Here is a 72,089-nt window from a genome sequence, read left to right on the forward strand (position 1 = left end):
GAGTAAATTCTTATTTCTCCACTTTTGGAGGTCCTTGTAGGGAGAGGGGGGGGGGGGGGGGCAACTTCAATTTTCAATATGATTTAGGTTTGTTGATTTTGTCCTTTCTTTGATTATATGGGCGGGCAATGGATAAAGTACCCCACCATCATTTTTTATTTGGTTTAACCAAAATAAATGTTGTTCTGTTACCACTAGAGGATAGGAATAAAGGAATTAGTTTGTATGGATCCAAAGGGATAAAACATAGCCTATAAATTGATACATACCCAATGACGATACACAAAATTACCTCTTCTGTAGATATTTGTGGTTTAAACATTAGCTTTATGAATCAACCAATCAAATTCAAAAAAGTCCCCAAAGTTGTTAAGCCAACGAATTAGAAAATATTATTATAAAACTTTCGGGACTAGTGTAATAAACAGTCCATTGCCCCCTCTCTCTCTTTGTAAGATGTTACTACTCTAGACAGAAATCTATTTTCCCGGCTCCAATTAAAAATTAAATAAATATGATTTGAAGCCAACTTTTTATTAAAGATTAGATAAAAAGGGTATTTATGCATTCACGTAAATGTTATTACATTGAGATCATATTAGATAATTGAACGTGAAAGAAAAAAAAGAAATCAGTTGCTGAAAAACCCAAACCACTAGAAGTTACATTACACTGTAAATCATTTATTTTTTGAGATACATAGATATAAAGACCTTGATTATTATCCTAAATGAAGAAACATCAATGAACAAAATTAAGTTGTTTTGTGTGGACATTAATTTAAATTTTTTGAAACTTGTATTTTTCTTGACACGCCTGAATACTTTTATACTTGTAAATTGAAATCATAGGATCTATCTATCTATCTATCTATCTATCTATCTATCTATCTATCTATCTATCTATCTATCTATCTATCTATCTATCTATCTATCTATCTATCTATCTATCTATCTATCTATCTATCTATCTATCTATCTATCTATCTATCTATCTATCTATCTATCTATCTATCTATCTATCTATCTATCTATCTATCTATCTATCTATCTATCTATCTATCTATCTATCTATCTATCTATCTATCTATCTATCTATCTATCTATCTATCTATCTATCTATCTATCTATCTATCTATCTATCTATCTATCTATCTATCTATCTATCTATCTATCTATCTATCTATCTATCTATCTATCTATCTATCTATCTATCTATCTATCTATCTATCTGTTTTAAAGGGAACCATTTTGTTTGGTCAAAAATATAGAAATTTCAATTTATAATATCTTAATTTTTTCGTGTACTTTTCTGAAGGGTTCGTCATATGACACAAAAAAATTGACCGACCCCCCCCAAAAAAAAAAAAAAAAAATTTAAAACGTGAATCATCCCCTTATTGAGACCCTAAGTATACTACCCCCACCCCCCAAAAAAACTTGGACGTCTTTTTGCGGCTGTGACCCGTTTTTAACCGCAGCAGAGGATACCTGGTTTACTTAAAGACGGAAATTACTATTGTAGCTGCAGGCAGATATCATGGTTAGGTTATTGGTTTAAAAATAAAAGCTTGCCAAACATGGCGAACAGGGATTAGGATTCTGGTAAATTATTGTAAACAAGGATGATAATACCCCTAAAGCGAAACATTTAACAAATTGCATTTAAAAATAAACTCAAAATTCCATATCATCCATAATTTCCTTTACAACGGTTCTTGGTCAGAACTTTTCAGAATATCAGAATACAGCAGGCCTCAGGAACTTGGGCGGCTTCGCCATCTTGACCAAGGCAGGGACCAAACTCATGCTGCGCACTTGTCCACAAACCCTTCTTGGTCAGAACTTTGAAGAATTTTCTTGAGTGATTTAAGATGCCTATCGCTTATAACAACATTTTATATATAAAGCTTAGACTGATATATAGATTTACACTTAGACGGACATGCATAAGAAAAATTAGACGGACTAATAGGCAGACAGTCGCACAAACAGACATTTAAATGTGTCTGTTGAACTGTCCTTCAATTTTATTTGTTTTTATTGACGACTGAAATAGGGTTGTTTCAACACCCTTCTACTCCCTGCTTTAATACCTTAGAGAACACTTGTAAAAAGTCTGATTTTCAACCACTTGTACTTTGTATTGTACTGAGAAAAAATTAAGTTCACATCCAATTATCAATTAATAGTAAGGGTATTAAAATAATAATTGTAGAAAAATGAAATCTAAAACAATCATTGAACCTTATTATTTATATTTTCACTTAATTTAAATGTTTCCCCAATGCTACAGTAAATTAATAAGTTTTAGCACATTTGTCAGTAACAGGATGTCTTTACCGAAGAATCTCGCTAACCGCTGAAACAGCATTATGTCATTCTTTATAGTAAAGCTTCTTATAGGTCCGTGTAAGGTTTATACCTTTTTTTTCTGGAGGGTCCCTCAAAACTCCAAAGATAAATCGCCTCCTTTATTATAACCCTATCTGCTCTTAGAATATATGTAGTAGGTTTATGATTATTTTCTTGTTTTATAGAAATGTAAGTAAAGTTTACAATTGTTTAATATTAACTTTGGGAAAATATATACTTGAAATTAAAGCTCAAAGATTTGGACTCATAATAGGAAAAACAAAACAAATTTTGGGACTTTAGGGGCTATTTTTTCTTTGAATGGTGAACCTTTCATTCCTAAAAATCGATGAAAACCTGACTTATATAAAAAGTCCCTTCAAAGGAGAACCTAATCGGTCTAGTAATAAGCAATGTATTTTGATACAGATAGACACACAAACAAACAACTTTTTAACACTTATTATTTGAGAAAAGGCTTTCAATAATAAAAGACATATATTTTGTACTACCAATATAATTTTATATTTTTGTTTCTCAAGATATAAATACCCTCTAGAAATTTTTAAAATGCATGAGAAAAAAAAAATCGTGTAGTATATAAAACAGTATCAATTATATGTTTAGCCAATATTCTATCTCTTTATCTATCTACTAGCGGCTGCGCCCCTAGCATCTAGGGGCTCTACATTCGAAGGGCAGCAAATAGCCTAAAACCATACCCAGATTTTAAACAAAAAGTAAATAGCCTAAAACCATCTCAGAGCCTATAAGAGGCTTCACTGTAAAAGATAACCATATCGGTTCAGCGGTTATCGAGATCCTTCGATACAGACAAAAAAAGCTTTTTACTTTATATTATAGGATATAGGAATTTCTTTTTTATTGATCCTTTTTAAACCTTAAAATTGACAAGATTACATTTTATCCTTCAGTCTCTGTTATAGGGAACAGAGGAAAATTACACTGGTACCCAAAGTTTTAGAAACAGTTTTTTTTCATTCGTTGACTAAAAATGCTTTACTGATTTTTTAAAAATAATGAGTGGGCTGTGCAAATTACCAGTGATCAAACTCTTTCACCAGTTATTTTCTTTCAACAGTTATTTTAATCGTGTCATGGGGTGTAGATAAATTTATCGTCCATTGTATTTTTCCATAAGATCCATTAATTTATCCTATTTCTAACTCAGCTACTAAACTTTATTAGTTCTAATGAACATATTAAAATTGATTTTTATGATTTGACAGTTATGTGGGAACAGATAAAATAAAATGAATGTATATTTTGTTAACTATTGAAACAGAGCGGTAAAATAGTGTTATTACACTTTAGACTGGTCCAAAAAATAAAATGTTTATGCATATAAGTGTTATATATTTTACTATAGACTGGCTAAGAAAATAGTAGACTGGCACGGTATTTTGTAAACTATTAATAGATAGGTGTAAAATAATTTTATCATACTTTAGACTGATTCAAAAATGTAATCTTTATGTCTATATATGTTGTATATTTTTTTCTAGACTGGTTAAGAAAATAGAAGACTGGCACAGTAATTTTTTAAACTACCGAAACAGAGCGGTAAAATAGTGTTATTACGCTTTAGACTGGTTTAAAACATCTAATCTTTATGTGTATAAATGTTGTATATTTTACTTTTGATTGGTTAAGAATGTGGTTCAAAGAATGTAAATTGTATTAATAATATAAACAATAATACTTTAGACGGGTTCAAAAGTTTGTAAACTATATAAAGTTATATTCTTTGGACTGATTTAAATAAATCAATATATACTTTGACTGGCTCATTTTAGTTTTTCCGATTCAAGAGGGACCCATAAAAATCACTCATAGTTGGGGAAATGAAGTAAACCCCCTCCCTGAGTTAAAAGAAAATAAAGAAGAATTTAATATACCTACCTTAAAATATAAAATTTACCCTACTCTTAGGAGGACTACATCTATTCTACTCAAGATAGCATTAAACCTGTCTTAGTCAAAATAAAGGTTTTTAAAAAAAAAATTATTGACGATTTCACAGTTTTCGAAACTAAGAAATACACATTCTATTCTGAACGGCGTGCATGTCGTGCTAATAAACAATTCATTAGAGTTATCAATTTGGTCATTCTTTTATGTATTCAAGGTTTGCCATACGCTTTTCTGCCATTCTGATGGAATTCTACTTACAAATTAAACGACTTTTGACTTTTAGGAAAAGTGGCCAAGGATGACATAATATTGAGTTAATAAATGTATAATTATAGATGTATGACAACTGCCTGGCCCAATTGGTAGAGACCTTTTTCGTCTAGTTAGTAAATTGCTTTCTGTTTTTTTTTAAGGGACTGAGTTTATATTTTAGACTCCATTAGTTAATGTTTTAAATGTGTTTAAAAATTATCCTTATCCCTTTAATATATATGCTTGTTTTATATGCTAGCGGGCTTTTGATACGTCAAGAGGCGTGCAAAGGGGGTTTATCCACCCTCCCTACTGGCAAAATACCCCATCCCCTTTTGGTTTAAGGTGGGCATCAAATTTTGCGGTATGCCACTAAATACAATGATCATGTTTGAAGCTTAGGATAACCAACTAAAGGCGGATGGCGTTCCTCGTTTTTAAAACTGGCTGTTTCTTACGACAGGCAGGGGGTTTCAAGATATTTAATCATTTCTCTATATGTTCAATTATTAATAGCTAGTATTTATTACAGTTCATTAAAAACTACCAAAAATAATTATATGTATATACCCTTTTCCTAACTATCTTAACCGATTGAATATCAGCATTTTCAAATGTATCAGTTTTGACCTCTTTTTGATGTCTTATAGTCGACATAAATCCAACTTTAATTGGCGTAGTGTTTTAAGTTTTGAGCAAATAAAGCTCCATGGTTTTTGACAGATTTGAAAAACTTTAGATGCGCAGAATTAAATTTGCAATTCATTTTAGCACTATGTCTCTCGTCTAATGTAAATCCTACGTCGATCATAATTTTGCAAGAACCATTAATTTTCTTTTGATGTCCCAGGCTTGAAATTTACAAGCTTCAATGTCTTTAATATGAATCTATTTATGTCTAAATAGATTCGGACCTGACACCAACTCATAAAAAGTGCAATTATCCATTGATGCTTATGTCGGTAATAGTAATGGATGTAGAATATACGTGTGGATATTCTGACAGGGGAAAAATTGTTGTCAATTTAGCTTGCTAACATTAAAAGTTTTTATTAGTCAGTTTTTTCATCCAGTAGAAGGGGATTGGATAAGGTAAAGGGAGGAATAGTTATTTTAGCCCGTTGTGTGTTTCACTTCATTAGAGAACACGAACTTATAAACAAATAATAATATTTAATAGTGCAATTATGGATATTTCTTTTTCTACTATTAATAACTTCGGCCGTTTTGTAAGATGACCCACTAAACGAATATAGATAGACACTGCAAATTCTGTTGGAAAGTCGAATATTTTATTCATTTCGACCTATATTATAAATACAACTTTACATTTAAACTTATTGGATTCTTCTTTATAGATTAGCGTAGCTACTCTTTTAATTTGTGGTTAAACTTAACTTGACTACTCTTCTTATATAATATACTATACTTCTTGTTGCTGCGTTACTTAGAACATTATTGTCTTTGTTATTGAATGTCGAAAAAATGTACATTAGCTAATAAATACAAAGACGAGAAATTTCAAAATCAGCCGTTGATAAAATATGAAAGTAAAAGCCTAAAAGAACACGAGCTATTTTTAACTCTATACCCACGAGGTGGGGACCCTGTGCAGACTTTCAATTGGGTCTTTGAATATCAGCCAATAACGTCGGCGGAAATATATGTAAACACAGCCAAGTCGCTAATATAAGAGTAGAAAGCAATTTGCTAGCAGACGAGATAGGTAGAAGTTACATACTTTGAGTACAAAGAGAGGTGTAGGTTTCTAGTAGAATCCGTAGAGGTGTGTGTTTTACGGCTTAAAAATAGTAGTAGAACGATAATATTCACTAAATATGTGTATTTCTTATTGAAAAGAACTATAGACATTTTTTTTATGTTAACATAAATTTTTGTCGTTCTACTACTGTTTTTAACTTATAACACATAACCTTTACGGATTTGACCAGAAACCTACCCCTCTCTTTATCGTCTGGATGTGGAATTGTACATAGTCTAATTGGACAGTAAATCCACCAAACAAGTTAATTGTAGAGCAGCTTCTTCAATAAAACTAACAATAAACAAAAACGTTTTTTAAGCCAATTGTTTATTTTCATAAAAATAGTAATAAATATTCTACAATCAAAAAAACAGCAAACGTTAAAGAAAAAGTTATAATATTTTTAACAGCAAAAAATTGTTTTAAATTGTCATTTAAACAAACATTTATTAGTTTTGTTACTTAATATTTGAACATTACTTTACATTGATTTGGCCAAAATGTATTTTTTTCTTTTTAATATGTGTAAATTTTTCATATATTATGATTTAAATAAAACATTTCATAATTTAAAATCCACTCATATTTACCAAATTTTTTTTTATACTATTGAGATTAAACATTTTTCTTTACCATTACAATTACATTTTTAAAATTTAAATCTTTAGCTTACAACTATTATAAAGTTAATAATTAACTAATATAAAAAAGCAGAAACTATTAATTAGGGGTAATCATTGTGTTTATGATAGTAAATATACAATCAAATGTATCCAATCATAATGAAATGTTAAACTATACTTCAACTAAAAACTCTAAAATAATCTATTTTTTAACATGGAGCCTGAAACTGTTGAAGATTGCAATATAAAAAATTCCATTATTAAAAAAAATAGATAGAAATATTCATTTTTGAAAAGTCCACCTGTGTTAGGTGAAACTAAATACCATTAATTTTTTTATTTTTTTTTTTGCTTAAAATTGCATCTTCTAATATATGTATTTGAGCAATTCTGTTTTAGGTGATTTATAAATTTGACTCCATGTTAAATAGCTCTTAGAATAAAAAATAATAATATACTAATGAGATCTTTTATAATCAACAAAGTACAAAATACGAACTTTATGAGGGGGGGGGGGGGGGCTAGTGGTCAGGTCATGTACAATTAACTTTGTGTAAAAAATGTGCACTATAAAGGTCGTTTTTATCATATTAATTAGTCACAATTTTAACATGAAAATAACATTGATACGATTAAAAACAACCTTTTTTTGACACAATTTAATTCTTAAAAATTTGAAAAAAGCAGTGAAATCTACTTTATATTGAAACTTGATAAAAACTGTATTAATCTAGGCTGTAAATTATATCTACTTATTAATTAATAATAAAACAGTGTTCCTGCAGTGAAGCTTAAAAACTGTGAAAGATACGGCAAGCAGTGGTTAAGGCAGATAAGGATATGCATATTTTTATTTGTCCTGTAACAATAACACTTTCACAAGAAAATGGTCAGAGTTCCTTACATATACTAGTTTCTTTTACAAATGTCAAATGATTGGACGAGATCTGGTGTGTCCCAACCAAAAAATATAAGGCTATATTGCAAAGAAGAAAAATTGTGTAAAAAGGTGTGTTCAATAAACAAAGAAAACAATTTTGGCTATTTTGTGTAAAAACAAAGTTGTAATGTATAGCAACCTTTTCAATGTATATTTTTTGTTGTTAAATCTTGACCTTATTATTTTTTGTATAAAAAATTTAACATATGCAAAGAACTTTGACATAATATAAACATTTTTAAATCTAGTTTATTAGGGGGTAACTTCTCTATGATACGCATTTTATGCTGCAAATTACTAAATAAGCAAATATATATTACTGTTAAGAAAAAAAACTAGATAGACTAATATCTTAATTATAAATGGACGGTGCTTGGTTTAGTAAAATAATTTTAAGGTATTTTTTTCATCAAAATTTTTAGAGAACATTTTACTTTATAAGGATAAATTCTTTACTTTCATGTCATAAAATTAAAGTGCCTTAATATTTCTCTAAATGATTAATGCCAATATAAGAACTCAAATTCAGTTTTTTCACCAGGAATTTGCTAAAGAGTTTTTTTTTAGTTAAACTCATTTTCAAGGCATCTTTAGAAAAGGTTAATGAACGTTTATAAATTGCATGATTTTAGATTATTTTTTCATTGATAAAGTAATGTTATGATAGAAAATCTAAATCTACATATTAACAAGAAACAAAAAAGCATAAAGCAAACAAAAAAATGACCCTGAATTCACATCATATAAATCTTTCATACTTATATTTTAGATACATAATCATAAGATAAAACTACTCTGTACTATACAAAAAGGTACTTATGGAAAATTTTTATGTTTATATTCTTTTTTTTGCATGATTTTCAACCGAAACTAACTGTTTGTAATAGAATTTGACAGCTCCAAAAATCAAAATCAAAAGTTTCATAGTTTTGCTTCCAAATTATTTGAAAGGTGGGGATGATTTACGACTTTGCGTAATTTGTTTGTCTTCAACGCCAAGTCTCTAAATAACCCCCACCTATTGGACTATGTATGTTTGGTTAAACCTTTTTATCATTTGTACGCATAAGAGATTGGGGTACAAGTACTTTGTACTTTAGTTAGTACAAGTGAGAACAAAAAATACATCGTGTACATACCGTATATGATTATGTACTTCAGTACAAAGTAGAGAAAGTACAAAGCCTGTACCCATAGTACACACTCATACACACACACACACACACACACACACACACACAGAAGAGGTAGGTACAATAAAGGGCCTGCACGGGAGGGGTGAAGAGGCGTCAAGCTCAAAATGTCAGGGGGGGGGGGGGGAGTCGTAAGGTGAAACATGAAAAAAAAAAGCCTGAAAATGTAACTTAAAATTATTAAAATCAAATTAGAGATTTTAGCAATAAAAATCATGTTTCATCTACCTTACCCCTAGGAAGTAAAGCCGCAGCTAAAAGGTGCTAAAACGAGTTGAAAAAAATCTTTATTTTACTATCAAAAGCCTTTGAAAAGTCAAACTACCATTCTTTTACAAGTTTAAATCAAAATTAGGCATTTTTAGAAAATTTTAATGTTTGTATAGGTATCGTTTTTATGTTTATGTTTATAAAAATACTATTAAAGTGCCTAATTTTACGCATTTTTAAGCAAAGCGTGCTTTATAACTAAAGCAAACGGCAAAATGTTAGCTTATTGCATTGAAATTTTACATTAAAATACAAATAAATATACAAAATAATATTTTAATATTTCTCTTTTTCTTTTATAGTTACATAATTTCATTAATAAAAAATTATGTCTGAGAAAATTATTGAATTTTTTTTTTAATTTGCAAGAAATTACTTAATTTTTATGCTATTTTTTTGTTATCTCTAAGCTGAAACTATGTAAAAAATACTTTGTTTTATAATTATAAAGAATGTAGAGATTGTTATGTTATTATTTGAACTCTTATTAGCTACCAACGACAATTTTAATGAGGCATAGTTTAACACAGGGCTCGGCAGCCGCGTATTAGCCGTGGATAAGCCTTAAATTTATACCCACTTGTGTGCAAATAATTCCAAAAAGTTGGAAAGTCTGTTTAGACACCCAGCAATTTTAAAGGTATAATATGAAGATTTAACTGAGGTTTACCCGCAGCTAACACGCGGCTGGCGAGCCCTGGTTTATAAATATTAACTGTATCATATAATAATATTATTTTATTAAAACCTTAACCATAAAAGAAGCTCAATTAGTATTAGATTGTCAACGAATGGTTTTAAATTTGTTTGGGTCAAAATTCAAAGAAAGAAACAAATTTTGGTCCTTTTAAAAATATCTAAATGAGAAAAATTCCACAATTTCTAAAAGATATTTAGTAAAAAATACTTAGGTAGAAAGTAATTTAAACTAAAGTATCATTTAGTTGACTAAAAGAATTTTTCTTAAGTAGATAACAAAAGATTCGTGCAATCAAAATTGTCTTTTGTCATAATTTAAAATATAAAAAACGCACCTATAGGCAAAACTATAGAAAAACTACAATATGCTAAATAATATATAAAACACTAGTTTGTATATAAGATACCTAATTTTTGTACAGATTACATTGGCATTCGCGAAATAAAAACTTAAAAAAACGGTGCTCAATAATTATATAATATATTAAGTTTACTTTAGTCATATATAAAGTAAAAAACTAACTCTAATCCACATCTTTTAGATTCAGACAAAGCCTCACTAATGACCACCCTAGAAGCTAAGAATCTGGCCATTTTAGAGCATTTAAGCTGCAGATAAAAGATGTGGCTCTAAATTAACAACTGGTTATTGTTGGTACTTTACACAGGGTTTAGATAAATCAGATACAGAATTCAAATTTAAATTTGTGTATCTAGGTTTCATTTGAGGCATTTTAGGTCCTCTATAATGTTTCTTGTTCTTATTTCTTCTTAAGTTGATTTAACTTTTTCACCAGGTACTGTTGCTGTAACTTCTCCTGGCGAATGTCGCTACGCAGGTCACCCTCTGTCCTTGTCAGCTCGCTACAATACTCTGCCGCCCGGGTCAGAATCATAATCTTCGAGGCTTTGTCCGTTTTCTGGAGGTCAGGCAGGTGGCCCTTGAGTGTGTCAAAGGCGTTGCGCAGGTCAATCCGCCGCTGGCGCTCGAGGATGTTATGCATGTCGCGGACGGAAGACCGCTTCTTGTAGCTATCCGCTGCCGAGTTGCTGGCGTCTTTGGCGGCGGCGGCGGACGCCAGGAATGATCCGGCGGAGGCCGCGGTCATGTTGGCGTTAGTGCCGCTGCGTGCGGCGCCCGCGGCGGAGGGTGAGGCTCCGTTGAGGCGGGGGGAGTTGATCATGTCGACAAGGCGGCGGTTGTCGCTGTTCATTCTGGTACCAACTTTAGATACCTGAAAAAAATAAATAAAAATTAAAATCCATATATAAAAATAACAGGATGTCTATGCGTCTATCTGTCTTTCTAAAATAAATAGAATAATTATAACTATATTAATAGTGCAAAACCAATATATTATATATAAATCCAGTTAAACTTTTAAACTATTATTGTATCAACATAGGACTTGTCATAGGACTAGAATAGTATCCACGAAAATTGAAATAAAAATCATAAAATTAATACCAGTTTTGTTAGCCTGGGCTTTCAGCCCCTCTAGACTAACAAAACTGGTTTAAATATTATAATTTTTCGTTTTAATATCCGCGGAAAGCTGTTTATTATACGATGTATAAAAAACAGAACTAGGTAAGTATTATACTGTCGATAAAAATAGTCAACAGGATGCCTCCAAATTTAACATGAAATTGCGAAGCCAACTAAAAGTGTATCATATATACACATAGCTGTAAAATATTTCTAATCTGGATTAAGGAAATAGAGATATTCAACTAATTTTTTCCTCACGTCAACCAATTTATAACAAGGATGACTACATACATAAGAGCACAAAATCATGGAATGGACAAACAGACAAAAAGAGTTAGTTAGAGCATGACCGATATACAGACAGCCAAAACATTGTAAAGATTAGATGTGCATGTTTCATGGGAATCTTCACTAAAAATTTCAAATGTCTTTCTTTCATAGCAGCCGAGAAAATCACATATTCCCTATTGCGTTACGGACGGACAGATACCGTGAATTATAGAGTAGCTTCGCTACTAAAAACTGATCTTTAAGCAGTTTATTCAGAATATTAATTTTGGATTAAATTAAACTCAACCTCATCGTTGAAATACGTAGGATGGTTATTATAACAATTTTGTATTTTACCTTTTTGAATATTATCTAAAAATACGAACAGTCAAAAGTACGAAAACGTCAGATTTTCAACAATAAGTTGTTTTTTCGTATTGACATTTCCCTTTACGTTGCCCACTCCCCCTTTTACAGCTCTGAAAACACCCACATCTTATTAGTATAATCTATTAAATAAGATAGCGAACACAAAAAATTTACACACTACATGGGATTAAAGATATGTTAATGCAAGATAATTTTAATCTTCTCTCCTTATTAAATCTGCACAATAATTTTTACATATTTGGTGGAAAGATTAATTTTTCTACAAATGGCCTATACTTTCCCCTCCCTCCCCACAAGACAAAACAATCTAAGACAATAAGGGCTTATTCAAATAAGGGAATTTTTGACAAGGGTCAATTAGTTTCATAGTTCACAGTACCTCATCGTTAAAGGTATCTCCAGACAAGGATTAAAATCGAGAGAACGATTCTAACATCTAATTAACTGAATAAACTTCTAAAGAGAGAGAGAGAGAGAGAGAACCCTACTTTATTGACAGATACATTAAGAAGTAGGAAGTAATTTAGGATTAAATTTTCACAAAAAATTTAGGGAAAAAATAAATAGGGGAGAGATTTAAAATTAAAGTTAACAGAAAAAGAATTAAGGGGAAGTTGTTTAAACGAGGTGAAGATTGAAAGAGAAAGAATGACTCGAGTGGTTGTACAAACTTACAAAAAAAGATTATGTAGTTTTTTTTATAAATAGGGCACCTGTCATAATAAGGTAAATTCAGAGCCTGTCCTATAATTTAAAGTAGTAAGCTTTTATTTGTCTCAAGCTAAAGTCTCTCTCTATCTTTTAGAATTGTAATATATAATTGTAATTATAGATTGAACACTTGCCAGTATATAATCTGATCTAATAAGAAAATATGTTTATTTTTTGGTAGCAATGTATGGACATAAAATGACACAGTCTGGATTTCTAAATATTTTCGAATATATTTAGTCCAATTTACTTAAGCATTGACTGAACACTTGACAAACTACGTTCTAGACCTATCCTTTTTAATTTGCGTCGTTATCCCGTAAATTGGCTTAATTGTCAGTAATCCAAAGGGATGAGACAATGGCCCATAAATGGATGCACATCCCCGATGATAATACGCAAAATGATTACACTTAGTTCTTGAAACGTCTGGACACTCTACTTAAGGAACCAACCAATCAAGTCCCCAAAGTTATTAAACCAGGTAAACAAAAAAAGTTTTTTTAAATGGAGACTAGTGTAATAAACAGCTCATTGTCCCCTTCCTGTGGTGGTTTTAGACTGGTTTATTGGTGGGAGGGTCACCCCCAACACCCCCCCCCCCCAAAGAAAAATTAATACTGAATAACAGTATACTTTTCTTTCTCAGCTCTAATATAGTAAGTTTGTTATTGACAGTACAAAGTTTCCTTTCTCAAAAAAGTCTTTTAAACAATCAAATGATGAAATACACTCTAAATTATTTCAATTATATGGACAAAACTACTTTTTAGTCTTATGTAAGCGGGCAAAATTACGCATCCAAGGAAAAAAAAGGGCAAGGTCCAAAGTTTGTTTTGAGAGAGTTGTTAAATGATAACAAGCTCGCAACCGACCATAGATGCGCAGACGTTGAATTATATAAAGTAGTAAGATTTTTTTAAAGGTAGAAAAGATTTCGATAACAAATGAACCGAATAAAAGCCTTAAATGCTATGGTAAAAGTTGCTAATATGTTCAAAACCTACTTATATTTTAATGAAGCATGTCAAACATGTTCACGTCTAAAGAAACAAGAGAATATGGCATACAGAGATGCTTCGCATCAATAAAACTTTCTTATGTCGGTTAAGTAAATTGTCTTAACCTCTTTTCGAGGAAGCTTTGTGTTTATCAAGTGCAAAATTAATTCCTTATCATTAATCCAAAAACTAAGCGCAAATGTCGTCTTTTTAGCCTTTCCTTTGATAATGTGGCGCGGCATGGATTGTTTTGTTTATTATGATGCGCACGTTCTTTACTTTTGAATGAGATATGAGAGTGTGAAGATTTCGGAGAACAAAATTGGGCCTATCATTGGTCTCATTGTGTGTGAACGACCCTAGTATATCAGGGATTTGAAACCATAAGAGCTTCAGGTAGAATTTGTTAATTTTATAAGGAAGAATGGTGTATAGGACGATTATATGTAGTTTTAAAAAGGCTTTAGCCAGCTAAGCATGAAACTTAATTATGATTAATATATGTTTTAGTAATTTTTATGTGCCTTATTGTTGCATTTAACAATGATTTATTAAACCAAATAATTTTCCTTTAAAGCCAAAGTTTCCAAAGATTTTTTACCGTAGAGAAAAATGATTTTTAAAAAGCAAATAAGATTACGTGGTTATAAATAACTGGAATTATGAACTAATTGATTTTGTAATTTCAGGTCTTTGAAATAATTTCATCAATAAATCTATATTCAAACCTGCTGTTGAAACTTGATGGTTCCTGGTATTGGGGGTTTGTATGTTCGCCAACTGATCTCGTGAACTTCCTGCTAATTCGGAAGTCAAGCTCAACCAAAGTGTCATGGTTGAGACAATTTCAAAGTATCTGATGAATAGGCGTTAGCATTCATCAAGAGATCAATAGCATCCAGTGAATTATTGATGCAATAAACTGTGACAATTTTTCTGTGAAATAAGTACCTAGTGAATCAATATGCCACTAACCAAAAAGCAGAAAATTGAGCGAGCTATCGCTATTGGCAGTGAAAGGCTAGAAGTGTTTGACGAACAGTTAAAAGTGTTTTATGACAATCTAAAAGCCTGCCAAAGTTTTAGTTCATGTGAAAATGTGACTGTAAAATCAATTCGTGACATTTTTAGTGAGGTCAAGGACCAATCTGACCTAATAAAAAGTCTAAAACCTGCCGTGGAGACTAGTGAGCTGCTCGAGTTCAAGCGTGATTTGGATGAAGCTAGTGAGCAGAAAACTGTTGCAGATAAAGTTTATGCGTCGTTGGAGCAGTGTACAAAAATTCTGTACTGGCTTGACAATGATTCAGACGACGCGAGGTCAAGCACTGTCGCCAGGAACCTCGACGTCATTGAGAAGGTGAAGATGGACATGGGAGTGCTTAAAATTTCCGTGGAGTTGCGCCAAGAAGTACGTGATATGTACCGAAGGCTTAGAGAGATGGAACGTCGTTCATCTAACCTGGATGAGAGTGGGACACCTGCCATGCTCTCCAGAAGTATGTCTGCCGTGGATATTCGGAGTTCCAACCCGCAGTATGGGCGCTGGGACAACAGTTTGTTGCCGTCGTTCGACGGTACTGACACGGATTACCCAAACTTTAAACAGGTCTTTAAAGATCTATGTTCTGGTTATGGATTTGCTGACCAGAGGTTAAGTCTAATGTTGTGTATGGAGAAGGTGATAACCAACCCGGAACTACGCAAGCAAGTGTCAGCGATTAGAGATCATAATGAACAATGGGCGTTTCTTGATCAGATGTTTTTATCAAACACTCGCCGGTTCATGAGGATTTTAACTAAGTTGAACAAGATGAAACCTGTGGATAAACCTGTGGACGTGGTTAGCGCAATTGCTACCTTCAAGAGCATGATGCAGGAGGTAGAAGCCATCGTTGGTTCTGCAGCTAAGGATTACAACCACCTAACTCTTATTCATATTTTTAAAGACAAGTGCCCTGAAAATTTGAGAGACAAAATTATGATGGAGCTAGGTAGCATGAACCAACCAGACATCCCGAAGATTGTAGAACTGCTGGAGAGGACCAGGGGTGCCATGTTGGCCGGTGATATGTCCTATGACACTGGCGCCGGCAAGAGAAATCGTGACAGAGCTGCCGCCGCGCAAGTATCTGGCCGCAATGACAATAAGAATGGAAAGGCTGGAAAGGACAAGGCTTCCAAGTGGAACAGTGCATGTCCTGTGGAGAGCTGCAAGGAGAAACACCCAATTTTCCGTTGCCTCACGTTTAAGAAGATGGATGTGGTTGACCGGAAGAAAGTTGTCCAGCAGAAGAAGTTATGTGAACTCTGCCTATGTGACGGCCATACTGCTGACAAATGTAATAAATCGGATAAGCTTGGTGTTTGTGGTACCAATAATTGTGACAGATACCATTCCAGGTTACTCCATGAGGCTAGTGCTGGTGTGAATACAGTTTACAAGTCAAGTTCTGCACCCAGCCCCTGTACCTTTTTACTTCAGTTAGTTCCTGTTGTAGCACCTGGCGGCGGCACCTGCCACGCCACGGTAATGTTTGACTCCGGGGCAAATTTGCCACTTGTGTCTGAGAAATTATCCAACAAGTTGAAGCTGAAATCTACCGGCAGATATACAACTATTTCTGTAGCTGATGGCAGTGAGTCTTCCTGCCGCAATGTTGTGTTTTATCTGAAGGACAGGGACGGCAATTTGAGGGAGTTTGAGGCAGCTGTCATGCCTACCCTCGGCGGGGCCAACGAGATGCGCTCGGTCCACCCCGAAACTGCCGCCGAGATATTTAAAATGCCGCCAGAAAGGTTTACATATATTAGTGGAGGCTTAGATATCATCATTGGAAATACACATCCTGACGTGTTTCCTTCAACCTACCAGAAAGTGGGCCAGTCTATGTTGTGGCGAACCATTTTTGGTAGTGGTTTTATCTGTACGAGTGCTGATGGTGGAGCTGGAGATCAAAAGTCGGCTTATAAGGCTGTCAGTGTCAGTGGAGGCACTTTGCCAGACTTTCTGACGTCTGAATCGTTTGGCGTACAGCCGCAGGCACTTTGTCCAGGATGTACGGCTTGTCAAGAGTGCAAGGCTATGGCCGACGGCACTACCTGGGACCAGCGTGAGAGGCAGAGGATAATTGAGGCAGGTTTAACCCTAGACTTGCAGTCCAACAAGTGGACAGGTCAATATGCTTATATTGAAGATCCTCACACTTTACCCTACAATGAGAGTTTAGCCCGCAAAATTGCTGAAAAGGATCGTGCCAGGATGGTCAAGGAAGGTACCTATGGAATGTATGTGGAGGTATTCAACGACGCCATAAGAAGAGGCGTTTTTCAAAAAGCCACGCCTGAAGAATTGCAGTATGAAGGACCTAAGTCTTGTTCATCAATAGTGGTTGCTTTCAAGGAGGATTCAAGTTCCACACCCATGCGATTGTGTGCAAATAGTTCTCTGACGTTCAAGGGTACCAGTTTTAATAACATAATGCTGGGAGGCCCGCCGCCAATGCAGAAGATTTTTTATCATTTGATGCTTTTCCGCGGTTACAAGGTTGGTATAACCGCGGATATCTCCAAGTTTTATAACTCCATCCTGGCCACAGAGTTCGACAGCCAGATGAAGAGAGTTTTATTTTCCCCGACGCCAGACGGTCCTCTTGAAATTTACCTGACTAAAGTTGTGAATTTTGGCGAGTTAGCTGCGGGAAATTTGGCAGTTACAGCCCTGAAGTTGACGTCCCGCCTGTTCGGCGGAAAGAGTGAAGCAGAGGTCAAGGAGATGTATGGAGAGGGACAGATAAACGGTAGTGAAATTGTTGCTAAACCTGAATTATGGAAGGAGCCACCAATACCTACCTACCCTGATGAGGAATTCAAGTTACCTCAGATTCCAGTTGCAGTCAAGCTTGAGAAGCACAGCTTCATAGATGACGTTATTTCGGGAGCAGGATCGAAGCCAGAAGCCAAGGAGATGATGAAAGAGGCCGACAGGATTATCGGCAAAGGTAGTTTTTCCTTCAAACAAGTCATTTATTCTGGAGATGATTGCCAGCCTACCAAGGTTCTCGGGCTGATATGGAAGCCAGCCACCGATGTGTTGTCCATCGCCACAAGAGTCAACCAAGATGGTAAAGTCAAGGGAAGGAAGGTGAAAGAGGATGCTGATTTGTACAACCTCCAGGACGCCTTGGACGAGAATCTGACAAAGAAGATGGTCCACAGGTTCGCCGCCCAAACCTTCGACCCGATCGGGCTTTGCAGCCCTATTCTGTTGAGAATTAAACTTGTCCTGCGGAAAACATGTTTGCTGAATTTGGGCTGGCAAGATTTCATTCCAAAAAGTCTACGGGATGAACTTGTTCAGTCGCTGGAGGACAGAGCTGAGGTCGCTAAATTGGAGTTTGACCGTTGTGTGGTCCCGGATGAACCAACTGGCCTTCCATCCTTGATGATGTTTTCGGATGGGTCATCAGAGGCTTATGCATCTAATGCATATTTGAGGTGGCCAACTAGACAAGGATTTGAAACGTTTCTGCTAGCCACCAAGTCAAGAGTTGCGCCGGTCAAGTGTGAATCAATTCCACGCCTTGAGTTGATGGGGTGCCAGATGTCCACAAGGTTGGCAAAGTCCGTCAGAGATGCCCTGCCCTTTGATATTATCAGAGTGATGTACTTTACTGATTCATCGTGTGTTTTATCGCAAATAGTTTCCAACAGTGCTATGCTGAACACATTTAATTCTCATCGTATTGGAGAAATTCAATCTGCAACCAACAAGGATGACTGGAGGTGGGTCCCGGGGACGCACAACGTTGCAGATTTGGGCACCAGAAGCACCTGCAAGGTATCAGATTTGGGACCAGGTTCCAGGTACAGATTGGGCCCAGAATGGTTGCGCCAGGATGAAAGTGCGTGGCCGGTGAAAACTGCCGAAGAAGTCAAGCAGGTTTTACCCCCAGAGGAGTTAAATACCAAAATGGTTAAGTTATGTTCAATGAAAGTTGCCGGAGAAGCCGCTGAAGATGTCTTTAGGTTTAAGCACAGGAGATCATTTGGACAGGCCAAACGTATTATGGCAGCTGTCCTGCAAGTTGCGAACACCTGGTTGAAGAAGCTAAAGAGCAGACAAGAAGGTAAGACTACAGCCGCTGGTAGTCATGTAGCAGCCGCAGATTCTGTGTACAAGCCGTCTTTGTACAATTTTATGGCGGCGGCGGAACTTTTCATTGTGTCACGAAGCCAAGAGGATGAGTGGATAAATGACGCTAAAGGCAATTATGCGTCATTAAATCCATTAGTGCATGAAGTATCATTGACCTGGCCTGTCGTTGGTCCCGGAGGAAATTATGTGACCAGGGAGATGAGGATTCTTAAAATGGTTGGTCGTGGACAGCCAGTCATTGACGCCATTACTGGCGGCCGTAAAATGATATTTGAAGACATGCCAGGTTTAATAATTTTGGAGCCTGGTAATTGGTTAGCTGCTGTTTTTATGAGAGAAGCGCATGTTGAGCTTCACTCTGGTGTCCGTGGAACTTTAGCTGAGAGCCGCCGTTGGTGCTGGATTGTGAGGGCAAGGAGGTTGGCCATCATGGAAGTGAAGAAATGTTGGCCCTGCAGTGTTGAGAGGGCTAAGGAATGTCGTGCTACCATGAAGGACGTGTTACCTGACAAGTTGGTCCCGAGCAGGCCTTTTGAAGCTGTGCAAGTCGACCTGATGGGTCCGCTGGTTACGAGGAGAGCTGCCGCCAAAACGAGGAGTCAGACAGCAACGAAGAAGGTGTGGGTGTTCGTGGTGGTCTGCAGGTTCTCAGGGGCGTTATGGTTAGATGCCTTGGAAAAGTATGATACCAGCAGTATCCTGTTGTCCCTGCGCAAGTTGGAAGCTGTTCATTGTCTGCCGAAGATCATAGTAAGCGACATGGGCACACAATTATCCGGTGCTCGCAAAGTTTTAGAGCAGAAGTTGGGCAGCCAGGTAGAGTTTTCTTGGTCTCAGATCCCGGCCCGAGCCCACCATTATATTGGGCAGGCTGAGAAAATGGTGGGATTAACCAAGAGATTGCTGTCCAAGAAGTTGGTGAATAGTTCTGTTAATTTCAACGAGCTCCTGGTGCTGTTGGCGGAGGTCAGCAAGTTGATGAATAGCAGACCATTGACGATAGAAGCTGCGAACGACGTGGAGAATTGGCGGCTGATCACCCCTGGCCAGCTGCTGGGAAATGTTGACCGCCAGCCGTTGTGCAATGTGGCGATGAAACCGGAGGACCAAATTTCCTCCAGGTTGAAGTTGTTGGAAGATTTGTCTGCCCAGTTTTGGACTGCCTACCGCCAGGAGATCCTACCGAAGATATTACGGATGTCCAAGTGGAAGGATGAGATGGCGGAGCCACTAGCTGACGGAGATATAGTTCTGGTTACGAGTACCAATCCGCTGATGAGATGTTTGAGGATGGGCCGAGTGACGAGAATTGAGGATGGAAGAAAGACTGCAAGAGTCTTGTTCAGACTGACAGATAAATCTCCCCTAGAAGAACATGCTGTATCAGTCAGGCAGTTGTTAAAAATTATGATTAATAATTGATTCTTATTTTATGGAAATTGAGATTTTTTTAGTAAAAAGCCACATTTTTCATATGCCTATTTTTATGCCTAAAATAAGAATCAAATGAAATGCGATTAAATATTCTTCTATTTCATATGCTCAAATTTAATTTTATTGAGTTTAATTTCTTTTCAAAAGTACAATTCATTTTAAAACTTACCTGAAAAGTTTAACAAAAAGAAATAAATGTGTCGAGGTTGCGTGATTCGATATTTATTCTAAGAAAAAATCAAGTATTTTTTTAGCAGATTTTTTTTAAAAAATTATATATGAATTTCAATCAAGTAAAACATTTTTATTCAGATCAAGGAATGATTGAAAATTCATATTTAAAGTCTCATATTTTTTACAAAGAAAAATTGGTATTTTTTTCATAATTTCAATGAAAATTCTAACGAAGATATTATTATTTTGCTATTCTTTAAGTATTAAAAAGTTTTATTGTTGATTAAGATATTACAGTTCTTATTCATTAGGTTTGAAAAACTTTCTGCCCAAGGATTTTGAAAAATTTTTTCTTACTACTCTTTTTGATGCTTAACAAATTTAGTTTTAAGTACCTATAAATCTTAATTTTCTTGTCTAAGATTTATTTCGTTTTATTTTTACCATTATTTGTTTACATTTACATTTCAACCTGATTTCGTAGGTACTTATTGATTTATTAATAATGATTTATTACCTATTGATTATGAAATGATTATTATTAGCATAGTTGTTATATTTACAACATCATGATTAATAGGATTATCTATTTTAGGATTTGTGTATGTGATCTTGTGATTGTCATGTGCATGGAATGTTGTATGGTACAAACCAATCCCCATCCTTCTATCCTAAAATGTGAGGTATTATGAGTCCTAGTGAGGAGTATAATATTGTGTATGCATTTCACGGGGTTTCATTTAGTTAGGAGCAAAATTGTCACGTTTTCGGGATGTGGCCATTCTCATGTGATTATGGTGAGTTGAGTTTAGTGAGAAATGTTGCTAGTGCTCAGCGCAAAAAAACCTTGAATCTCGTTAAGGAAGTTAATTTGACTTTCAAACGGGGGGTGTGTCTTAACCTCTTTTCGAGGAAGCTTTGTGTTTATCAAGTGCAAAATTAATTCCTTATCATTAATCCAAAAACTAAGCGCAAATGTCGTCTTTTTAGCCTTTCCTTTGATAATGTGGCGCGGCATGGATTGTTTTGTTTATTATGATGCGCACGTTCTTTACTTTTGAATGAGATATGAGAGTGTGAAGATTTCGGAGAACAAAATTGGGCCTATCATTGGTCTCATTGTGTGTGAACGACCCTAGTATATCAGGGATTTGAAACCATAAGAGCTTCAGGTAGAATTTGTTAATTTTATAAGGAAGAATGGTGTATAGGACGATTATATGTAGTTTTAAAAAGGCTTTAGCCAGCTAAGCATGAAACTTAATTATGATTAATATATGTTTTAGTAATTTTTATGTGCCTTATTGTTGCATTTAACAATGATTTATTAAACCAAATAATTTTCCTTTAAAGCCAAAGTTTCCAAAGATTTTTTACCGTAGAGAAAAATGATTTTTAAAAAGCAAATAAGATTACGTGGTTATAAATAACTGGAATTATGAACTAATTGATTTTGTAATTTCAGGTCTTTGAAATAATTTCATCAATAAATCTATATTCAAACCTGCTGTTGAAACTTGATGGTTCCTGGTATTGGGGGTTTGTATGTTCGCCAACTGATCTCGTGAACTTCCCGCTAATTCGGAAGTCAAGCTCAACCAAAGTGTCATGGTTGAGACATAAATAAAAATATCTTTAAAAAATCTTTTAAACGCAATTATAAAAATTTAAAGACAAGTCGTAGTGCAGCTACTCTATGATTAAGGTTTATTATTTGGATGCAGGGGTAAATTATGGAAGGAAAATCCCCACTCCCCTTATTTTCAATCTATTTGAGCATAACAAGGAGTGAGAAAGGGTCAGTGCTCGATAAGCACTTTGAGGGAAAGCACCCGAAGATTTTAATTTAATTTAAATTACTTTTTCTGCTACTTTTCCCTAAGTATCCATTTCAAAGAGAGTAAGTACATTCCTTACTTACATTTTTAAGTTAAGATATGTGTTTTGCTTATTTATATGTACACATATACAGTTGGGCATTTGAGGAGGTTGCTGTGTTCTTTAGCGGTCATTTCATGCTATCTCTTTATAACTATTTATATGTATTGTGATTCATAAAGCTGCAGTATTAAAAGTTAAATTAAAGACTTATTTGTAAACCGATTTAAAAGAAAAAGAGTAACATTGCAATAAGACGTCAAATGTATATTCATATTTCAGCTTAAGTAATTAATAATTAGCACATTGTCCCTACGGTATATAAAAGTTTTAAAGTATTTAACTTTAATTAGGAAACATTGACCTCCTCCCAAATATGTTTCCTAGTTACAAATTCTGCAGGGAGGGAGGGGACATTAGAATGAAAATTATAAACCTGCTCTCTCATTCCTTTGCTCAAAAGCTTAATTTTGTAATGACAAAAGTGATAATTTTGTTTATCATGATTGTGGTGTTTATCATCCTTTGGTCCCTAAAGATAACTGGACATCCTAATATGTTAGGGATTGAAAAATGAGGGAATCTCCAACCCCCCAATCCTCTTTAAGCTTGTAAAATATTGGCTTATATAATTTTGGGTAAATATTAATTTATCTTTCATTGTTCCATCCCTAGATATCTGTTCATTTGAGGAAAGCTTTTAAGCGTAATATATGAATATCAACTTCCTTTTTTCCTTTTTCAAGAGCGCAGCTAATCTATAATTTGAGTTGATACGTCAGTTTTTTTTATTGTACTGGTCCTAGCTAAGTAAATTAGTTTTTGTCATTAAACGTGCCATTTAATGAATGTCAACAATATGTGGATATATTGACAGGGGAAAATTTGTCGTACATTTAGGTTGCTAGAATGGACCTTATTTATTAGTCAGTACGTTCATCCAGTAGAACGGGAGGTGATTGGGTAACGGGTGTGGATGTGGGGTACTGTTATTTATCCAGCTAAGAGTATCATTTTATCAGAACTTATGAAAATCTGGTGCAACATCCAAGTAATAATCTATCCATTATGACAACTTATAATTTCCCCGCAACTTTTAGATACATCCATCCTTATATTTTAAATAAGGAAAGTGTCACTTAATACCCGTCGCTCTAAACAAGTGAATTTTTTTCCTAATGAGATTTTTCCAATTTAAGGTATTTACTATTTAGGTCTTGTGACGTTTTTTTGTCGAGGAAAAAATTGGATTTTAATAATTGATTTTTAAAAGACAAATTCATTAAAACTGAAGTGCTAAAATGTCTGCTTTTAAAAATGGTGAGTTTTGCTTTTAGCTCATAAATAACAGACTATTAGTTTAATTTAAAATTACAGTAAATTGTAATACAGTAATAATAAGTTATTTATTAAATGCCATGCTTAATAGCCAACTAGCATGGGTAGTAAGAAATGTACTTTGGAAGCTTATACATTTAAAGTATATTTCGTTTTCTCACTAATCAATCCTACTTATTATATTATAGAGGAGCTGCGTTACTAAAAAATACTTAAAATCAAATTTTATTAAGATGGACTGGCAGAATTTGGAGAGACAATTAAATAATGGGCCTATAACTAACTTTACCAACGGCTTTTTTTTCTCTAACTTTCAATTTTTATCTGATTTTAATTCGAGTTATTTTTTTCTTGTTTGTTTACCATTTTTGAAAGAGAGAGAGAGAGTGGAGAGAGAGAGAGAGAGAGAGAGAGTTCATTGGCATTATACTAACCATCTGACAGAAGGCTTATCAAACATCCAAGAGAGAGAGAGAAAGAGAGAGAGAGAGAAAGAGGGGAGCGGTGGCATCTTTAGAATTGCAAAAGGATTTATATGAAACAAAGGGGAAAGAAGTGGGAGGGTGGTGGGGGGAGTGCCTTGGTTTGAAATGAAATTGCATGGAAGGCCTACACTATACTATGAATGTGGCTTCTTTGCTAACCAAGTTGGAAATTTTCAAAGGCCCGAGATGGGATGTAAAATGCAGTAGACAATAATAGTTCCAGATCTACCATATCCAATATATTATAACAACATGAAACTTTTGTGTATTATGAATATAGGTTTTAGGTAGTAATTTGCTTCAAAACAGTATTTTAAGTAAACATCACTTATTACCCTTTTTGTTTAATACAGTAATGTCGAAGTAAAATATCATTAGATAAAAATTCGACGATTCTAAATTGTTATTTTAGAAATTGTGTTTAAAAAAGGTTAGGTTTCTAAAACCTTATGTAGGACTTCTATTTTAGCTCTATTGTTTGGACGGACGAAGGAATGTGTAGGATTAAGAAGACCAACTGTTCAACTTTAAAATTGGAGGGAGGGGAGGGGAGAGGGAGAAAAAGGCCTACTCTACTCCATGTCTCAACAAGTTGTTTTTTTAAGTGTGTGTATTAAGAGATATAAGTTTTCCGGAATTTTAATGTAGGGAGTAGATGTGAAATCTGCATCAAATTTTAAGGATTTTTTATAAAATTCGTTTTTTGTATAATTCTTTATCTAAAAGCGGAAATACATTTTAAGTTAATTAATTTTGACCAATAGGATAGTTGATTTTAAACTACCTGCGCTCTAATTGGTTGAATGATGTACGACATCCAATCAGAGCGCAGATTTTTTAAATCCACCAATCACGGATGCCAAAATTAATTAACTTAATTTGCATTTCCGCTTTTAGATAAAGAATTATACAAAAAATGGATTTTATAAAAAATCCTTAAAATTTGATGTAGATTTCAAATCTACTCCCTACATTAAAATTCCAGAAAACTTATATCTCTTAGTGTGTATGTGTGTGTGTGCGTTGCGTAACATTAGCATAGCTTTTTTTTATTACGCAGCAACTACTTTGAAGGCGCCCTTTTGCAGTCTATCTATCTATTACTCTTGTTTAGTATTAGTTTATCTATCTATACACTTGTTAGAATTTGTCTATCTATCTATCACTATTTTGACTATCAATCTATATAAGTCATGAGTACTTTTTCTTGTGATTTTTTTCTGAGAAAGGCCTTACAAGTTTTTCTTTCTAACAGAGGGCGTATTTTGCGTGAAGCGTACTTTTACGAAGGGCTATCGCCACTCCTTTTACACCATCCCCCAAAGTAAACAATAACCCCATTGGAAATATTACATAATTTTCTCTCTCTCAGCTGATTGAGTTTGACAGGAGTTTTGTCTATACTCTGTTTTTTTTTTAGATGTTCCTTACATTTTTTCATGTAAAGTTTTCTTTTAATTTACATAAATTGTTTAGGTATTCAAAACACTTCAAAATCTAAAAATTATTCAAAACCATCAATATTGACATTTTATTACATGAAGGTTTTTTTAAGCTTAACATTTGGATAACTACTGAACCGATAGAGCTTTCCATTTTTAGGAAGCTTCACTTATGTCTTATGCTGGTTTTAAGCTATAATTTAGATTTTGTTTGAGATAGTTTAAGGCTATTTTCTGCCCATAACTAACCCTTAGAATACTAGGTACAAAGCCTCTAGTTTAATCATAAAGTGGTTTCTTAATTTTCTTATTGTCATAACTTTAAAACGAAAATTTTGTTATTAGATCAACAAAAGACCATTATTCTCGTAGAGCTAATGTATGACATGTTGATTTAAAACTAGCAGTTATGATCACTTTATACCAATAAAATTGTATAAAATTCGCAATGTACGAGTAATACTAATATGAATTTTTAAAAAAACATATCCAATTACCTTTGTGATGTTGACTCATAGTCTATTTGTAAAAAAAACTTACATTGCTATCTATAATACAAAGTAGAACGATGTCTGTCTATCTGTTTGTTTGTAGCGAAGAATCTCGCTAACCGCTGAACCGATCGGGTTCTCCTTTACAGGGTAGCTTCTTATAGGTCCCGGAAAGTTTTATCACTATTTTCTTGGGGGGTGGGACACCCCAAACCCCCCAAAAAAATGAAAAATACCCCCCCCCCACAAAAAAAAAATTCTTTTTAAAACTGAAATTTAAATAGTGGGGTCGACTACCCCCAACCCAAAAAAAACCCAAAGAAAATTGTTTTTAAAATTTTTCTTTTAGATTTAAAATACGAAAAATTGGTTTGATCAAACCTCTTGGGGAAAAAGCCCCTAGAGGCTAGGGGCGAAACCGCTAGTTTTAAAATATACTACTAAAAAACCAAATAGAATATGAAAGTTTGGATAAAGGCAACTTGTACTTTTTTGACACTAGTGACTATCTTCAAAGGGATAAAGGGGGCAGATAAGTAGCCTAAACCAAACCCAAATCTTAAATCTAAATATATATTGCTTAAAACCATCCCGGGACCTATGTGAAGTTTACCCAAAAAGAAAAACTCAATCAGCTTATTAGTTATTAAAATTTAAAATCTTAAGCTTCAGACAAAACAAAACCTTACTACTGGAAAAATATCTAATGATGCTAAAATATAAAGGAAGAATATATTAGGAGATTTGATCAACTTTTTTTTGAAGTACATAAGGCTTAAGATTAACTTGCCACTAATCTTATATGCAAAGATTCAGGGATCTAAAGGGATAAGACAATGGACAATACATTTATGTACATCACCAATGATGATAAACAAAAAGTTCAGACACTACTATTTTGGAACCAACCAATCAAAATACAATAAAAGAATTATGATTTTTTATTGCAACGAATGAGATATCATGCTAATAAAACTTTAGGTACCAGTGTAATGGCGAATGTCACCTCCCGATCCCTTCGCTCAAAGAAAAGAAATAAAATAGATTTATCATTAGAATGACTTATCCCCCAATAATTTTTACCCTATGTACCTAAAAATTTTTTAATTAAGATCTCGCCAACCACTGAACGAATTTAAGATGGAATCAAGATGGATTTAGGCTATTTTTAGACTCCCACCTACCATTTCAAATATAGAGCCCCTAGATTCAAGAGATCCCACCACTAGTATTCTCTCTCTCAAAATTTTGCTTAATTGAAGTTTTTTTTAGACACCTTGGCTCAAAATGGCTTTTGAATCTTGGCCACAATAGAAGAAATCTACTAAAAAGGGGGATTAAGAGACATTTAAAGGATTATCCTGCATTTGTAGAGGCTCTAATGCATAATTTGTAGCCTTTTCAACTGAATAAAATACACTACCCAGTTTTAAGCATCATTTTACAAACATTCATATAAGTTAATATTTTTCCTTCTGAAATTAATATTAAAAGAAAAAAACTATTTATAAACTCGCCCCTTAGAGAACTTCAGGGGCGCAGCCGCTTGTATATATCCATAACATAAGCTAAAATTTAAGAGTTTTAAAGGGAAATGCCTATTTGAAACATGAAAAAGGTAAGAAATATTCTCAGATATTGATCTAAAAAGCTTGCAAAAATAAAAATGGGTATTACGCGCAGCGCAGGTGTATTTTAAGAATGTAACAAGGACGGCAATATCTATGAGCAGCGAACCAGGAAAAACAAGACGGTCGAACAAAGTTATTGTAGAATAGAATGCTAATCAGACTTAATGCACAATTTTTTTGGGATTCTTCCCAAAAAAATCGGCTGTCTATCTCAAATATCAGCTGCCACATTACCTGGAGAAATCTTTAGAAAGAAATTCCAACTTCTTATCTTATATAGCAGCCAAGATTCTTACATTTCCCCCCAAAATACTTTAAACGGACAGACAGACCTATATTAAGAATATATAGAGTAGTCTCGCTTCTAAAAGACGTCTGCAAGGAACCCGTTCTCAACATTCCTAGAGTGACCATAATGACAATTCAACTTTTTTCAACATTGATGGCCAGTCTGGCCACCACCTTCTGGTGCAGGGAGGGGTCATTGGGATGTTTAATACACTAGTCCCCAAAGTTTTTCTCATTCGTTAGCTCAACATCTTTGGGGACTATATTGAATATTGAATGGCTAGTTTACAAAGTTGAGTTTTAATTCTAATCTACAGAAGGGGTAATTTTGTGTATCATCATTGGGAATGTACATTGTCTTTTCCTTTTAGATCCTTGTTCCAGTGGCTTGATATCGTCTAGAAACTAGACCAAAAGGCATTTTGATTTCAATGATTTTTGTTTGTTTAGGATGAATAATGTTTTTGAATGTTTTTAAAAAGAAAGGAGGGGGTTGCTCTGATCAAATTGATAAATAAAGGATCCTACCCTCTAAATACTTAACCACTCTCCTGTGTATCTCTAACTGTGACCCCCCCCCCCCATACCCTCCTTTATTTGATTTCATACATTCAAATTGCAAATATTTGGGAAGAAAGGGTTACACCAGACGGATGGAAAGAGAGAGAATTACAGCAATGGATTTAGAATATACGTGGATATATTGACAGGATAAAAATTGTCACCGATTGAACTTGCTAATATGGACCTCATTTATTGGTCAGTTCGTTGATCCAGTAGGATGGGGTAAAGGGGTTGTATGTGGGGCATCGTTATTTTACCCAGCTGCAAGCATCACTTTATCGGAGTACATGAAAACGTGGCGCAACATCCAAGTAATAATATATCAATTATTGTAGCACAGACATGAAAATGTAGAGAAGGAGATATAGAATAAACGGCTTGATTTCTTCATTATTTTCACAATTCAACCAACATTAAAATTTAAAAATTAAAAGGTTGTTTTCGCATGCATATGTCAAAGAAGGGCAATTATGTCCATTTTTATAAAAAAAAAAAATAATGTTTTAGTGTAATAAGTTAAAAAAGTTAGACAAAGATTTTTTCAAGATTATACATTTTAGCAATCTATTAGTGACCGTCAATCCATCGAATGGATGTACGTACATACCCAAGATAAAAAGTAGCTGCGCTACTGAAATATTATGTTTTATTGTAGGAACATTCTTGATTTGCACTTAGTTCATTCAACCTATTGTAAGCATTTACAAAAGACTTTAAATCTCTCTCTACCCCCCCCCTCTCTCACTTGCAAAATATTTGCTAATTCATATTTTTTCGCACAGCAAAAATTTAAAATTTTGCTTGTATGTGATTTTCTGTTGTCTTTAACTTTATATTAGTTTTAATAATTAAGGATAAAACATACATTTTTAAAAGAGACGCTTTTTGTAATTAGGGTCGAACCGTCTATACGTCTTAAGAAACGGAATATTTCATTTTTTTATCAATTTCAAAATTAACAACTAATACTAATCTTAATAATAACATCATGAGATTATTTATTTTGAAAGGGATCTTAAGGGATAAGACAATTGGATAAAAATAGTTTCTAAAGTGAAACCAAGCAAACAAAGTTTATTAGGATACCAATACTTTAGGCCAACGAATAAGATAACAGGGTTATAAATCATTGGATACCAGTGTAATTTAAAGACCTATGTCCTCTCCCTTGAAAAGAAAAGAAAAATCTATAAAGCAACAACTCATCCATAAAATTATTAATTCCATTATATTGTGAACATATCGCACCTCACCCTTTTCCTTACATCAAATATTTGCCAGATTTTCTTGAATCCAGGGATTATGCACCACAAAAAAATATTTTGTCACCAAAATATTAGACAATTACAATAACAATTTACTGTGATAGAGTAACCTCTCCATTTCATTGCAATCCAAAACTAAGAATTCTTATATTATGATTTAGAATTGAAGACAAAATATTTTTTTTTGTTAGTCATCCTCTTATCCCTGCGTTAAGCTTTCTAATTCATTTTGTTTAAACATTGACATATTTTGAAATCTTGTCAGAAATTATTGCAGAAAACACTTAAAAACAACTTACATGTTTTGTCCCCTGGCCCATAAGTTGCGGCTATTTTGCATGCTAAAAATAAAGGCTCGACAGCCGTGCATTAACCGCTGTTTTAAGCCCTTTTAGATGCTTAATTATATAAATATTTTTTACATCCAACTGATTTTAAAATTATCCAAATGCAGTTTATATGCGGCTGCCGAGCCTTGCTAAATTATAATTCTAGATTTGTTGCACATACGGGCAAAAAATTGAAGTTTATCAATTTAAAAAAAAAATATTTGTCCGCAAAGTTAAAAAGTTGAGAAACCTTACAAAAAATCCATCTAAATTATATTAAAAAAATTTGAATATTCTTTAAAATGCCGCATTTAAAAAAAATCTGCAATTGATCACCTTATACTTTGAGGGTTAATAAACTACAAACTTAGACAACAATTGCAGTTGCCTTATATACACACAAAAAAAGCTAAACAGCATTTAAAAATTCAATTTAGCGTGAAAATAGGCCAAACTGTGTCTACTAGTTCTTGTTAGTAAAAAAAGCGATTCGCTTAATTTAGACATTCATTTTTTTGCCAGGCGCTCTGCAGTAGTGGAGGCAAACATTTCTTTTAACATGTTTGAAATTATGCTTGTAATATGGACAATAAATCATAACTCTTCGTATATCAGCTTTTGTTTAAATAAGGATATGTCCGTCCGTCAGTCCGGCTTTAAATTAATTGAATTAGTAGTCTAAACTTTGCAGCATATACGCAGTCTGCACTCTACAGAATTAATGTTTTATATAAGATTTTTCCATTTTTAATGTAATTAAAAATTTGCATCAAATCTTGCATGTCGCTTAATTAATTTTCAATGAAATCTTAGAACATGAAATATTGAATTAACAATTTTTTTAAATTGCAACTTTTGAAGAATTATTAATTTTTGTGCAATATTTTTTGCACAGATTCATGATATACAAGAATCTAGGAAAAGTTTAATTTTTACATGCTAGCAAAAATCAATTTGAATCATTCGTTATGTTTGTTTATGAGGGATGTAAAAAACTATAAATTAAACTCATTATGTTATTAGGCAAAATAAATTTTGATTGCGTTGTTCCAAATAACAGTGTACAAACATGTCCACCAATAATTTTAATCTGAAGAAGGGGAAATTCACTTTATTACAATAGTTCATCGTCATTAACCACTTTCTAAAGTTCACATTAAACAATAATAAAATCTCAAGGAATCTTTGTCTACTTTGTTATACAACTTCTTTTGCTGGGCTGTAAGAGCACCATTTAATGATATATGAGAATCTATGAAGCAGTGTTATGACAAATTTTCCTTTAAATGAGAAAACAAGGATGACATTATACTTTTTTTTACAAAGCTTGTATATACAAACAATTTACTTAGAACAGTCATAAAGATTGACAAAAAAGTAATTTAGAGGTAGCAGAAGTCAACATAAGCACTTTTAGATATTTTCAATAGCAGCCATAGAAAATAAAATTTATAACATAGAATCTTTATCTCTAAAACAGTGTCAGGAAAGATAGAGGGACAAAGTAAACTTAAGAGAATATCCCTAACTGTCAGAAGAATCTAAGCAACGAATTTCACACAACTATCCTTTAAAGCAGCCAATTAAACCTTTTTATCTATCAAACTATATCCAACGGAGGGACAGACAAACAGTCAAAGAGTAGCTACGCTTTTTAAAAAAGTAGAAATATCAACAAAAGTATAAAATGTAAACTCATCTTATGTTTCACACAAAAATGAAATTGCACGCAGCGGGGATGCAGAAAAAAGTTGCGTTGATTAAAAATTATCATTTTTGAAAATACCTTTTAACTTACTGGCGGCTACGCCCCTACAAAAATAGGTGTGGGTAGGGGGGGTTGACCTCCCAATGTCAATTTTTTTTTTTTTTTTTTTTTTTTTGGGGGGGGGGAGATATTTGTGACAGACGGACAGACAGACACCCTGTTACTTGTATTTGGGAATTTATGTTAGGATAGGCTTACTGTATGGCATAAAAAAAGTTATGACTGCAGACTACTGACATTATATCTATATGAGGTTTATTCAAAAGACAATAATTGACATCAGCTTTGTCGGATTATAGCATTAAGCAAAAGTGATCATGACTGACAAAAATCTAACGATATTCTAATAAAATAATGGCTATATTTAATTTATTGTTAAAAATTCTTATGCAAATTATACATGATCGTACTTATAAATAAAATAAATTGGGCCATAAAGAAAACTTGATTTCTTCTAATACTAAACATAAATCAGTTAAAAGAACAAAATTTTAGGGAACTTCCCACTGATTTGAGTGTGGATCGACCTAAAACCCTCCCTCCCCACACTCTTTTATAGTTTTCTAATATGTGAGAATGGATATAGAAAATACGTGGATATTATGACAGGGGAAAAATTGTCGTCAATTTAGATTGCTAACATGGACATCACTTAGTCAGTTTTCAGGAGGGGGGGGGGGGGGGATGGGTAAAGGCGGTAGATGGAGGGGAGAGGCGTTATTTTAGCCAAATTATAATAAATCCATTTATGTGAGCCATGTCAATGGTAATAACGTTTGTCGATAATAACAGCTATGGTTAATTTATTGAATTTCTGAATCGACAGAATGATAATCTGGTGGTTGTAATGTGGGGGGAAGCTTCATTTGAGTTTAGAAAATCCCTCAAAGGGTAAAACAACATTCTGAAGGTTGAGAAGGAGAGAGGGTTTTATTTGTGGTCCACAAACAAAACTAAGGGGAAATGACCAAATATTTTGTAGCCGGCTTCATGATAGCTGGAGGGTACGGCTCACGTGAATAAAAAAGACCTTATTTTGAAAACTACCTCTTGTTAAAATTGTTAAAATTAGAGTTGTTTCAAATCTTTCAATGGATGTAATGGCAATGGATAAAATGTTTTGTAACTAGATTTTAAGATTCTAATTAATTAAATGCAGGGAGGGAGAGGACACTGTAGGTTGCAGTGGTACCCAAAGTTAAAAAACAATTTCTTCCAATGATTGGTTTACAATTTAGGGAGCCTCGATAAAATCTTGATTTGTTGGTTAAAACTAGCAATTTCTATAAATTATTAACCCATAAATTTAATTTGATTATTTGAAGAAAACTAAGTTCAAAAGAGATAGGACAATTCATCCATATTTCAAGAAAAAAAAATATTTTCATAGACATATCCTAGTAGAATGGAATGCATATCTGCAAGCTATTCTTATTCAAGTAAATCTGGATGCTAAAGGGATACGACAATAGGAGAAAAATAACAACTTTGAGTTACCCAAGTGCGTAGCCGCTAGTAATTAGCATATATATGATGTATCTACTTTATTTATGTTACTAAACAATTGTTTTAAAATTGTTAACCTTGTCGAAATTTAAAACATTTAAATTTTATTTAAATTTCAGCTGTACCGACGCTTTTTAAAATTATATTAAATTACATAATAAAATAATAATAACATTCAAAAGGACAAAAATGTTCATATATAACGCAGCAATAACAAGTAAGGAAATTAAAAGTATACTTTTTCGTAAATAGTAAAGTTTAAAAGACACGGAAAACTGGAAGGATTGACGTACGGATAGATACTAGCTATAGAGTAGCTGCGCTATTAATACTTTTACAGATGTAAAGTAAATCTATTTTCAAATTGTAACAAGTGTTATGTAAAAATAGAAGATTTTTATCATTCTTTTTCCATAAAGTATTTTTATGGCTTTATTACCTAACATATTCATAAAATTTTGATTATTGTTTTTTATAGTAGTGAAGTCCGTAACGCTATGGGGGAAATATGATTTTCTCGGCCAATATTAAGAATAGACTGCTGAAATTTTCAGTGAAGATTCCTGTGACATATTCGCATCTAGTCTATACGTTGTAGTGTATGTCTATCTGTCGGTCTTGCTTCAAGACATTTATTTTTTTAATTTTCTTTGAGTTTTTCCATATTTCTTTCTTTTCTTAAGACAAATGAACAACTATTTTATAACTCACAATGTCCGTTTGACCATTCCATGTTTTTTTTGGTTTGCTACACATGGATACTGTCATCCTTGTTTTTATCCAAGACAGTATAGCCTTATATTATGAATTCACAAAATAATACAATAGTTAAAAAAAATCATATTTTGTCCCCAAAAATTCAAACAAGTATTTGTTATGTAATTTTGTACTACGAAATATACCAGGGATAAAGGAATGTAACTATGCCAAAAAATTATTCTTTCCCCAATTTTTATCTGTATAAAACTGTCTTTGGTATCTAACTATGGGAATATATAACTTTTTATTGTCATTGGACTTTCCCTTCCTGAATTTGACTTGTTTGATGCTATTGGCCTTGAGAATTATTTAAATATTTATATATGTATATTATCAAATTTTCATAAACTTTATTGACAACATTCAATTTAATATTAATTGGATGTTGCACCAAATTTTTATGTACTCTGATAAAGTGATGCTTGCAGCTGGCTAAAATAACGACACCCACCACGTTTGGTCATTCAACTGAATGACCCAACCAATCAAAATTCAATTCACAGTTGTTAAGCCAATGAATAAGAAAACGTTGCTTTAAAACTTTTGGGGCTAGTGTAATAAACAGGCCAAAAATTTTCAAATTATTTTGTCTGTTGCTATTTTCAATTTATGTAATGTATTTAAAATTATTTTTGTTGTATAATCAGAAAGGTTCAAGTTACACAGTTTATTATGCCAAAGTCTGATGTTTTGGTATTTTTTAAAATCCGCCAATGTAAAATTGCAAAAAATGATTCTATTAAAAATTGTTGAAAAAGCTTTTTAAGCGCTTTGCTAAAGTTAGGGTCGGTCCGTACATCCTGTCAGTATGAAAAAAGTTTAATATGACCGTTAAAGTGACTGTTAAGTTGAAAAAAAAATAGTTTTTCAAAGATAAAATATTCCTCTTCAATAATAAAAATTAAATATACCATAGAAAAACTATTTTGCTGTCCTTTTCTCTAGATTGTGAAGACACCCAATGTTTCTCTGATATTGCGCCTAGTTTGCAAAACTTTGCCAATATGTTTTCACAAAAAACCTCAAAATTCGAATTAGCACAAAGATTATAAATTCAGCACGTTTAAAGGCTCTAAAAGTTTTAAAGTTATTTGGCCTTTTTCTTGAATATAAAAGGTTCAATTGATGAAGCTAAAATATAAAAGAACGGACAAAATAACTTTTTATTTTGCATGTGGTTGAATTGTTGGGACACCTACTTTGCCTAGATTGCATATCCATTCTTTGGATGCAGTTCTGTATAGTTCGCTAGCCGGTTAAGCTTAGAAGCATTGCGTTAACAAACAACTACATTTACTTATGTCGACTAAAGAGAGGTTTATTATTGGCTTTTAAACTTATGTCTAACACTAGCAGCTTTGCTCTTAGAGGCCTCTAGAGGCACTTGAGGCAAGTGGGGAGTCGACCCTCAACTTTCAATTTAAGTTTTAAAAAGAAAAATAGTTTTTTTTTTGGGGGGGGGGGGTAGGTTATTTTTCTCTTGGAATACCTCCTCTTAACCTAGAAGAAGATTCCCTGAAAAGGAGAACCATATCGAATCAGCAGTCACAGACAGACTAATTCACATAGACATCATTTTACTTTATTTTAAGGATTATTATGTTGATATAATAGGAACCACTAGGTTTAACACGGAACATTTCTAGTCCAGGCAAAAATAAAAACTTTTAACATTTTATGTTTATACTTTTTTTCTATCAAAATATCTTAACCATTACATTGTTTATCGATACACAAGTAAAGAAATTATATAAAATTTTAATAAAATATATATAAACACCTTTAAACAACTCTAATATCATATATGTTGCTTTGAAGAATGAGGGGGTTATATCAGATTTTTCAAATGTTTGAGGGGGGCGGGTAGGTATTTTAAAAATTTTGTTGTAAAAAAACTTAATAATGACGCACAATCTTGGCTTGTAGAAAAACTTATCTTTAAGAAATACAGTCAAATGATAATGCTTTATTGCTACTTAGGTATTTTTATGCTTTAAAACAAGTTCTTATCATATCTAGCTAGGTATAAAAGTCCCCAATTGTCCCAACTGTCACATTTTAAAGCTTTATGTGTGCATATTTTTAATGAATATAACCGCAAAAAATATTAATATAACAAAAGCAGTAAATGATAAGTATTATCATGTTTTGTCACCTTTTCTTGTTTGTCTTATCAATTAAAACAAACACTTTTTCTTTCTAAATATGTGTTAGGTATGTTAGCTAGGGATCACCAGCCGTTTTTTGAAAGATTAAGTTATTTTAAAATGTTGAAAAAACGGCGGCTTTGTTGGAGATGCAGATTGTGTATTTAGTGGCGGTTGGTTTGGGCAGCTAGGACGTTAGCTGCCGCAGCTTGCTTATTAGCGGCTACAAAGCCTTGATGTTAACTTCATCTATATTAGTCATACAAATTAGAATATATTTTTGGACAAAAAATCACTAAACCTCTCCAAAAAATTTTAAATTTTTAAAGCAGTCATTAAAGCAAAAGAACTATATTTTTCCCCCCTTTAGATTTCTTAATAAATGATTACTGAGAATAACAAAATGTAAACAATTTTCCAAGAAGTAGACGTATTACATTATAAAGTCGGTGTCTTTTGTTTTTTTCGCTTTGGTACTTTTAAAAGTACATCTTAAATATAGGTATGTACAAAAAACATATTAGTATTTTTTATTGTTATACTTAACATAAGCTATTTTACATCTTTTTACAATACAAATTTATTGAATTTAAACAGACAAGAAAACAATCTAAATATTTATATAATTTCTAAGGCTTCCTTTGCCTTATAAATATTGCTAAGCCTTTGAAGTTAATTTTAAATTCATAAGGCAAGATATATATATGTAAAATAGTCAATCAAAAACAACTTAAAATATTTGAGGATTAGCTTGACAATTTAGAAGTTATTCCCCTTTTAAAAATATTTATTGTAAAACACATTTAAATTTTTGAATTTTGTCTTTTTAATTTATTGAAAACAAACCTATGAGAGGCTTTTTTTGTATAGGTTATCTTAGAAGATATTATATGGTTATAGAACTTTTTTGGTTTAAAAAATGCGGGACAAATAATCATTTTACGGATTTTTAAGCTACACTTGTGTGAAAAATCCAGGCGAAAATAATATTCCCCATTATTCAGGGATCTCTAGGGATAAGACATTAGATGAGAAATTTATGCAAATTCCTAATGATAAAAAACAAAATTTACCCTTCTAATTTGAATCAATTTTAACTAATCAATCAAGATTTATTGAAAGTACCCAAACGTTTTGTTAATAATAAACTTTAATTTACAGTGTCCCCTCTACCCTCCCTGTCATTCTTCCTTTCATCTTAAAAATGTTAAATGATTATATGTGTGTAAAATATTTTACAATTCTCCCCCCCCCCCCTCCCCCCCAACATCTTTTATTTGAATCTTAACATATTAATTATTAGACTAAACCGTTTGTAAACTTAAACTAAAAGAATAAATATTTTTTAACAAAGTACAGAAAAACAAATCTTATCTTCAAATTATTTTTGTGCTTTATATCTAAAAGTATATTTTGTATAAAAAGACAAATATATTGATTCTTCAAATGTTCGTGACAGAAATTTGCAAGGGGTAACCTACATCCCACCACCACACGCCCTTATCCCTAAATTATGTCTTTAAAATCTGCTTAAAATATTGTTAAGCCTTTGCAAAGATACACACTTACAAAAAGATGTAAGCTTCCTATTAAGCAGAACTGTGGAAAGTGGAAGTACATGTTGACATTCAATTACGTAATTTGTGTCGACTAGTAGATCTAGTAGTTAATTATAAACTAGAAACCTATAACTACGATTTAACAATATTCTTATGGTGATACTATATATTTATATATGTCGATATAATTAAGCTTATATAGTTTAACACGGAGATCTTGAGTAAATAATGAGGGTATGAGCGAAGAAACTAATTAAGCTAGCTTTGTATATGCGCGTGTGCATGCATGTACCGGTCAACTTATACACAACAGGCGGGGGGAAAGGGAAGGGGGGGGAAATGAAATATCTCTTCCTATAAGTTTCTATCTACTTATTAGTTGCAAAGCTACTCTATAATTAACTTTGCCTGTCCGTCCTTATTTTATAGAAGAAATTGTGATTTTCTCAGCTGCTATTTAATATAAACTTCTATTTATAAAATACTACGAACATCCGGTATTCAATTTACACAAGATTACAAGATGTTTGTGCTATGCTTTAGTTTAATTAATTTATTTTAATATAATTACAAATAACATGAGAAAAAACTATAATATTTTCTGGATTTTTTATATAATATAAATACAGTAAAAATGCTACTCATGGATATTTTCATTCTTGTTTAGCTTTTAGATTGACTGACATGACTCTAAGTTGTCGGGGAAGAGGAGGGGGGATTTTAAATTCCAATTTGAAAAACTGTCTTTGACACTTTGGTAATTATCACCCCTAAAACTCGCTAAGAATGTTTATCTGGTGTATGTATGTGTTTAAGAAATTGATCAGGAATCTTAAGGGATAAGACAATGAACGATTAATTGTTGAAGAAACTCAATGATGATAAACAAAAAAACCTTCTAAAGCTTGACTGATTTTTAAACAAGGATGACAACATCCATAAGTAGCGAAGCACAAAAAATCGTTGATGGGAATACGTACAGGTAGATTTAAAAGGTTTTTACTAAAATCAAGAATAGATTTATTGGATAAAATAAACATGAAACCTTGTTTTATTTTGCATGATGACGATGGTCAAAGTAAATTATATTAAAGATGCTCATAACAATGGGAAAGATTATTTTGTTACTGATATCCCATAAAAGTTTGAAAATTGCATAAAAAAAAACAAAGATATGGGGAAATATGTAAAACATATAAAAAATAGCCAAAAACCTGATAAAAGGCAGTCTGGCCGTCATGGTTGTTTTATTAAAACGACAAAAAAATTAATTTTTAAATCCTTAACTTAAAAAATTTGGAAAATCGGACCATATACACTGAAGATATGGAAAAAAGTGTTAAATATATAAAAATAGCCTAAAACCTGCCAAAAAGGCAGTCTGGCAGTCATGGTTACTTTGTTTAAAAGACGGGAAATTTAATTTTGATATCTATAACTGAAAAATTTTGAAAATCGGACTATAAACACTGAAGATATGGAGAAAAATGTTAAATATATAAAAAACAGCCTTAAACCTGCTAAAAAGGCAGTCTGGCCATCATGATTGTTTTCTTTTAAAGACGGGAAATTCAATTTTGATATCTATAACTGAAAAGATTTTGAAAATCGGACCATAAACACTGAAGATATGGAGAAAAATGTGAAAAATATAAAAATAGCCTAAAACCTGCTAAAGAGGCAGTCTGGCCCTTATGGTTGTTCCTTTAAACGACGGGAAATTTAATTTTGATATCTGTAACTGAAAAAATTTTGAAAATCGGACCATAAACACTGAAGATATGGAGAAAAATGTGAAAAATATTAAAATAGCCTAAAACCTGCCAAAAATCGGTCCGAACGCCAATGATGTTTTATAGTCAATTGTGCTCCTTAATGATGGGAATGTTGTCAAAAAAATTCAGCATTCTATCTTTTATAGGAGCTGAGTAAATCCCATTTCCCCCATAGCGTTACGGACGGACGGACTGACTGACGGACGGACAAAGTGAATTATAGAGTAGCTTCTAATACAAGTATCTTAAGTTTTAGGTTAGCAATAAGGAAAGCGAGCTTATAAACTTTCAGGGTTATAAACTTTGGGTACCGATGTAATTTACAGCCCAATGTCCCCTCCCTCCCTGACAAATTGACATATTTCCTGAGCACTGAATGTGATTTTTAAAATATGAAAGTTGTAAATTTTAGAATAATTTTTAGGTCCAAATTGCACTTTTAAAACATATGAATTTTTATTAAAATGAATATCTAAACAATTTTGAATTCAGGGATCAGAAGGGATAAGACAATGGCCGATACATTGATGTACATAAATGATGATACACATTACACAAAATTACCTCTTCTGTAGACTACAATTTGTGGTTGAAACGTTTAGACACTCAACTTAATCAACAAACCAATTACTGGTCCCCAAAGGTATTATAAAACTTTGGGGACCAGTGTATTTACAGCCCAATTTTCCCTTCCCTTCCAGTTTGAATTACTTATCTTTTGCTATCAGATTAGAAATAGAATAACAAGGATGACAACATCCATAAGTAGCGAAGCACAAAAAATCGTCGATGGGAATACGTACAGGTAGATTTAAAAGGTTTTTACTAAAATCAAGAATAGATTTATTGGATAAAATAGACATAAAACCTTGTTTTATTTTGCATGATGACGATGGTCAAAGTAAATTATATTAAAGATGCTCATAACAATGGGAAAAATTATTTTGATACTGATATCCCATAAAAGTTTAAAAATTGCATCAAAATAAACAAAGATATGGGGAAATATGTAAAACATATAAAAATAGCCAAAAACCTGATAAAAGGCAGTCTGGCCGTCATGGTTGTTTTATTAAAACGACAAAAAATTTAATTTTTAAATCCTTAACATAAAAATTTGGAAAATCGGACCATATACACTGAAGATATGGAAAAAAGTGTTAAATATATAAAAATAGCCTAAAACCTGCCAAAAAGGCAGTCTGGCCGTCATGGTTATTTTGTTTAAAAAACGGGAAATTTAATTTTGATATCTATAACTGAAAATTTTTGAAAATCGGACTATAAACACTGAAGATATGGAGAAAAATGTTAAATATATAAAAAACAGCCTAAAACCTGCTAAAAAGGCAGTCTGGCCGTCATGATTGTTTTCTTTAAAAGACGGGAAATTTAATTTTGATATCTATAACTGAAAAATTTTTGAAAATCGGACCATAAACACTGAAGATATGGAGAAAAATGTGAAAAAAATAAAAATAGCCTAAAACCTGCTAAAAAGGCAGTCTGGCCTTCATGGTTGTTCCTTTAAACGACGGGAAATTTAATTTTGATATCTGTAACTGAAAAAATTTTGAAAATCGGACCATAAACACTGAAGATATGGAGAAAAATGTGAAAAATATAAAAATAGCCTAAAACCTGCTAAAAATCGGTCCGAACGCCAATGATGTTTTATAGTCAATTGTGCTCCTTAATGATGGGAATGTTGTCAAAAAATTTCAGCATTCTATCTTTTATAGGAGCTGAGTAAATCCCATTTCCCCCATAGCGTTACGGACGGACGGACTGACTGACGGACGGACTGACTGACGGACGGACAAAGTGAATTATAGAGTAGCTTCGCTACTAAAAAATGCTGTCTTAGCATAAAAAAAATGAAAAACATGACAAAACTGTAATAGATGTCTAAACATGCTTAAATTATGTGTATTTAGAACACAAATTTGATTAAGCAATTTTACTTTTTAAATATACAAAATCAAGGTCAATCATGCTCAAAAAAAAATAAAGATATATTTTGAATTTATAAGACTTAAAAACGTAAATATATATCGCGTCAATTTAGCTTTCAAATATGCACCTCATTTATTGGTCAGTTTGTTCATCCAGTAAGAGGGGAGGGGGTAGATGGGAGGTTCGTTATTTTAGCCAGCTACAAGTTTCCCTTTATTAGAGTACCATGATAATTTGGTGCAAAATCCAAGTAATAATAAATCCATTACAGTAATACGAGCTGTAGCTGCGTAGAACCCAAATTTATAGCTCTCTGTAAGTAACTGACTTATGGACAAAACATTATTATATAGTAGCCTGGCTACTTTTCTTCTTATAGATTTATAATACTTTTGGTACATTTTTTTTATTTTTCATGTTTTAAATTTTTTTTATATTTTACAGTGAATTTGTATGTATTTGTATGTGTGCATATAAATGTATCTAATTTTCACTCGAGACTATATTTCTATGGGGTACAGGGAGGGAGGGGACATTAGACTGTAAATTCAACTGGTACCTAAAGTTTTTAAATGCTTTCTCATTCGTTTGCTCAAAAACTTTGCTTAAATCTTGATTCCTTGGTTGAAATTTGCAGAGGTTAAATTTTCAGCTAAAAACTTTTAAACACAGAATGGTTAATCATTAAAGAGGATGTATATAAATTTATCATCCATTGTCCTATCCCTTAATATCCCTGCCTTCTACTATGGGGCATAAACACACACACACACACACATACACAGATACGCATTTAGATCTCATATCAATTTCCCAGAATTTCTGGGGTTATAAATATTTAGGCTCAATAAAGCAAGCCTTGTAGCATGTCATTGAAACATATCTGCACCTAATAAGCATGTCTATAAATATTTGAACATATTTAAGATAGAAATCTGTTAAAAAGTACGAATTTATATCATAGGGAGAAGCGAAGCTGCTATATAAGGTGGGTGTCGGTTACTAACCTGAAGTGACTTATTGCTGGTCATAGCTAGAAGCTGTTTGGCCGTCAGATTCCGTGTTGCTGTGGTTCTAACATGTGTAGAGCGCAGCAACGACCGGCTGCTGCTGCTGGTGGCAGCGGAACTGCCTGCCAACATCAACGAACTTCTGGCCACACCCTTCGACTTAAACTTGACCTGGAACTTGAACTTGGCCTGGCTGTTGTTCCTCTTGGCAGCAGCCGGCAGCTTTATTAGACTATTGTTGCTGCCGCTGGTCGTTGATGATTTGTATAAGGTTTTACTGGTCGGATAAGCTGGGATTCTGAATGCATTTTGTTGGCCGGGGGTTGATTCTGTCGAAGACGTTCGTGTTGATAATGATTTAGACTTTACAGATGATGATGATGATTGAATTTCAGTGTCATGGTGTGTCGTCTCCATCCTGTCGTGATTGCTGGCGGCGACAAAGGTAGGGCTGGTTGTCTCACGGGAGTTGTATCTTGTGGTGGCCACATACGAATGATCACTGAAGAAATGAACCGGAGAGCTGGATGTCGAAGAATTGGTAGAAGACATGTCGCTGGCCGCACTGTCCGGCGAGCATGGCAGCAGCCGGTCGGCACAGCTGGTCCGCTGGATGTAAACGTCGCCCTCCAGGTCACTGGAGGTTTCGTCCAGGTCACTCGTCTCAGAAGACAGGGGGGTGTCGAAGCAGCTCATGCTCTGGACACCAGCTGTTATGTCCAGGTTGGCTGCGCACGGGATGACAGTTTCCTCGCTGGCAACTGTGCCATTACCTGGACAACTGACCTTCATGTTGCTGGCGCCGTTGTTCAGGGTCATCAGCATGGGGTCCCGGTCACCTGACCACATGCAGTCATACCTCAAGGGCTCCTTGGTGCTGAGGAAATCATCCAACAGGTAGTCAAAATCCATGTCAATGCCGCCGTCCAGATTGATGTCCAAATCCAGGTTGGTGTCAGAAAGAATGTCTCCAATGTCTGGGACGACTAGGCTGTCAGTGTCCATGATCTTGCTGATGGACGTGGCCGTCTTGCTGTTCACCGCGCCGCCAACAGCTGTTGTTGAATTGGCTGACAACATCGCGGCTGGCTTGAGGATAGATTCAAAGGGATGACAGTGGTTGGAAATAACAGCCTGACTAGTGGCTGAGCTATTGTTGCTGGTCAAGTCAAATTTTTGCCAGATGTCTTCACTAGTAAAAGCCATGGTATTTATATGCATTTATAATATATAAAGTATATCACACTAATCTTTTTAACCTGGCACTTGATTGCACATATTTCAAATAGTTTTATAACACTTTTTAAACAATAAATCACTGAATTAATGCAATTGAATCAAAACAAATGTGCTTTTTTTAATAATAATAATAATATTGCACAATGTTTTGAAAGCAGTTCTGCTTGTCTGTTGTGTGGTGGTGTGTAGATGTAATAATACGCAGAGCCGGCACTGTAGAGGCAAGTAGTAGGACACACACACACACACACACACGTATACACTCTAGACAGAGAGGTCTCTACTCAATGGAGATTGCGCAAAGCTACTAGAATCGTACACACAGTGCTTAGCTACGGACACACACACACGCAGGCATGCAGTAGCTTACCAGTCTGGGTGTGCAGAGTGTGTGTGTCTACAAGGCATGGTGAGTAGATATAGGAGAAAAGAGGAGAAATAGGAAGGAAAAGTACAAGAATTTCAAACAGATAGGCCAAAGTGAAAATCTTAACATTTTCTCTACATTTCTAACAAAAAATATATTATATTTACATAAAGAATGCATTTGTAATTTCATCAGAATAGAAAAAAAACTTTAATTATGAATAAAAGATATTTAAACACAAATTGTAAGTTTTTCTTAGATTTTTGTCAATATTTCTTTATATTCACTAATTGTAATCCTTCAATTTCTGTTCTTTGGATGTAAAAATAAAATTTGATTTTAAAAATATATTTTTTTCTTGAAAATATTGCTTTTTCAATATTATTTTGCCAAAAAAGTTATAAATTCGGCACATCTTTTGAAGTCTACTACAAGGCGTATTTGTGTATAGTTGTACGGGCACGGCGGCATTTCACGTGCTTTTTTTTACCGGCCAATTGACGCGTTTTCGCCCGTATCACGTGGTCTCGCCGGCCGGTGCACTAGAGTCACATAAACAAAACCGTGACAACTGTCCCCCGTCCCCTTTTTTTGCTTGCTGAAGCTGCACTGTCTGTCTGGGGGGAGGATTCGGGGGAGGGTTACTATACCGGCCGGCATATTGTATCATTGGATGGATAGAGAACTTGTACTTTACTACAGATTAAATATATATATTGATATATCAAAATTAAATATAACTAGCAAAGCTACTCTAAAGTTTAAAATGATTGTCTGTTTGTATGTCTACTCATAATATTTTGGATACAATGCTATCTTTGCTGCTAGATGTCAAAATGTAAATAAGCATCTAATACATAAATACCATAGCTCACTATTTTAAAAGCGAAGCTTTTTATTCGAGTCAGCATGTCCTTAAACAGTATCCTTAATTAATTATATGTATTGTTTCATTATCTTCGCTACGTATAGATGTTACTATACTTGTTTCATATATAGATTCAATATATTTTCATTAGAAAGATTTGATATTTTTCATGATATTGGGAAACTGAAATTTTATAATATATCCATTTAATTTGCTTGAAATTCTAGCCCTTAAAATGATTCTCTTTTAGTGAAACAAAAGTAAATTATTTTGGAAAGGCGGAATTTTTTTCTCCTGTGGACACACTCTATTTAGTAGAAAGGGGGGGGGGGACGGGGGTGTCCTACTTCAAAAAGTTTAAAACCTTTCGTAACTATCCAGCAGTTAGAGAGATCTTTTGCCATAGACACACACAATAAGACAGACAGACATCTTGTTACTTAAGGATAAGACTAGAAAAAAATAAAGAAAGTTTGAGTGTATGGAAATACGTAAAGAGCGTTGTTCTTTGTAAACAAAAACGAATTTTGTAATAATTAACTTTATTAATTTATTAAGTATAGATGTGATCTTAAAAATACAAGTTTGCTCTTATCTTCTTTTAATTAATTAGTCTACTTAAAAAAGATATAAAATAATAGTCTTAAATACATAGAAACATTAGGATTGCTATGGATATTAAACCTACTTAAATATGCTCCATAATAAAAGGAATGTTGACAAAAGAATTTTAACTTTAGCAGCCGTGATCGGACGAGAACTGGTGCTTTCAACATGGTGCAGCTGAGTAAATCTTATTTCCCCCATAGCTTTACGGACTGACGGACAGACAACGTGAGTTATAAAGAAGCTTCGCTACCGAAAACTAGGTGTTCCTATCTAATCTACTCTTTATTTCTATTAAAATTTTAAAAAGGAAAATAACTTTCAATGGTAGTAATTTTCATTATAATCAATTATGCAAAAAAAAATAAACAGAATTTTATTTAAAGTGTCATTAATCATACAAATATCAATCATTTAAATAGAATATAAATATTTTTCTTTATAAATAATAAATATATACTATACTTCTTAACATTATTAGTTTATTGTTTTTCTATGAAAAACTAATTGATATAATTATACTTTCTTAGATTCCTTTTTTATAGAAATATTATATCCAAAAAAAGGAATTAAACAAAGTACAAATGTAATATAAGTTACTGGCTCTAGCCTCTACAAGCCCCTCTCAACCCCCACACATAAAATAAAATAGTTTAAAACCATCAACAAGTAGGAATAATCACTGAAAATTAGAATTAAATTGATAGGTGGATTTTCCTTTAAAACAATTAAATGATGTTAAAGGGTTTGTAATAACCCTAACGTTACAGACAGACAGACACAAACACTATTAAACGCTATTAATAAAGAAGACAGAACGACATTCGAATAATTATATAGAGTAGCTTCACTGTTAAAAGAACATAAAAAGCTTTTACTTAATTTATAAACAATTGCTGTATGCTTTTAAAGTATTTTTAAACATTTTTTTTGGACTAAATAAAGTATTTTTGTTAAAATGCAAATTTTTAGACAGATAGAAAACAGGGATATGTAATTGGAAGATAAAATTATGTTAAACATTCACTAAATCCTATTTTTAAACTCCCACGCCTTCCTTATCTTAATTTAAAAACCTATTTCTATTTTTCGTCGGGCTCTATCCTTGCAGGGGTCTTCTAACCTGTAGCTAACTTAAGATCTCTGTTTACGGTTCATTTGCTTCATTTGCGCAATGAGGGAAGCGTTTGTCTCTTCTGTAGATTACAATTAGTGGTTGAAAAGTTTGGACAGCTTTGTGAACCAACCAAGCAAAATTCAAAAGCAGTCCCCAAAGTTGTGGAGCCTACAATCAGAAAGAAATATTATAAAAATTTGGGGACTAGTGTAATAAACAGCCCAATGTCCCCTCCCTTCCTGGGGAAACTGCTGATTATTTCATATTCCATTGTCCTGTCCCTTATTTTCAGAAGTTATTTGCAAACTTCCTGAATAATGGGAATAGCAAAACTCAATTTAATTTTGCGGACAAACAGACATACAGACAGTTTATATCATTTTATAGATTTTATAGGATATAAAGACATATGTTGTAAGATAGATAGACAGATAAATTACTTCCCAGTGGTGTCTATTACCATGATAAACCTAGAATACTTTGTTGACATATAATTTGAAAGAGGTGTGGTGTCGACATATTATATTTTAAAAAGTTATTCATAGCTGACAAGTAATATAAATTTGTCTAAATTTATTTATTGTATTCGATAAATTAGTACTTGGATGTTGCACCAGATTTTATGTACTTTGATAAAGTGATGCTCCTAGCTGGCTAAAATAAAGATACCCCCATTCAACCCCGTTACCACATCCCCTCCCCTCTCCAACTGAATGAACAGACTGGCCAATTTTTCCCCTGTCAATAAATCCACGTATTTCGTGGTTCATACTGACCAAACTATATATAATAAACATGGTAATAACTGACATGTAGTCGACTAACTAATGGTTGTGTATTGTGTTGATAAAATAACAACACGTATGTCTAGCAGGGTGTGCAAATCTAAACATTGCAAGTTATTTACATCTTCATTTCATATCACACAGACAGACAGACAGAGGGATAGAGAAGATAGGAGGAGAGAAAGAAAGAAAGAAATGGAGAGAGAGAGAGAGAGAGAGAGAGAGAGAGAGAGAGAGAGAGAGAGAGAGAGAGAGAGAGAGAGAGAGAAAGAAAGAGATAGAGAGATTGAGAGATTGAGAGAGAGAGAGAGAGAGAGAGAGAAAGATAGAGAGAGAGAGAGCGATATAAAGAGGATACCAAATTAAAATAAAATTCTACGCGGTATTGTTTAGTTTAGACCTTGAGAATTTAGAGAGAGAGAGAAATCATTAGGGATATAGGTATAGGACAATGGATCTAAAATTCATTACTTTGGGTAATAGGACTAGCGTAACTTTTCTTCTTTTGGCTAATTATTATAACTTTGGGTAAAGTGCAGAATACTGTTAAATAGTTATTTTGTTGTCCCTGTGAAATTTAGGGGAATGGAGTGGACATAAAGAGCAAATTTCATTTTAGATATCAAATGAGAAAGAGAGAGAAAGAAAGAAAGAGAGAGAGGGTAAATCCTTACATAGCAGTAGTTTGCTTCTCAAAAAAGAAGCAGAATTTGATGCAAAAACATGTTTATATGATATTTTCAAATTTTCCAATATTAGGTACAACTTTAGAACTAAAACTTTTTCAAATTCAAAACTTTCTGAATTTTAAGTGTCTTGATTCATATATATCATATATATTATCAGATATGAAATTTTGAAGTATATTTAATAATGGAGGATTTTTCACAATTTGGGGGGAAGATGTTTTTATGGGAAAGAAAAAAGCTGCACAAATGGGAAAGGTTAAAGAACTCAGACAACGTTTTTTTTTCTTTGAAAAGCTAGCTTTTAAATTCCTAAACAATATTTTAAAGTTAAAACTTTTTGATATGATGTAAGGATTATTACTAAAAGCTTTAAAAACTTAGCTTTTTAAGAAAGACTTATGCTTTATTGAAGACAGCTTTTTAGATAAAAGTGAAAAAATGCTGACCAGACAGAATACCATTTTCTCATAGACCAGGGGCAGACACTACTACAACACAACTACCACACAAACAAACAAACAGGCTGACGGATGGACAGACAGACAGACGGACAGACAAACAGACATTGCACACACTTGGAATTGTAAAAGTGAACAGGATTGAAAAAAAGTCTTTTTTGTTTGCTTAGCCAAAAATGAAATCAGCGACTAAACATACAAAAGTCAAACAAGTGGAAGTTTTTTTCTCAAGGAGAGAAGCATCTCTATAAATAGGTCCTTCCTCTGATTTTTGCAAATTCAGGTCTTTTGCTGTGTTATTACTGAGTATTTTAACACGGATGTCAACCTCAAGCGGTAGAGCAAACCAACATCAACACTTTATATGCATAATGTTAATTTAATTAACAAAATTATATATTTTGGCAGCATCCTAGTTTAGGAGTGGAGATACCCAGTATCATGAAAATTAAACCCCCCCCCCCGGGGGTATGCATCTATTTTGACACCCGGTATGCATCAATTTTGACCCGGTATATATTAATTTGGTCACCCCAATTTTTTTGCTTAAAACAGACAAATGGGTAATGAACAATACATAGTGGGTCAAAAATAAAGCATACAGGGTACTAAATTAAAGATAGGGGGTAAAAAGATAAAGGGTCAAACATATACCCCCCCCCCCGGTATGCATCAATTTTGACCCGGTATATATTAATTTGGTCACCTCAACTTTTTTGCTTAAAACAGACAAATGGGTAATGAACAATGGATAGTGGGTCAAATTTAAAGCATACAGGGTATAAAATGAAAGATACGGGGTAAAAAGATAAAGGGTCAAACATATAGCCCCCCCTCCCCGGTATGCAACAATTTGGACACCCGGTAAGTGTCAAAATGGATACCCCCCCCACCTTATAATCCTAGTGTCCATTGAGGTCGTTCCGCAGACTGAGATTCATCTTTAGCCCCAATTCTATTTCAAAGAGAGGAAAGGATTGAATGATGAGGTGATATTCTATTCATAATGAGGTATATAGTTAGACAACTGCCACTATCCATATGTTGTTTTGTATTAAACTGACTTTATTGTATAATAAAATTGTTTTCTAATATGTGTGTGGTGTAGAACATGTCATTTTTTTTACCTAACATTGATGAAAGTTTGTAGGTTTGTGCCTTGTTTTATTTAAAAATTGAGACTCCTAGTGGGAGATTTTGTTACTAATATATAGGGCCTGAAATTTGGCCTGGAATAGCTGAGGCTTCATCCTCAATGGAGTTATGAGATGATTAGACTGCTCAATAAAATGGACCATCTCCTTCCCTTGTCATGTGATGGACACAAAAGAGGCAAGCTATTTGCAATAAAGCAAAAAAATTGGGGTGACCAAATTGATACATACCGGGTCCAAATTGATGCATACGGGGTGTCCAAATTGATGCATACAGGGTGTCAAAATAGATGCATACCGGGGGGGGGGGGGTAAATGTTTGACCATCTATCTTAATTTTGTTGGTGTCATAGGAAAATGTTATTATAAAACTTTGGGGACTAGTGTAATAAACAGCCAATTGTCCCTCTCTCTCTATTTCTACTGGTGCAATTAATTCTTATATTAAAGTAACAGGATGTCTAACTGTCTTTCTTTTTCTCAGAGAGAGATGAGACAACGGATTGTTTATTACATTTGTCCCCAAAGTTTTTTTTAATAATGTTTATAAGAATTTTGGGGACCTGAGAGAATTTTGTTTGGTTGGTTTATATTAAGTTGAGTTTTCAAAGTTTAAACCACTAATCGTAATCTAAAGAAGGGTTAATTTTGTGAATCATGTACATTAATTTATTTTACATTGTCTTATCCCTTTATATACCTACTTTTTTTCTATGCAAGGATCAGCGGGCCAATTTGGTTTCTTTAATTCATTGAAGCTTTGGGTTGGTTTTGAGTATTTTTAAAAGCGAAGCTTTTCTATAATTAGGGTCGGTCCGTCTGTCCATCCGTCCGTCACGGATAGCTTTTTTCGTTAATTTAGACATGTTAGAATTGTCCTATTGATTTCAAATTTTGCATGGTGATTCCTTGAGTAGTTAGGTATGATTTAGAAAGCGTAGCAACTCTATAATCATTACCAAAATGTCCGTACGTCCATTTTAAACATGTTGATTTTTTTTACTTTTTTAAATATCTTTTTCCGTTAATTTAGGCATGTTAGAATTGTCCTATCGATTTCAAATTTTGCATGGTGATTCCTGTAATAGTTAGGTACTAGTTAGAAAGCGTAGCAACTCTATAATCATTACCAGAATGTCCGTACGTCCATTTTAAACATGTTAATTTTTTTACATTTTTAACAACAAATTTGTATGTGACCTAATTATCCGATTGGTCTGATTTTTGGTATACTGATTCCTGGAACAACAAAGTACAATATTATAAGCAAAGCAACTCTATAATCAAGTCCATAATCATTATCCTGTATCAAGCAGTTTTTCAACAAATTTACTAACAATTTTGCTTTGACTCTTATACATTCGCATTCTGATTATTCAGTTCTGACATTATACAAGTGTTAATGTCCGTTTGTCCTACCGTTTCAGAGCCTCACTTTTATGGATGTTGTCATCCGTGTTTAAAAACAATTTCTATAAAAGTACCAAAAGTTTTTGAATACAAAAATAATGAGTATGTATTTAAAACTTTGGGCACTAGTATAATTAACAGTCCAATATCCCCTCCCTCCCTGTTTATAATACTGATAACCAGTGGACCTATTGGGTTTTTTATTCAATAAAGATTTTTCTCGTATTCATTCGAATCCGGTGGATATGAACCGGTTCTCATCAATATGAAAAAACTATGTCTAGCATCATATTATATCCAGTTTTCTACGAATATAGAAATGTACAATCATAAGATTAAAACTAGTTTTAATCTTATAATTGTACATTCTATATCCGCGGAAAGCCATTTATAATACGATACGAGAAATAACTATGAACAGTATTTTCTTAATTAACAAATCTTTATATAAAAGTAACATAATCAGTGTATATCTGTCTTTGTGTACCGAAGGATCTTGATAACCGCTGAACCGATATCCTTCTCCTTTACAGTGTAGCTTCTCATAGGTCCTGGGAAGGTTCATAACAAAACATAACATAATAACATAATAAAAAAATACACATATCTTCCCCCCCTCCAAAAAAAGATTTTACTATATCTTTTTAATTTATAATAAACTAGCGACTTCGCCTCTAAGGGCACTTGAGATGGATAGGGAATTGACCCTCCCCCCGATTTGAATTTTAGTTTTAAAAAGATGAATTTGAAAAATAAAATGTTTTTTTTTTTTAAGAGTGGTGCGTGGTACCCTTACACAAAATAGTTGTAAACCTTCCCAGGACCTATGAGAAGCTACACTGTAAATGAGAACTATAACGGTTCAGTGGTTAGCAAGATCCTTCGGTACACCTAGACATACACAAATCCTTACTTTTTATATAAATAAGAAATGATTATCTAAATTCTTTAATTTAAAAAAACAAATTGGTCCACCGGTTATCATGATTTTGTATATCCGTATCATAAACAGGGAGGGAGGGGACATTGGACTGTAAATTAAACTGGTGCCCAAAGTTTTAGATACATACTCCTTTATTTATGTGCTCAAAAAACTTTTATTAGACGAAGCCCAATCTTTCCTACTTTTGATTCCTATGACGTCATAAAAATGAGGGAGATGAGAGGAGAAGTGGGAAAGAAAACCCTTAAAAAGAGGTAGATAATCTCTCATTTTTATGACGTCACAGGAATCAAAAGTAGGACAGATTGGGCTTTGTCCTTTTTATTATATTCTAATTGGTTGGTTAGCAGTAATGAAACACATATTTCAACCAAAAGGGATCATTTTGTTTATTATTATAAGGGATGTACATCAATTTTTCTTATACTAGCGGCCACGCCCCTAGAGGCCTCTCCCCCAAAATAGTTAAAAACCTTCCCGGGACCTATGAGTAGCGGCCCTGTTAAGGAGAACCCGATCGGTTCAGCAAGATCCTTTGGTACAGACAGACAAACAAACAAACAGACATCCTCTTTATGATAAGGTTTATCTAATCCCTTTAAATAAAAGTAAAATAATTTTATTTCAATAGGACTATTCAATCATCAAATATCGGGACTTTGGTACCCAAAATTGTATAACAAGGTTAGTAAAAAACTTTGGGTACTCTTGTTAAATTTTCATTGGTTGATTCTTTTAAGTATCTGATATTAGTGTCTAAATTAACCAACCAATAATTTACATCTACACACAGTGGTCCTCAAGGCAAAAGAAGTTTGACAAAACCTACCATAAAAACGGACTATATGGCCATCAAATATACACATTGGAGGGCCAGGAACTGATTTTCTTAAAATCATAGCTGTTCCTTCTTGGGGTTTATTCCATTTTAAAGTTAACAGACCAAATTTCCTAAAAAATCAAGGTTGTTTGTCGCGATTTTGTTGCTTTGGATTCAAACCTATATAACTTTGGCTGTATGAAAGACTCATGAAAGCTAAACCTACCATTAGAAAGCCTATTGAATGACAATTTCAGACATAGCTTTAAATTTTTTGTAGCTTTCTTACTTTTTGCTCTACAAGGAAAATTGTAACCAAAGGGAGAAAATTTATTGATAAATCTATTTTCAGAATGGCCTTCACTAGGGTATTTTGATATAAATTTTTCAGGATTTTTCTTATGTTCAGTGATTCTTTTGATGACAAATGCAAAAAATACACTTTCATACATTTAATTTGGTATATTTGCATTTTTTCTACCTTGTGCCAAAAATTTTTTATAAAAATTATAAGTTGGTGTATATTTTTTTGTCCAAAATTGTACATAAATTTCAGGAATAAATATTAAGAACCATCAATTGCTACATTTTACATGTGTAGTTTTAAATTTCCTATATTTATGGTTGTGTAGGAGCCTCAAAAATGCTAAACCTACCATTGTAAAGCTTGTTGAACACTCTATCCAAATAAATCTACAACTTTAAAAAAGAATTGACATAAAAGGCTTGCACAGGATTTATGTTAGGTGTAATAAATTTCACCAAAAATGTTTTCTTTCCTACAAAATTTGGAGTAGAAGGGAGGTTACAAACCAGTAATAGTTATCACATGTCCTGTTTCAACACCAATCTATGGAGGGGGTGTGCCCCCCCCAAAAAAAATGGTGCAGGGCTTAGATTCCCCCCCCCTTTCCCCACCTAAAAAGGGAGGGGGGTAACATTTTGATAGTTGAAAATAATGCGAAATTTAAAAATTAAAAAAAATTTTTTTTTTCAAAACTCAACAAGATATAATATACCCCCCATCTGGACCCCCTCCCCTATCCCATATCTATGGGGAATAATTCACAGTTGGGGGAGAGGGGAGGGGTGTAAAAAGTGCATGAAGAGTCATCATTATTGCCTCTTAGGCCATGCACAATGGTTCTCCAATCTTCCTTTGTTTGGGCACGTTTTGAGGCAATGCTGAAAGATGGAATTTTTAAATCTTTTAGTTCACTTAAAGGGACTGTAAATGTAAATTTTTCTCATCTTAATATCAAATCTTAACATTATCTCATTCATAATATCTCACAGATAGAGCAAAATGTGCTTTTGTTTGGTTAAGAAACGGCTTTTTCCGACGATTATTATAAGGTACAGGGAAAGGAAGAAATTTTAAGTATTATATAAAATGTGCATTAAATTCTTTTTTTCTCCCATTATAGCTAAAATTTAACTTTTTCACATAGTTCTTGATTTTTCCTAACAGTTAAGCTAACTTTTAACATAATCCTTGCTTTAAACCAATGTATAGTTACTTAGAAATTGATAAAATAAGCAATATTTTTTATTGAAAACCAAATACAATAACAAAGCTAGAAACTGTTTTTTTTTAGTATCCAATTAACTTTAGATGGCCCATCTTACGCCCACCATTAATTACAAAATTTGTAAATAATAAAGATGCAATATTTCTTTATAAACAGTCTGATAAAAGTGTAAACTAATTCTCCAAAGTGGGTTGTTTATAGTCCAACACAATAAAAAAGGATATTATCACTTCAAATAATCTCTGAGATTCAACCCTTTGTAAACAGTAAGGTATTTTTTTGTCAATAATACGAACTTAAAATAAATCTTTATTACTTAATTTCTACGTTATTACAGCATGAATTACCAATTTTATGTCATAAAATAAATGCTTAACAGTAAGTAAATAGTTTAAAGTATATGTGTTAAATATCCCTACAAACATTTTAATAAAGAAAAAAGTTCAGATTTTCCCTGTTTTTCCAGTTTTCCCTCCCAAAATACCAAAAAATCAAGGCTTAAATCCTTGATATTTTTGTTAATACGACGTTTTTAGTTGATCAGTTTATTGAAAGGTGCTTAGAAAATGTTAAGATTTGATAATATGATGAGAAATTTTTACCTTTACACTCCCTTTAAGTGTTCCCTCCTCCAGGTTGTTTTTGGTCTACCTGGTTTCCTCTTTCCTATTTGGGGGTTCCAAGTCAAGGCCTGGATTTATCATCATGCCCTCTCCTTAGTGTGTGCCCCAACCATCACCATTTCCTCTGTTTTATTGTCAGTTTAATGTCTGACATGTCACTGCGCTCTAGAAGCTCAGCATTAGTGATCTTATTTGGCCAAAAGATCTAGTGGATTCTCCTGAGACGTTTATTGATATATGTCTGTAGCTTGGAGACCACTGCTGTGTTTAGGAACTAAGTTTCAGCCCCATACAGCAAAACAGAGAGAACATCTTAACTTGGTCTTTATGGAGATGTTGTTGGAATTCCAAATTTTGTTCAGTCTGGCAAAGGCTGTCCTAGATTTGTTAATTCTAGCTTTAACATCTGTTAAAGTGCATCCAGCTTCATCAATTTTACTTCCAAGATACTCAAAACAATCTACATCCTCAAGAATTTGGTCTCCATTGGTAATTGGTTCTTGGGAATTTGCATTTAATTTGAGTATTTTGGTTTTAGGAACATTAATTTCTAGTCCAATTTTCTTGGAAGTTTCAGCTATCATGTTAGTCCTTCTTTGCATTTGACTTCTATTGCTTGTTAACAAAGCAATATCATCAGCAAAGTCCAAAACTCCTAAATATTTTGGATTGCCAAATAGCTCCCAGCAAATGCCATCATTACTTTCACAGTTCTTCATGATCCAGTCAAAGGCAAGGAGGAAAAGGAAGGGAGAAAGAAGGCATCCTTGTCTGACGCCTGTTACAATCTCAAAAAAGGTTGATAGTTTACCTTTATACATTACATTTCCACCTCCTTTATGAAAGACTAGCGGCTTCGCCCCTAGCCTCTAGGGGCTTCGCCCTATATAGTTTTGGGAAGTCAACCCTCCTTAATAGAAATATTCAAAAAATTATTCTTTGTTTAATTACTCTGTGGTAAAATTAAACCCAGGTTGTGCGCTTTATGCACAAAAATTTTAATTTGTAAAAATTAAACCCAGGTTGTTTGCCGTATACACAAAAATTTCAATTCGTAAAAATTAGACCTAGGTTGTTCGCATACACAAAAATTAAAATTTAAAAAAAAATATTTTGATTTTTTTTTTGGGGGGGGGGGGATTCATGGGGGCTTCGCCCCATGTTGCAGTGGGGTTCCCCCACCCCAATTACTGGTTTTTGTTTTAAAAAAATAAAAAAATAAATTTTGGAAGTGGGGATTTTTTTATTTTTTGGGGGGTTGGGGTGTTCCACCCCCCAAGAAAATAGCTTAAAACCACCAGAGGACCAGTAGGTATATTCCCAGAAGGGTAGAGCCCAATTTGATCAGCAGTTACTGAGATTTTACATAAAATGTAAAAAAAAAATTTGGGGGGTTGGATTTTTTTATTTTTAGGGGGGTTGGGGGTGTCCCACCCCCCAAGAAAATAGCCTAAAACCACCACAGGACCAGTAGGTATATTCCCTGAAGAGTAGAATCCAATCGGTTCAGTGGTTACCGAGATCTTAAGGGACAGACAGACAGACGGACAGACGGTCAGACGGACAGACGGACAGACATCAAGCTACTTTGTATTATAGATAGCTTTAATGATATTGATTATCTTTTCTGGAATGCCATAGTGTCGGCAGATTTTCCAGATAGATCTTCTGTCTAAAGAATCAAATGCTTTTTTGTAGTCAATGAAGTTTACTAAGAGCTCAGAGTTCCATTCCTTGGATTGCTCTATGATGATTCTTAAAGAGGTCACCTGATCAATATTGGAACGGTTTAGTCTAAATCCAGCCTGATTAGGTCTTAGCTTTTCATTAACCTTTTTCTTTATTATATTAAGAAGAATCTTACTAAGGATACGGCTAGGTACTGAAAGAAGCATTATCCCTCTGTAATTTCCACATTGGGTCAAGTGTCCTTTTTGGCTAATAATGAGATATGTCCATTCTTCCAGTCCTCTGGGCATAACTCATCATTCCATATCTTTGTGATCAAAGGTAGGAATGCCTCAGCTGATGTATCTAGGTCTGCTTTTATGACCTCAGCTGGTATGTTATCAGGTCCAGTGGCCTTGTTATTTTTCAAATTTTTAATGGCCTCTTTGATTTCCAATAGATTTAGCGCTTGACAGTCAATGTCAAGTGCATCTAAGGGTGGAATCTCAGTTTCTTCCTCTGGAACTGGAAGATTTAGCAGTTCAGTGAAGTGCTCTGCCCATCTATTTGGAATATCTTCATCAGTTTTAAGGAGTGAACCATCCTTGTCCCTGATGTGTGATCCTGATTTGTGTACTTTACCTGCAATGCTCTTAGTAATCTCATAGACATCTTTCATTCTATTTTGATTAGCAGCATTTTCTGCTCGCATAGCAAGGTTTTCCAAGTGTTCTTTTTTGTCAATTCTGACACTTCTATGGATTTCCCTGCTGAGCATCTTATACAGGTCTTTATCTTCTGGAAAGTTTATAGAAAGTGTCTTTTGTCTTACATCTCTTCTTTGGTCCATGAGATCAATGGATCTTTTAGTGATCCACGGCTTTTGGTTAGCCTTTTTGAAACCTAATTATTCTTGGCTAGTATCATTATAAACTTTTTTGATACTTTGCCCAATATCTTCAACTCCATCTTCCTCTTGAAGAGTCAACAACTCAAATCTGTTCTTTTGAGTGAGCTTAAACTCTTGTAGCTTTTCAGAGTTTTGACGGGTTGTTAAATTATATTTCTTCCTGGGGTTAGGGTTTGAGTCCTGCTTTTTAAATCTAAGCCGAACTTTAGAAGATAGAAAATAATAGTCTGAATGGTCCTCTTTCAACCCTGACATCAAGGAGAGAACCTTTTATACATCTAGATATACAGATGTGGTCTATCTGTTTAAAGGTTCTTTGATCTGGTGATCTCCAGGTGGCAGTATGAATCTTCTTGTATTTAAAGATGGTTCCACCAATGACAAGTTTGTTTTCAGTACAAAAACTTACAAGTCTATCACCATTGTCATTTTCCTTGCCATTTCTTAAGCCTAGGCCATATTTGCCCATGACTTCTTCTAAATTCTCATTATTACTCCCCTCTTGAGCATTGAAATCTCCTAGGAGCATGGTCAGGTCCTTTTCTTTATGACCATTCTTAAATACAGAGTCAAGCTGGTCATAAAATTCGTTTTTGACCTCTGTATCTGCTTGTTCTGTAAGAGCATATGCTACTATAATTCTCAGATTGATGTTTATATCCCCAAAGAATGGGGGAAGTTACCAGAATTTAGAAGGGGAAGAGTTAAAAAAGATGAAAAAAATTCCCAGAGATGTCTAAGGAGGTGGGGGGAGAGGTTGAAATCACCCCCCCCCCCCAATTTTTAAAAAAAGATATATAGCAGATAATACCCCCCCACCCCATAAAAGTGTTACCCCTGGGGTAAATATATTTTAGGAAAATAAAATAAATTTCAGAACTTTTCATGCACTTTTTACACCCCCCCCCCTCTCCCCCAACTGTGAATTATTCTCCATAGATATGGGGTAGGGGAGGGGGGCCGGGGGGGGGGGGAATGTTATATCTTGTTGATTTTTGAAAAAAATTATTTCTTTAAATTTTGCATTATTTTCAACTATCAAAATGTTACCCCCCTCCCTTTTTAGGGGGGGAAAGGGGGAGGGGCACCTATGCCCTGCACCATTTTTTTTTGGGGGGGGGGGCACACCCCCTCCATAGATTGGTGTTGAAACAGGACATGTGATAACTATTACTGGTTTGTAACCTCCCTTCTACTCCAAATTTTGTAGGAAAGAAAACATTTTTGGTGAAATTTATTACACCTAACATAAATCCTGTGCAAGCCTTTTAAGTCAATTTTTTTTTAAAGTCGTAGATTTATTCAAGAGTGTTCAACATGCTTTACAATGGTAGGTTTAGCATTTTTGAGGCTCCTACACAACCATAAATATAGGAAATTTAAAACTACACATGTAAAATGTAGCAATTGATGGTTCTTAATATTTATTCCTGAAATTTATTTACAATTTTGGACAAAAAAATATACACCAACTTATAATTTTTATAAAAAATTTTTGGCTCAAGGTAGAAAAAATGCAAATATACCAAATTAAATGTAAGAAAGTGTATTTTTTGCATTTGTCATCAAAAGAATCACTGAACATAAGAAAAATCCTGAAAAATTTACATCAAAATACCCTAGTGAAAGCCTTTCTGAGAATAGATTTATCAATAAATTTTCTCCCTCTGGTTACAATTTTCCTTGTAGAGCAAAAAGTAAGAAAGCTACAAAAAATTTAAAGCTATGTCTGAAATTGTCATTCAATAGGCTTTCCAATGGTAGGTTTAGCTTTCATGAGTCTTTCATACAGCCAAAGTTATATAGGTTTGAATCCAAAGCAACAAAATCCCGACAAACAACCTTGATTTTTTAGGAAATTTGGTCTGTTAACTTTAAAATGGAATAAACCCCAAGAAGGAACAGCTATGATTTTAAGAAAATCAGTTCCTGGCCCTCCAATGTGTATATTTGATGGCCATATAGTCCGTTTTTATGGTAGGTTTTGTCAAACTTCTTTTGCCTTGAGGACCACTGTGTACAGAAGATATTATTTTTGTCTATCATCAATGGGTACGTACATCAATTTACTGTCCAAAGTTTTAAATCCCGGACTTTGGACTCTAAATTATACTGGTACCCAAAATTATATAACAACAAAAAACTTTGAGTACTCTTAAATTATTAATGGTTATCCAAATTTTTCACCCAATAATTTTCATCTACACAAGGGGTAATTTTGTCTTTCATCAATGGGTACGAACATCAATTTAACGGCCATTGTCTTATCCCTTTAGATCCATTAGTAAATCTTTATCATATACACACATACATAGACACACACACACACGCACACTCACACACACACACACACAAACACACACACACACAAACAATCTTTATCAAATATCTTTATTGGATAAACAAAATTAAAAACAAGGATGACAACATCCATAAGTAGCTAAGCACAAAAATCTTTTTTTTGACGGGTGGTGATGTAAAAAATCAGGATAGGGAGGGGGGGATACCGGAGCTTGATCTTTAAATCATTTAAGTGGTGGTTTAGATCGGGGCGCGCCAAAATTTCAGCCAATCACAGCGCTGCATTACTTTTATATATTTCTTTAAAATCCAGTATTTAGAGTAAGTCCTGTATGAGACTAGGTGTAAAGATATCAGTTATAAAACTTTGGGTACCAGGTGTAGTTTACAGTGAAATGTTTACTAATGGTTATAAAACTTTGGGTACCAAGTGTAATATACAGTCCAATGTTTACAAATTGTTATAATACTTTGGGTACCCAATGTAATTTAAAGTTCAATGTTTACTAATGGTTATAAAACTTTGGGTACCAAATATAACTTACAGTCCAATGGTTACTAATGGTTATAAAAGTTTGGGTACCAATTAGTCCTGTTAATATAATTAGCCTTATTCATTACAGGTTTATTAATTGAGAGAAAATTGTCTGTAATATGATGCATTTCAGTATGGCTGAGAACCGATTCTAATCTAGCAGATATTTATCGGTTGCAAAGCCATTTTTAACGTTAACTTTTCTTGCAAAAAAAAAACACTGAAAATTTTTGTGTAGATTCCTTAAACAAATTAGAATCGCCGCTCTTTTATGCTTTGTGCTCGATTTTTAACTTTAAAACCCTTTAATTATGCGATGTTTGTCCGTAGGTTATTTACGTTTAAATTTCGTATCAATTAAATTTCAACAAAATTAACGTTAACTTTTTTTGCAAAAAAAAACAATTAAAATAAAGATAGGAGTCTGAAAATTTTTGTGTAGATTCCTCAAACAAATGAAAATCGCCGCTATGTTATGCTTTGTGCTCGATTTTTAACTTTAAAATCCTTTAATTATGCGATGTTTGTCCGTAGGTACTAAATGACACTAAAAATATCTCGTCAAATCACGATCCCCCTTTGAATGGCCCTAACTCGGTAGTTTTTCATCGCAAATCAATGAAATTTTAAACATAGTTAGTTTAAGTAGTTTCTGGTACACACAAAAAATTTTATTAATATTGAAGCAATACGAAAAAAGTTATCGCTTTCGTAAAAAAGGCACTAAAAACGATAAGAAAACAGCATTATAAACTCTCTCAAAACTGGTTTTTATCTGTACCTATTAAATTAGCTTAAAATAGCATTAAATTTGACGATTTTAACGTTAAAACAACGTTGAAAACAGCAAAAAAAGGCCGTTATTCTATAGCCATTGCATTACTTTAAAAGTATAGTCAAAAAAATGTTAAAAATCACGTTTTTTTAATCACCTATTGGTCTGTATTAATTCTCTATCTAGGGACTTACATCTATTGGGAGTAAAATCAAGAAAAAGTTAAAATATTTGTTTAGTTTAAAAATTTACACATAGATGTCTCCAAGTTTTAAGGAAACTTAGACTTGCCAAATTACAATATGACCATACAGGCATTAAAAACACATAACAAACACTTATAAACAAAGGCCAAACTATTTTATCCTATATTTTTATCATTTTAATCATCTTTTATATGTGATCAGAGCCTCCTGCTACTTCTATCTAGTCATTAACAAGGTATTAACCACTCCTATTCAACCCTTTCCCCTCTTTGAAATAGAATTGGGGTCAAAGATGATTATATGTCTAGAGGAAATTCCCGCGAGGAATGACCTCAATAGACTTGACCCCCCCCCCCCTGTATGTGTCAGTTTTGACACCCGGTATATGTCTAAACGGACACCCCCCTACATATTGATATATAGGGGGGTGTCCATTTTGACATTTTAAGGGGGTCAAAAATGACGCATACGGGGGGTATCCATTTTGATACACACCGGGTGTCAAAATAGATGCATACCCCCGGGGGGGGGTTTAATTTTCATGATACCGGGTATGTCCACTCCTAAACTAGGATTATCCCATGAACTTGTTGCAAAATTACATAAATGCAGAATAACGTTTAAGGACATACTTACTTTTTGGGACTTGATTATAGATATGTCTCGCTTAAAATACTGTATCTTGTTGTCCAAGGAATCATTGTTCCCAAAATCAGATGAATAGGTTATGATATTAAAAATTAACATATTTTATGGAACATATGAATTTTCTGGTAACGATTATAGAGTTGCTAATCTTTCTAAAACGTTCCTCATTTTTACAGGAATCAGATTTTATAAGGGTAGCTGAATATTCAAAACTTTTATGATGGACGAAACTTAATTATTTCTAATAATTCTTATTTACATCCTCTCGTACTTTCAACATCCTTATCATGACGTAAACTAGTGTTTGTTGCAAAACTTCTCTACAGTAAGCTGTGTGTCTACTCCACTCTTGAGATTGTTCTAGGATATTTTCTTACATAATATTGCAAAGCATCTACTAGAGAATAGGGGCGCAAATACTAGGATATTACAAAATAATTGATATGTATTTGTGTGTGTTCAAGGAAGCTTAGTTTTGATTCTGCTAATTTTTTTTAGGGGGTGAGGAGGGGTATTCTACTCTCCCACATAAAAGAAGATTGCCATACCAAATTCTCCAAATATTCTAAGGGGTCAAGTCAAGTTTATAATATAAAGCAGAAAGATTTTGTTACATGAGTCAAAATGTCTCTTAAATGTCTGGACAGATTTGTATCATAAAATTTTAGTGTTAATTTTATCTTCCTTGCTACAAACACATATTTTCTTGTTTTTTAAATAAATTATATTTGTTTAAATATAATACATTCTTTCCCCTAAAAGCATATCATAATAGCCCTAAATATAAAGACTAAAACTAGTAAAATCGGGTTAGATACCAGTTTAAAAACTAGATGCTACTGGCTTTACACAAATATTGATTACAATGTTATTAATATTATGTTATTATTTACCAGGAAGGAAGGGGACATTGGGTTGTTTATAAAACATATCTATAGCATAGATGTATATACAGATAACTACCTGCCCCTCTTTTCCAATGATCTTCTTCTTCTGCCAGCAAATTGATTTCTGTTACTAGGCTGTGTTAATATTCCCCACACTATGGGTTGATTTTCAATGACCCAATTGAGAGTCGGTACAATGTCCTTGGGAGGGGGACATACAGTTATTTAACCCCTTCACCCTCTATTGTTTTACTCTAATGTTTATTACACTAGTGCCCAAAGTTTTATAATAACATTTTCCTATTTGTTTGCTTAACAATTTTTAATGAGTTTTGCTGTATTGGTTTGTAAAGCTGAGTGTCAAAACGTTTCAACCACTAATTTTAAGCTACAGAAGGAGATATTTTATATAATCCTTTGGGATGTATATCAATTCATCAGCTATTGTCTTATCCCTTTAGATCCCTGATTATTTATGAACAATTAGCCACTATAATTACTATTATTAAGTTGTTGGTCTTTAAAAATCAATAATATAGGGGATAAAGGTTCTAGAGATTAAATGTAATTGTTCGGGATTAAGAGGACATTAGATTGTAATTTTAGGAAATTGGGAATAAAATGATGTAAATCCCCAGTTATTCTAAACAAAAATACCCCTTCTGTACACTAAAATCATTAATTACAGTTTTAACACTGCCAGTTTATACTAATTAATCAAGATTAAATAAAAGCACCCAAAGTTTTAAGCCAGCGAATGAGAGAACTTTTTTGGTAACGAACATGACAAATTCTGTGAGTTGTAGTAATGGGTTGCCCCTTTTTATTATCCAAGGCATTATGCCTTTTTATCTTTAATATCACTCTTCTGAGATAGAGAAGACTTTGATTTATAAATAAAATATTCACAAAAATATCAAAGGACGTATGTGAAGCTTCCCTAAAAAAAGTTCCAATTGGCTAGTAAGATCTTTACTGAGTAACAAAAACTTGCATGCAATTGTTTCATTAATTTTACGAATCCTTATCCCTTTACAAAAAAGACAATTGAAATAGATACGTGATAAGGATATGGTCCATTATTATTAAAAACAAACAATATTGTCAAATTACTGTAAACGAATGGAGAGGTCATATGTAACTCTGTCCATAAGGAAGGGACCAGGCCCGATTTTGTATTGGGTCTTTGAAATTAGCCAATAGCCTCGGAAATATAAACACAGCCAAGTCCATGGAGTAAGGTAGGGGACAATGGGCAATTGATTCAATTTAAGAGTATTTGCTGAAAGACCTTGAAATCCAGATTAATTCAGAAAATATGGAGGAAATTTTAAAGGGAGAGTTAATACAATACAGAAAACAATATAATAAGAAGAAAGTTCCAAGAAAAAAGCATTCATTTGAAAATTATATTACCAGCACATCAGACTGACGTAAACATTATGTAATTAATAACTAGAAAAATCTCCCTGGAACCCATTCAACCTATAGCCCCATAACCCAAAATTTAATTGGATTCTGTGCGCTAGTACCCAAAGTCAGTCAGAAACTGCTAAATTCTTGCACATTCCCTTTAAGCCAGTACCCAAAGTCTGAGACTCCTAAAAATTGAATATTCGATCCATTGTCCCCTCCCTTACTCCCTGGCCAAGTCCCTACAAAAGAACATAATGCAATTTGATAGCAAACTAAAAGGGTTTCCACCACTTGGGCAAGATAGTTGTCTGGATCATACATTTATTCTGTTAGAAAATTTCATGTATAAACTAAATGAATATGAACAAAAATACCCCTTATGTGGATTTCAGTTTTTGACACAACTAAACATTATTACATTCAATAAAGATTTAATAAAGTCACCAAAGTTTTTAAGCCAATGAATTAAAGAATGACAATAAATAAAGATGTAATTAGATTTGTATTAATTATGGGTAATTTTTCTAAAAAAAAACAAAGAAATTTAATCTTATAAATACAAGAATTCTCTTTCTCGTATTCATTTGAATCCGGTGGATAGGAACCGGTTCTCATGAATAGGAAAAAACTATGTCTAGCATCGTATTATATCCAGTTTTCTACGAATATAGAAATGTACAATCATAAGATTAAAACCAGTTTCTTTAGCCGGTGCCTTCGGCACCACGGGGCTAAAAAAACTAGTTTTAATCTTATAATTGTACATTCTATATCCGCGGAAAGCCGTTTATAATACGATACGAGAAATAACTATTCTCGTATTCATTCGAATCCGGTGGATAGGAACCGGTTCTCATCCATACGAAAAAACTATGTCTAGCATCGTATTATATCCAGCTTTCTACAAATATAAAAATGTACAATCATAAGATTAAAACTAGTTTTTTTAGCCCGTGCCTTCGGCACCTCGGGGCTAAAAAAACATTCTATATCCGCGTAAAGATGTTTATAATACGATGCGAGAAATAACTATTACTTTCTTAAATTATATTTTTGTCATAATATATCAGTTAGAGTCTTAAAATTTATCCTAAAAGTCGATAATAGACAGCTTTGAAAAATTTTAAGATTTAAACCAGTTTTAATAGACCCGAGGGGCCGAAGGTAAATTCTTTGTAATACAATGATAAATACAATTTTTTTCTGTGTGGCTCGGAACAGTTTCTAATCCAGCGAATAATAATCAGTTTCGAAGCCATACTGGAATAATAACTATTAAAATAATACATCATCATACAATTCAGTTTATAAACAGGAAATTTCTATTGATCTTTTCTTGTAACCCTGCCTGTTCCTCATAATTATAGAGAATTAATATTTTTCCAAAAATCTTTCACACAAGCAGGGATAGGGTAGCTGAGGAAAAAATGTTTTCTTCTAACTTTTTTGTCATACATTTTTATGCAAAGCTATTATATAAAACCAAATGTCCGTTCGTCGGTACGTCTGAATGACATTTACTCTAATACTCTCTTTGTCTTTGTGTCTCTCAATAACGTTGACTTTCTTTAGGAATTTTTAGCATTTTTTCAGATTTCTTTGAATTTTTTTTGCTATCCTTCGCTTATAAGCATTGGTTCACCATTGTTTTTTCTTCTGTATTTCTTGTTCTACAATAGCATCCTATGAGTATAAAGCATTTATATTCCAGTATGGCTTCGAAACCAATAAATATCAACTGGATTAGAACCGGTACTGAAAAATCATATAAAGCATAGTTTTACAGACAATTTTCCAAGCAAGTAAAAAAATAAAATAAATACAATACCTATTAGCCCCGAGAGACTAAGGCTAAAAGACATTAAAAGATCTAATAAAGCTTCAATTTAATATCCGCGGAAAGCTGTTTGTAATTCTGCGACAAATTAATATTTATGAACCCGTGGAAAATTTGTAAGAAAATATATTTTTCTGCAAATGCCATCTCTCTGTCCCTGTTAATCTATACTTGATAATCACTAAGCCATTTCCGAACTATTAAACTTCCCATAACTTTTTTTCTAAAAAATTTCTCAATATAGTCTTTTTAACAAGAATGACAACATCCATAAGTAGCAAAGCATAAAAAAACAATGGATTTACAAACGGACAAAACAGAAAGAAAATATTCAAAAATAAAAAAAATAGACTTTATAAAATAATAAATTTTGTCTTTCGAAGCCTGAACGAAATAGACACGGATATGCACCGTTATTGAGAAGATGTGGGTTTTATGGTTTCTGTTGAATATAGACTGCTGTTTTTTTTTACTGAAGATATTTCTTACCAAGGAGCATCTTGTATACATCTTACATGGTCTGTTAGTCATGCTACGAAAAACAAGCTTCTAAGTTCTGTTATGTGTGAGCATATTAATATAAAATAGTATGTAGGAACTATTTACAAGAAAAAGAAAAAAAGGCTATTTTTGCGGAAATTTCATTCAGACTTTGAAATGATGTTAAATATTTAATACATTGTAATTCTATTTTTGATATTATACATTAATTTCTCAAGCTTCTCTTGCATGAATGTTGACATCTTTGCATTATTTACTGATTTGTGTTTTTTCCTTTACAGGACGATTGAGAATGATAACCTTAGTTATTGAAATATATATATGGCCTGTACAAAGATGTTAGTTTGATAAAGTAGTCTTGGGTTGAGATGGATCAATAGCTTTTAAAACTTGACATCTTTGTTCAAATAAAAAAACATTTCTTAAGTTATTAACCATTAACTAAAGACACTATCAATTATACTTTTCTTGATATTAAAGTAAAGAAATATTATATTATTAGATCATTACAGAGTATCAAAAAGTCAGAAATTTGGGATTAAAAGAGAGAAAGAAACAATAACGATAATTTACAAAGGTATTATAGCTTGTTGAAGAAATGATAAACTAATTGGACTCAGGTATGTAAAGGGATAAGACAATGACCAATAACAACCTTTACACATAAATTACACCTTCTGTAGGTTACTATTAGTGGGCGAAACGTTTGGACACTCAGCTTTATTATCCATCTAATCAAAATTCAATAAAAGTACCCAAAGTTGTTAAGTTAACGAATAAGAAATTGATTGTATAAAACATTGGGGACTATTGAAATAAACATTAAATGTCCTTTCTCTCCATGAATTGGACTTATTTGTTACATTAACTACCAGCTCCTACTCCCCTAGATGCATATCGGCCCCTCGGGGCTAACAAAACTGGGTTTAATCTTATCATTTTTCATTTCAATTACCGCGGAAAGCTGTCTATAATAAGATGCGTTAAATAACTATCAAAAACTTGAAGGACAAAATGATGCATATGTTATTCTAGCTTAATTTTTCTGTGTAAAGTGTTCACAATTGTCTTTTGTAAGTGCAGAACAGACAGACAGACAGACATATAGAGCTGCTACTCTTATAATAACTAGATTGATACATTAAACGTTAAAAAATACAAGTTGTTAAACTAATATGACAACATCCATAAGTAGCAAAGCAAAAAATAAGGCACATACTTTGCTGAAGCCAAGCCAGTCATATTTAATCTTATTTGGATATCAATTCTAAAGACAGTAGACGGACAATCAAAGCAAGTTATAGAGATGATTTTCTTTAATCAGGGGAATATTCCCAAGAAATTATATAGGAGATAAACAAATGAGATTTCCAATGTCTATCTTCAATATCAGCCGAGAAAAACTCACGTACAGGAAGACAGATTGAGTGAGTTATAAAGTAGCTTCGCTACTAAAAAAAGAGAGAAAAGCGTAATTTGTGTGCGTATATTGTACATATTAAATTCTAATAAAGAGAAGAGAGTCAGTCAGATGTACTTAGTGACCTTCAGAGCAGACTCTCAAATACTCCCAGAGTCAATCAAAGAGAGGAGGGAGTCAAATTAGAGGGAGACAATTAGAGGGAGGAAGTCAGAAGGAGGTATATAATATCCATCAGTTTTGCCACGTGAATTAGAAATATTGGGAGAGAGAGGGATGTATAAAAACATCGCAGAATCTTTGCAAAAAGATAATCGCATTACGAAGTCATACTACGTTTTTTCTCTCTCTCCCTCTCTTTATTTTCCTCTCTGTTTATTTTTTAGGATGCTAAGCATCTGTACAAGTGGTTTATTTGAATGTTCTTCAATAACTCTACTTTTATGTTTAACCCGCGACCGTGGCTTGACACATAGCGAATGCGCTTGTCGTCGGGGAGGTGATGAGTTCGAATCAATCAATACCATGCCCAGTTTGGACTTCCAGACCTAGGTCTTGGAATCATAAGTTGGTTGTCTCATAGGTGTTACCTAACTCCGGGAGTTTGGTATCTTTGACTACAACGCGTCATACTTGAGACGTTAAAAACGGGTACCTCTTGCTGTTATGCCTTGGCTCATTAACAGGCGCAACAGGCGTACTATCCAAGAAAACTCGTACAATCAATGGGTTGGTTGTTTCTTGGATGGTAATATCCCTAATTTACTGGGTGTCTTGACAGAAGAAAAGGAAATATTGCCACCTTACTTTAGACTTTTAGAATATATGGCTACGAATCAATAAGTATGTGATCCTTGTCAGTATTGCTCTCCTAATTGAAACTCAATGCCACGACCTTCTAGCACTAGAAATGAACACTTAAAAGCAATATTACATTTTATAATTGATTTTTCATTAATAGGATGTCTAGATATCAGTCTGTCTATTAAGATCTTGCAAACAGCTAGACAGATTGGATTCTTCTTATAGGGAAGGCTTCATATTGGCCCTTAACAGGTAGGGTAGGAGAGATCAAGACAAAAGATGGCATAAAACGTAAATTTAGGGAGGTTAAAACAGTTATTTAAAACTTTTTCAAAAAGCTTCTTTCAATCGTAAAGGATTAATTTCTATAGAGCATGGCAACACTAAAACCATTACCAGAAGGTCTATTCGTTCATTGAATCGTTGATAACAACAGTTTACATAATTTTAGAAATAATGAGTCCTTAGATGATTATGCATAATGTTGTGTTCGAACGAAGTATCTCTGTTATCAAGTCTTAATATGTGAGTATGTCTTGACAGATTTAATCTGGAAACTTCAAAGAAACATCTTTTTTTTAAAGTGCCATCGAATGTCACTTTATATTTGTTAACGTTCGTATGTTTGACTGTCTCATTTGATGAGATTTGCTTTTATAGAACCTGCGATAGTTTAACTCAGGGGGGGAGGGGGTACTGGAGAATTAATTAAACTAGTTGGCAAATTTGCTGTAGTCGACTTCGGATACTTTTATAAAATTTTGATTTGTTGTTTGAAACTAGCTGTGTCCAAACATCTCATACAAAGATATACAGAAGGGGTAGTTTTGTTTATAATCAATAGTAAACTTCTTAAATTCATCGCCATTGTCATATCCCTTAATATTCCTGGGTAAATCCAGTATCGTTTACGTTTTGGTGTTATGTAAGTTATGACTTAAAACTTAAACTGTAATGTAAACAAAAAAAAGATGCTTTACCTCAAAATTGCCTATTGAGTCCTGAACCCCCCTTCCCCATTATTTGGAAATATGGAGGGGGTGTAGTTCTTTTCCTATGCCTAACCCCTGGGAAGGATTGACCAACCCTGCGGGGCTTTCTAGTACCTAATATGATACAACCTATATGAACTAAAGTAATAAACAAACAAACAAAAAACTACCCTTTACCCTTGTTTTCAATTTATTTCAAAATAAGAGGTAGTGGAGGTTTCTGTGCTCGACAAAGCACTTTGAGGGAAACTGCCACAAAATAATTTGACAGACAGACACAGAGAGAGAGTAAAATTTATGAAAAGCCATTGATTTTCACCTTGTTAAACTTGGAGTAAAAAGTTAGCTTTAATATCTGGTTGACAGCAGGCAAATGTTTGACTATTAAAAAAGCAATATATAGACACATTTTTAAATGTTCATACATTTTTACTATAAAAAAGGTTGGAAATTTTAATCTAACTGTTTAGGAACATATAAAATAAGTTTAACAATGAGACTCTTATGTCTTATATAATGTCAAAAATACTCTTTTTGAAAAATTGTTAAATTTCCATCATAAATTAATATGAGATCAATGAAAGTAAAAGAACAGAGGGATAAGAGCTATATATAACTTTGCCCACATGGTGGAACTTTGTCCAGATTTTGTATGGGGTTATTGAAATCAGCTAAAAGAACAGAATTTGCCAACAAGTGAAAATGGTCTCCACCACTTGGGTAGTTGATTGGATTATACATCTAGACTTGTACATTTATTTGAGATATATTTTACATTGTTTAAACACTTTCTTCTCTTCCTGTCTGTGACTATTAAACATATTAACAACTAGACTTCAGGCGAGCAGCTACGCTATAACTTGGAAAGAGAGAAATAGATAGACATAAAGAGAGAGAGTGAGAGAGAGAGAGAGAGAGAGAGAGAGAGAGAGAGAGAGAGAGAGAGAAGGAGAAGGATAGATAGATAGATAGATAGATCGATAGATAGATATATATATATATAGAGAGAGAGAGAGAGAAAGAAAGAGAAAGAAAGAGAAAGAAAAAGAAAGAAAGAGAAAGAAAGAGAAAAAAAGAGAAAGAAAGAGAAAGAAAGAGAAAGAAAGAGAAAGAAAGAGAAAGAAAGAAAGAGAAAGAAAGAGAAAGAAAGAGAAAGAAAGAAAGAGATAGATAGAGAAGATAAAGAAATGTAAGAAAAAGAAAGAGAGAGAAAGAAAAAGAAAGAGAAAGAAAGAAATAAAGAAAGAGAACGAAAAATTAAAGAAAGAGACGAAGAAAGAGATGGATAGAGAAGATAGAGAAAGGTAAGAAAAAGAAAGAGAAAGAGAAAGAAATAAAGAGAAAGAAAAAGATAGATAAAGAAAGATAGAATAGCTTCACCATAAAACCAAAATTAGTTGTCCCTCTATTTACTGTAAGACCTCTATTGTACATATATATATAGCGTGGAATAAATAGCTTACATAACAAGAAAGAAACAAAAAACAAGTTACAATTGTCCATAAGTAGCGCAGCAAGAACAAGCTAAAAACAATTTCTATGAAAAAAGGACAGTAAAGTATAATGGAGAATTGAAATAGCCAACAGCATATGATCAAAATAATAAAAGATAAAAAGACTAGTATTTTCATTAAATCACAGAATACCTAAAATCTCATAGCTTATTTCAATTATGTTGTAAAATTCGCTATCAATGAATGCTTTTATATTCTTAATTCTATTTCCT

General features: G+C 33.3%; 1 protein-coding gene across 1 annotated transcript; it reads right to left on the bottom strand.

The window, feature by feature from the left end:
- Window positions 1-7,450: 7,450 nt before the first annotated feature.
- LOC145313795 (uncharacterized) lies at window positions 7,451-44,294 on the bottom strand. Its single transcript, XM_080153410.1, has 2 exons — window positions 42,850-44,294; window positions 7,451-11,266 (listed from the first exon to the last, which is right to left on the bottom strand). The coding sequence occupies exons 1-2, from the start codon at window positions 44,071-44,073 to the stop codon at window positions 10,793-10,795; spliced, it is 1,698 nt and encodes a 565-aa protein (XP_080009536.1). The 5' UTR covers window positions 44,074-44,294; the 3' UTR covers window positions 7,451-10,792.
- Window positions 44,295-72,089: the final 27,795 nt, after the last annotated feature.

The sequence above is a fragment of the Acartia tonsa genome, chromosome 1 (genome assembly GCF_053477335.1).
Source record: "Acartia tonsa isolate MP-2025a chromosome 1, ASM5347733v1, whole genome shotgun sequence".
Lineage (NCBI taxonomy): Eukaryota > Metazoa > Arthropoda > Copepoda > Calanoida > Acartiidae > Acartia > Acartia tonsa.

Coding starts and splice junctions, on each gene's coding strand:
- LOC145313795 (XM_080153410.1), bottom strand. CDS start 44,073: ATGCATATAAATACCATGGCTTTTACTAGTGAAGACATCTGGCAAAAA. Junction 11,267..42,849: donor CCAGCAATAAGTCACTTCAG/GTTAGTAACCGA, acceptor TATTTTTTTCAG/GTATCTAAAGTTGGTACCAG.